The sequence below is a fragment of the Arvicanthis niloticus genome, chromosome 4 (genome assembly GCF_011762505.2).
Source record: "Arvicanthis niloticus isolate mArvNil1 chromosome 4, mArvNil1.pat.X, whole genome shotgun sequence".
Classification (NCBI taxonomy): domain Eukaryota; kingdom Metazoa; phylum Chordata; class Mammalia; order Rodentia; family Muridae; genus Arvicanthis; species Arvicanthis niloticus.
The window spans coordinates 74,312,157-74,383,006 of NC_047661.1; the positions used below are offsets into that span (position 1 = coordinate 74,312,157).

The 70,850-nt window shown below is 43.3% G+C and overlaps 2 protein-coding genes and 2 long non-coding RNA genes across 8 annotated transcripts; 1 reads left to right on the forward strand and 3 right to left on the reverse strand.

The window, feature by feature from the left end:
- Positions 1-9,428: 9,428 nt before the first annotated feature.
- LOC117706846 (uncharacterized) lies at positions 9,429-11,674 on the reverse strand. Its single transcript, XR_004606609.2, has 3 exons — positions 11,449-11,674; positions 10,813-10,898; positions 9,429-9,584 (listed from the first exon to the last, which is right to left on the reverse strand). It is a non-coding gene; the product is annotated as an uncharacterized LOC117706846 (long non-coding RNA).
- On the forward strand, positions 11,375-51,920 carry Pogz (pogo transposable element derived with ZNF domain). 5 transcript variants are annotated; one of them, XM_034499936.2, is made up of 19 exons: positions 11,375-11,488; positions 26,080-26,204; positions 28,132-28,284; positions 32,347-32,522; positions 33,614-33,722; positions 35,189-35,212; positions 35,660-35,842; positions 41,007-41,113; positions 41,952-42,289; positions 43,277-43,431; positions 45,598-45,698; positions 46,147-46,293; positions 47,732-47,866; positions 47,974-48,143; positions 48,276-48,416; positions 48,978-49,034; positions 49,200-49,312; positions 49,553-49,577; positions 49,693-51,920. In XM_034499936.2, the coding sequence occupies exons 2-19, from the start codon at positions 26,081-26,083 to the stop codon at positions 51,362-51,364; spliced, it is 3,930 nt and encodes a 1,309-aa protein (XP_034355827.1). In that variant the 5' UTR covers positions 11,375-11,488; position 26,080; the 3' UTR covers positions 51,365-51,920. The 5 variants fall into 5 exon arrangements, with proteins under 5 accessions (XP_034355827.1, XP_034355829.1, XP_034355830.1 ...); XM_034499932.2 differs by lacking the exon at positions 35,189-35,212 and adding an exon at positions 35,263-35,553 and having other exon boundaries at positions 11,376-11,488; positions 35,633-35,842; XM_034499938.2 differs by lacking the exon at positions 35,189-35,212.
- A 3,558-nt stretch (positions 51,921-55,478) lies between these two features.
- Psmb4 (proteasome 20S subunit beta 4) lies at positions 55,479-58,100 on the reverse strand. Its single transcript, XM_034501387.2, has 7 exons — positions 57,922-58,100; positions 57,592-57,798; positions 57,226-57,372; positions 56,810-56,891; positions 56,058-56,174; positions 55,828-55,916; positions 55,479-55,592 (listed from the first exon to the last, which is right to left on the reverse strand). Exons 1-7 carry the CDS (start codon positions 58,059-58,061, stop codon positions 55,580-55,582), a joined length of 795 nt encoding a protein of 264 aa, XP_034357278.1. The 5' UTR covers positions 58,062-58,100; the 3' UTR covers positions 55,479-55,579.
- A 4,858-nt stretch (positions 58,101-62,958) lies between these two features.
- LOC143442053 (uncharacterized) lies at positions 62,959-70,733 on the reverse strand. The gene is made up of 4 exons (XR_013109945.1): positions 70,184-70,733; positions 67,323-67,420; positions 66,426-66,622; positions 62,959-64,590 (listed from the first exon to the last, which is right to left on the reverse strand). It is a non-coding gene; the product is annotated as an uncharacterized LOC143442053 (long non-coding RNA).
- Positions 70,734-70,850: the final 117 nt, after the last annotated feature.

Here is a 70,850-nt window from a genome sequence, read left to right on the forward strand (position 1 = left end):
CTGAAGTTCTTTTCTGTGGGGCAGGCAGTCCTGGCTTCTCCTGAGTAGAGAGTCTCAGAAATGAATGTCTCGGTTTTCTGGCCATAGCATCAGGATGTGTCTCTGAACCCTACTTCACTGTTGCTGTCAGGTTCTCAAATCTTACCCTCCTGTGTGGGGAATATGGATGTTTGAGGTGCTTGAATTTGACTCTGTCACTACTCAGCTAGGGGAACTCAGGGTTGTGCCAAGCTGGCCTGTGGCGTGGGACTGAAGTCTCTACCTTTACAACTACAGCCACCCCACCCCTCCCCCACCCCAACCCCGACTGACTTATATACACTCACTGAGCTAACCATTTAGGTCAGAAGGCCCCTGCACAGGTGTGGGTTGGTAGACAGCTATCTATCCCATTTGTCAATAGTGGGTCAGTGGCCTTGCAATAATGTTAAATGATAATGACAACAATACAATATCCTTATTTATTTTGATAGCTAAATTTTAGTCAATACTTTTCTGTACTCATATTGTACATGCTTTAAGTCAACGTATTTGCCTAATAGCTGCCTCCTGTGGAAATTGGCCTGGATACATTGAGGTCATAAACAGTGGGTCAGACAGGGGTCGACTTCAGAAGTCTCTGGGTATACAGACAGATGTGGGTAGGAACCTTCATCTGGACTTTCATCTCTATCACTCACTGAATACTAAGCTCGAGTTTTGCTTCCAAATACCTCCTCCCTAACATACGGTTTGGCATCTGTGATAGTGTCCAGAGACCATAACGTTTTACCTTGTTGGCTGGTATTTGAAGCATAGCAGGTGGACTCCACGGGTCTCCGTGAACAGTCTGGGTATAATGTTCAGAGTGCTGTTGTACAGATGTGTGCCTTAGCAGGGTGTAGGGGTGCTCACTTACAACACCTACACTTTAGAAGGCCAAAATAGGAGGATCTCAAGGCCAAGGCCAGCCTGGGCTACATGATGAGACCCTATCTCAAATAAATAAATAAATAAATAAATAAATAAATAAATATGCCTTGGGAGAGAGAGAAGCAAACTGGTGAGCGGGCATAATTGACTGCTCCCACTTGCTCAGCAGAGCACTTTGCCACAGGCCAAGACTGCTACTCAGATGGGAGTCAACCTGAACAGTAGATCTTGGACCTTGAGATATGGGGGTCAAGGGGCTCTCACTAGGTAAAGGGGAAGATGGGAAGGGGAGAATTTGGGAACAATTAGAAATGTAATTTGAAAACTTTCTGTTTTGTCATTTCCTTTCTGAACAAATGACTGTCCTTAGTTGTCACATGACATCAACAGCCTGGAGAAATGACAAGATGTAACAGAGAAAGTACAGGACATTGGTGACACTCATGATAGGGGTTCACATCAACACAAGAACTTTGTAAGACTTTGAAAGGTTTGAAAGACTGCCTACATTTTTCCCCTATACCACCACTACCACCACCACCACCACCACGACCACTACCACCACCACCACCAGGACCACCACCTCCACCATCACCACCATCAACAACAAACTTTATAATTCACTCCAGTTGTGAGAAATTAAAGGACTTAATTCTTAATACCCAAGAACTTAACTCAGGTAAACATCCTGTAGAGCGGAGAAGGTATGGTTTCTTTGTATGATTGCCAGGCCATACAACCCATTACTCACTGCTGAAAGAGCATGAAGGAAGAGCAGGACGGAGGGGGACCTGTGTTTTCTAGCCTGGGGTGGGAGTGAGGGATAGGGGGTGGGATCATAAGCAGGAGAAAATAAGAGAAAAAGAGAAACAGAGGAGTGCTGTGTTTAAAATATTGTATCAGTGTGTGCCAGTGTGTGTGTGGTACGAGTGTGCACGCTATAGAGGCCAAGGGTGATATCTTGTGTTTTCCACAACTGCATGGGGAGATGGCATCCTCAGGACAAGCTGGCTAGGCAGACTCAGTGAGCTCTGGGTTCACGTGAGAGAACCTGCTTCAATGTACAAGATGGAAACTGATGGAGGAAGACAACAGACATCATACTCGGATGCTAACATGCACAACATGTACACAAAAACTCCCATACATACATCCACACACATAGGCACACAAAGGACTTTGGAATTCAAGATCTGAGCTATTTAGAAGAGCTACCCCTGAAATCTAGAAAGAATTAGATGGAAAACCTATCATCCATAAGTAGGATCAAATTTGTCATATCCTATTAAATACTTATTATGATTTAGACTATTTTAGGTACTAATAATAAAAGCTACTACTATGAAACCTACTGTAAGGTAGGTACTAGATTGGACACCTTATGGATTATACATCTAGTTAAGCTTTTAAAATATGTATGGTTTACTGAGTGCATAGTGTGTGTATATGCATGTGTGTGTGATGTGTGTATGTTTATGTATGTGCATATATGTGTATTTGTGTATGTATGTGTATGTATGTGCGCGCACATGTGCGCGCATGTGTCTCTTCTCTCTTTCCACCATGGTTGTGAGGTTTGATGGCAAGTACCCATATGTAGTACTAGGCATCGAATCCAGGTCCTCATACATTGGAGCTAAGAACTGAACTGAACTACATTCCCAGACCTAAAATTCAACCTTTATGTCAGTGCATTAGTTGGTATAAGGTATAAGGAGCCTATGCTGCATTAACAAGTTAATCTTGGAATCTCCCTGGCCTAGGACAATAAAACATTTGTTGTTCCAGGAAAGCCCAGTATATGCTGGGTAACTTGTTGGTTCAGCTGTACTCTATGGGTTGACTCAGGGATCTAGGCTGCTTCCACACTGCAGGCTATGGTGGTTTGAATGAGAATAGCCCCATAAGTCCATATGTTTAAATGTTTGGTCCCTAGTTAGTGGAACAGTTTGAGAAGGATTAGGAGGTGTGGCCTTGTTGGAGGAGGTGTGTCAATGGGGATGGGCTTTGAGGTTTCAAAAGCCCATACCAGGCCCATTCCTTCTTCCTGTGCCCAATGCCTAAGGATCAGCTTTCAGCTACTGCTGGAACACCATGCCTGTCTGCTTCCCACCATGATGAGCATATGGACTAACCCTATATAAAACTGTAAGCTCCCAATTAAATGCTTTCTTTTATAAGAGTTGCCTTGGTCATGGTCTCTCTTCACAGCAACAGAAAGGTCACTAAGACAGGGGTGTATCTTCTTACCAATGGGAGGCAAATTTGTTTGTTTAGTGAGACAGAATCTTGCAATAGCACAGATTAACCTAGAACTCTGTATATAGCTCAGGCTAGCCTTAAACCTATGGTCCTAGAACTCTGTGTATAACTCAGGCTAGCCTTAAACCTATGGTCCTACTGTCTTAGCTTCCTGAACATTGGTATTACAAGTATGCACCTCCAGGCTGATGGTTTTTAGATTAACTTTTAAATGCTCTGACCCAAATTCACTCTTCAAGTTTTACTTCAGCTACAAGAGGGGCATTCAAATTTGCTTTCTGTTACTGTGGTAAACATCAGGACCAAAAGCAAATTGGGAAGAAAAGGCTTGTTTTAGATGACAACCCCAGATAGCAGTCAAGTCATTTAGGGAAGTCAGGGCAGGAACTCAAGGCAGGAACCTGGAAGCAAGAACTGAAGCAGAGACCCGGGAGGAGTGCTGCTTACTGGCTTGCTCCTTTGTTCTTCTATGTTCTTCTTTCTTATACAACCGAGGACCATGGCCCAGTGATGGCACTGCCTACAGTAGGCTGAACCCTCCCCTATCAATCAGCAATCATGACAGTTTCCCACAGATGTGACCTCAGTTGAAGACTCCCTCTTCTCAGGTGACCCTTGGCTCTATCAGGTTGACAATAGAAACTAATAAGATCAGGTTCTTGAAAAATGTAGAGTGGTCTGCAGGAATACTTGGTGACTTAGAATCAAGGCATGGGTCACTGTAGTAGGGCCAGGCTTTCCAGAAGAGCCACCATATTTGCAGGGTGTGGAATCTGAGTAGTCTTCTTGAATGCCAAAGATAATCAATTCAACTTGGTAGCTGGGCTGCCTGGTCATCATTTGGGTCCTAGAGGGTCCTCAGCGTTCCAGATATTAAACCCTTTTTCTACATTGTGCACTCCTCAAACATCTTAATGAAGAAATATACCGTCTTTCCCAGAAGAATGTACATTTGCACAGATATAAGATTTTGTAGAACTTTCAGACTTGGCACTCTTTTGTGGGTCTGCTGATCCTAAGGGAAGAACCTCCCCCCAGGCTCTTTGGATAAGATACTTTTCTTGATAGTCATGGCACATGTAGCCAGTGATCTAAAGACAGTTCTGCTAACAAGTGGTTTCTCAGTATTAGTACTATCACTAAAGTAGGATAAGAAAAGGTTTTGTTTTTTAAATCACTTTTTTTTTTTTTTTTTTTTTTTTTTTTGGATAGAAATAGGGTCTCTGCATATTGGAGGAGGAGACCCGAGCCTGCCAGAGGCTGAGTGGAAAGAAGCTTGTATTCATGCCCCAGTCTCAGCAAACCCTGTTTATACAAACTTAGCAATGAGAAGTACTTCTTGGACAGAAGAAAGTGAAATAATTTTCCTTCTGTAAAATCATTTCAAGCCATATGTTCTAGTGCACTTGCAACCCTCAGGACACTGAGGCGGGAGGATCACCATGAATGATCTGGTTTGTTTTTCTTTCTTTCTTTCTTTTTTTTTTTTTTAATATTTAAAAATCTTAGCTGGAAGATGTTTTCAGATTGTATTACCTTTGTGTTTCAGGGAACATGAAAAGCATTCAGAATGGCTTCTTTTGTTGTCATTGGCAATGGCTCCTTTCCTTTTCTACTTTTACTGTACATTCTCAATGAGGAGAGGCTGGTGGACCATTATGCTACGATGCCTGTAATGCCTGTACTTCAGACGCTCAGGCAGAAGGATCACTCCAATTTCTAGACCAGCTTTGTCTTCACAGCTCCTTTAGAAAGCCAGGACTGCATAGTGTGATCCTAACTGAGAGAGAGAGAGAGAGAGAGAGAGAGAGAGAGAGAGAGAGAGAGAGAGAGAACAGATGGAGACAGACAAGGAACAGAAACATCCAAAAGAGTGTTGGCCTTTGTGTACACTACAAACCTCTGGACCTTGAGTCTGAAGGATTTCATGTCATCTACAACGATTAATCTTCAAATCCTTCAAAAGAATGAGTTGGTAAATTATTTACTTTTCTTGGTTGCTTTCTGGAAATAATTCATGACTATAATAAAATGTAAATATGGTAAATTTAAAAAGAATGTAACCTAGAGAAAAGAAGAATGTTATCATTAAATTTTGCTCAGCGGCCCATTATAAATATGAGCAAGGCAGATATCAAGTATCTATAAAATAATCCAATTTATATTTCCATAAAGCTTTATACCATTAAGTGAATTACTAGATAATCACACCTGGGCAACTCTATGGCAACAGCATAGTTTTGCTTGTGGTATCTCTTAAATAATATTAAGATGAAGCTACAGGAAATCATTATCGCCTATGAAATCAGGCAGTAATTCACACTGAAATCTTGATGACTGATGAAGTTGTTTTTGTGAATTCTTGCCAAATACATTTGGAGGCTAGAAACCCCTAATTGCTTCTTGCTAAAATCTAATGAGGAATTTCCTTTTCTTTCCAAACCCAGTCTGCAAGTTTCTCTGGCTTTTCCTCTCCTCCTGAGCCCCTTGAATGTAGGGTGGCAGCAAATATTTGCAAAGGGAAGGCGGCTGCAGCTTCTAAGCTCCTTACTCTGTGATACTGCTCAGACAACTTCTACTTCCCTGTTACTTCCTGATGATCTCCCGGTGGAGGTCAACATCCCTCCCATCCTCCTTTCAGCTTGTGTGTGCCTACTCTTGCAGTAAGCTGTCAAGCTTTTCCATTGGGAACTGCTCAGATGGTGAATTTTTTTTCCTACTACATTTTCCAAAACAAAGTCTCTTTACTTTGCAGCTTCTACTGTCCTGAGGGTATTAGGGAAGGTTGGGTACCGTTTGTTTGTTTGTTTGTTTGTTTAAATAGAGCTGTCATTGTCCCTCAAAGCTATCTTCTGCCTGGACTGACTGTACAATCTGATCCTCCCCACCCCCAACCACACTGCCCACAGCACTGGTCCACCTCTTGCTGAACCTCAGAGACAAGTGATTGAGTCTGTGTATCAGCAGAAGGACAGCACAGAGGCCACCTCTGCCTTTGAAGACTTGGGAGCATTTGACATTTTTCAAGCAACAAGTGACCTCAATTTTCAACCTGGAGCAGAAACCACAAGGCAAGAAAGCAAATAAATGTTTGCATAAGTGGGCAAGACGCTCCCTCTTCTGTTTAATGGTGAGAAGCTCCATGGGGTACTGCCATTAGCCTTTAACTTCCTTTCCTAGAAACCCACATGGAAAGGAGTCAATATTTTCTGTTGGTTTTCAGCCCCAGGTCAGGGGCAGAGGTGCATATTTTACATACCAAAGCAGAGCTGGCAGAAACAGAGCCCACTAGGGAGAGGAAGGCTTGTGAGTACAGGTGCCAAGAAGCAGGGCGTGCCTTTAAAACACCGGGGGGAGGGGGGGGCATCTGATGAAAACCAACCTCAGGAAAGGGACCGAGCTGCCAGAATTCTGGGTGGTAGAACATTATGAGAAGGCCATTGAGTATGACTACAAGGAGGAGCATGTGGAATCTCTGTTGATGAGAAAAATTTGCTTTTTGATCATCTGACAAAGACGGCGTTCCTGTCTAGCACAGCAGTGCTGCCCAGGACAAAGGGATCATCCAGGATGGGAAGTGGAATCCAGCTCTACTGTCATATGTGGCAGATTCCCCTCATGCTATGGAAGCAGATATGCTTCAAGAAGCCTGTGCATCATGTGGTCGGGTCATGATCAAAATCCAGTTACACAGTTGTTCCAAACTAGAAGGCTTGCCCCCTGGACAATGGTTGCACACCCCAGTAAGGAATGCTCTGAAGGACTCACTGAAAGATAAGAATCAGAGTTTGTTGGCCAAGAAGCACCCCTTTTCACTGGTCTGGCAGGTGATCTGTGATTGAGTATGGATCATTTGAACAAGGCAACTCAGGGGAAAAGAACATTCAGAAACGTCTAATAATGTGAGTGATCCAAAGGGTCCACCAGTCAAGATCGCCCACCTGGAAGCTAGGTCTGCTTTGGTATATAAAATATGCACCTCAGTCCCTTGTTCTGGATCTGTAATCCAACATTTCTAACATTAAAGTAGTCCCCTCCCCCAGGGGTATTACTACTAGGGCCTGATTTCTTCACTAAGTCAAACTGCATTGTTACCCAGACACCTTTTCAATATGCTTCAGTGGCATGTATGACTTGGCGTAGATTTCTAAGGACTTGTTCTCTTGCTTCCATTGCCCATCATTATCAAGATGGCTCAGAAGAGACCACAGCTATCAGCCTTCTTCATTCTAGAGACCCGTACGTTAAGTGATGATGCTCAAATGTCTCAGCACTGTCCAAATTAATGTGGACATTCCCTCTAACACAGGGATCACATGGACTGTAAAGTATTGCAGAGGTTTAACTAGTACACGGAGACATCTATATAGTTTAAAGCTGTTGGCCTTTTGCTGGGGTGGTCTCTCACCTCGCAACTAATTTAACCTGATGTCTCTCCATGTGATTCTCAGTAGTGCCTGCTTCAGTTCCTTTTTTTTTTTTTTTTTTTTTTTTTTTTTTCCAGAGCTAAAGACTGAACCCAGGGCCTTGCGCTTGCTAGGCAAGGGCTCTACCACTGAGCTAAATCTCTAACCCCCAGCTTCAGCTCCTTAAGTCTCTTTTGCCTCTCTCTCTCTCTCTCTCGCTCTCTCTCTCTCTCTCTCTCTCTCTCTCTCTGCCTTCCAGGAATTTCCACTGGTACTCTCTGCTCTAGCTCTAATCCTTCTTACTCCACTAGGAGACTGGGGAAGCTTGTGGCAGCTTGTCTCACTTTTAAGGGCTGCAAGGGAGGTGACATTTACATATTCTGCTAACCTGGCATTGTTGGCTCCAAATAATTATTAAGAACACAAAAATATTCTTTTCCAGAGCCAGAAAGTACAATATTTGTGGCTCATCCCAACAGTAACGTTTTGTTTTCTTTCATTTCCCCAACCTGGCCTCAAAACTCACTGTATGCTGAGAGTGATCTTAAACCTTTGGTCATCCTGCCTTCACCTCCGAAGTACTGGGATTCTAAGTATGTGCCACCATGTCTAGCACTTGTATAGTCCCCTTAGAAACATTGTTCTAGTTCCCTGAAGTGGTACTTTGCAGCTTGCTCTTGTTACAAAATTCCTTTGCCCACCAGCTATCCATCACTGAAGCGCTCGTTAATTTTGAGTACTATGGTGTTCTACTCCATGCCTGCTGACCTCTTCCTTCTGCCCACCCATTCCTTCAAAGCTGCCTCCAGGCTTAGGAAAGCTCCCATTTTTTTACTTTCAGCATGGTGTTCTTCCATTTTTTTTTTTTCTTTATAGAAGTCATAGCACCACCACTCACACAATTTTGTTTGCTATCATGAGTCAAAGGTGAAGAGGTTGCACCCTGGTCCACAGTCATCTCTCACCAGGATTAATGCAGTAATATCCTAACTTGTCTCCCTGTGGCTGCCTTTTCTCTTACTAGTTACCCACCCCCCTCTCGCACACAGTCAGAGAGAGCTTTAAAAGCAAAAGGTCATTTCTCTTAAGGGGTTGAAATCTTCCAGCGGTTTTGCTTTCATTAGGACTGAGTCCTGAACTCTGCTTCTTTCTTTTCAGACTTTTGCCCACATTACTTTAGCATGGCTTTCTCCAACAATGCCACATAACACAGACATTTCTCCATCATTCCCTGCACCCTACTTCCTGCCTTGAATCCTACCCATTGCCAAAGCACTCACCAAATCACATATTTATTTATGGAACACTTGATAGTGGTAGTCTGCGTTTCTAGGAAGCAGATAAACCTCCTGGTTCCAGAAGCTATCAGTCTCTACCTGGTCATCTTGAGGTGCCCAATCCCAGAAGGTAGTCATTATGCTAGGAAGGAGCAAAGATCACACGGAGAGACTGCTTGTAAACATTCTGGCCCAGCTGTGGTCCAGCTCAATAGGATCAACTTGCAAACATGGGAAAGCTTTTGAGGTAACTTTAGGACCAGCCAATAAGCACCAATGAGAAAAAGTGGGCTCAGCCAATCACCTTTCTGGATCACAAGAGATGAGAAAGTCATCATTTTAGACCACTAAATTTAGGGACTATTTGAAATTTACTATTAACAGATGGACAGGTTTTATTATGTGTATACTTGCTGCTTCTTCCCTGATAGAACATAAGTTTCACATGTACAAGGGTTTTGTTTTTCAGTATTTTTTATGTTTTAATTTTACAAATTAATCATTTTGTGGTTTTATTTTTAATTATATGTATATGGGAGGGAGGGATGGGCATGTGTTTGAGTATAGATGCCTGTCAGGCCAGCAGAGGGCACTGTATCCGCTGGAGTTGGAGGAACAGGCAGCTGTGAGCAGAAGGATGGGGTGCTGGGAACTGAACTGTGATCCAGAGGAGCAACAGCAGCTCTCATCTACTGAGGTATCTCCACAGTCACACCAAGAACAGTGCCTGGACCATGAGAAACACACAATAAATACTGACAAATATGGCACATCAAAAGTTTTCAGTAAAGCCGGGCGGTGGTGGCGCATGCCTTTAATCCCAGCACTTGGGAGGCAGAGGCAGGCGGATTTCTGAGTTCGAGGCCAGCCTGCTCTACCGAGTGAGTTCCAGGACAGCCAAGGCTATACAGAGAAACCCTGTCTCGAAAAACCAAAAAAAAAAAAAAAAAAAAAAAAAAGTTTTCAGTAGGATGGGATTATGGTTGTTGTGGTCAACAAAACATAGTACAATTGATGAGCTAGCTATCTTTCACTGGATGAAAGTGACTAGCTGCTAGTTTGGAGAATATATACAGAGTTTGAATAAGGATGGCTCGGGATCCACCCATTCCTGCACCAAGCAACTTTGCTTAGAATTTGGTTTGGAGCAAGTATCAATGTATGGCTTAAAGATCATTCTCAAAAACCCAAGGAGAAAACTGCATTTTATCATCTGAGGACACGATGAAGGACAAAACTTAGCTAGCAGGAGTTAGTTTTTGTTTGTATGGAAAGTGGTAGATGATCTTAAATAGACTAATCAATTTACTAATCCAACAGGGCCATGGAATCTATGGTTTCTGAGATTGGAGATCTCTGTTGAGTCTACTGACAATAGTTTCAAAGCAGTTCCCATGGGAAGAACGACCTTAATAATCAATTATATGAGGTTTCTCCCCAGAATCCAGAAGAGCTTGATGATAAAATTGGTTTTAAAAGCAATTCTTGCCGGGCGGTGGTGGCACACGCCTTGAATCCCAGCACTTGGGAGGCAGAGGCAGGTGGATTTCTGAGTTCGAGGCCAGCCTGGTCTACAGAGTGAGTTCCAGGACAGCTAAAGCTATAAAGAGAAACCCTGTCTCCAAAAACAAAACAAAAAACAAAAAACAAACAAAAGCAATTCTTTAGCTAGGTGTGGTGGTGATCCCTTTAGTTTCCAGTACCTAGGAAGCAGAGGCTGGTAGATCTGTTCCAGGACAGCCAGGGCTCTGGAGAAAGACCCTGTTTCAAACAAACAAACAAACAAACAAACCAACCAACCAACCAACGAACCAACCAAAACCTCAAAACCAAAAAAGTATTTCATTCAGACAAGGCACTCTGTTACAGAAGGCTACTCGGACAAGTGTCTCTTAAGGTAGAGTGTTATCTTGCTCTTCGTTGCAATAACAGTTGTAGGTGCCATTGGGACTCACCATCTTGCTTGTGGCATGAAGTTCTCTTGAATTGGTTAATAAGCCTTGAGTGGAAAGTAGGGAGAGTCCAAATTTGTCTGAAAAGTCTAAGAAAGTAAGTTGTGAGATATTTTCTTTGGGAGTACCATTTTTCTCAGCAAAATTTGGATACTGTTTGTGAAGCTAATTATTCTTTTCTCCATGAAAGCTTTTTCTTTCTTTATTTATTTGCAGGCCCAGTCAAACTTGACTAGAAAAGAAGCCCGGACAAGGGTTAGGATGAGCGATGATGTAGCACACTAGCCAGCCAATTGAAAGAGCACGAGAAGGGGAGGGCGGAAGTGACGAGAGGTATCCCTCCGCGGGGCGAGAGGGTCGGTGGGGGGAGTCGGCGTTTCTCTCCCCCGCGCCAGCTCCCGTACACGGAGCCACATTCCTTGGCCCCCCCACCCCCTCCCTCGGGGCCCCCCGCCCCCCTCGGGAAAAAAAAATCCACCCCAATCACTCGAACCCGAGGGAGGCTTCCTTTCACCCTCGGGGAGAGGAGCTTTCAACGGTTCTCTCTTCTCCGTCTCCCCCCCCCAACCCCCGTCCCCTCCCCTGCTCCCACCCCCTACTCCCGGCACCGGGTGCAAGGTCCCTTTAAGGCGACGGCACCTTCCTCGGGTCAGACTACCGGCGGCGACGACCACGGGAGGTGAGTGAGCGAGCGAGCCCCGGCGCTCCCCACCCCCTTCTCCCGGGGGTTCCGTTATCTTTTCGCCGGGCCGAGGCGTTGAGAAGCGAGACAATGAGAGGGGGATGGGGCGCGCGCGCGGGTTGGGGGAGGGGCCGAGCGCGCCCCCGCGGGCCCCGAGTGGCGGCGCGGCCCCACGGCAGCGGCGGCGGCTGTGGGGCGCGGCGCGCGCACGTGAGTGTGCGCGCGCCCCGGCCACGGAGCCGCGCGCCCCGGCCGACGGTGGCCCAGGCCCCGAGATGCCCCGCCGCCCCCGCCCCCTTGGCGGTGCCGCGCGCGCCCGCGCCCCACGGCCGTGCACCGCGGACGTCCACAGGCACGCCGGGCGCGAGCGTCCGAGAGGAGTGGGCGGCGCGGGCGGCGGTCACCGGGGATGGGGGGGTGGGTTGTGGAGGCGCGGGCACGCGGGGCCACAGCTGCGGAGCGGCGGAGCCCGGGGTTCCCGCCGCCCCCACGCGCGGAGGCGTGAGCGCTGTTTTTGAGCTGGAGGAGGGAAGCGAGTGATTGCTTTGCCGGTCCCCTGTGTTATGTAATCCCGCTCCATCTGCGAGGACATCCCAAGCCTCTGCAGCTAGTTGAGGAAGTCACCTCCCTCGGACCCCAAATTTATGCAAGGATGGCGCTGTGATTTACAAAATGGAATGGGGCAGAATCTCTTTTCTGGTGATTATGTCCTGCCGCTGTAGGCGCCATGTTTAGCCCAAGGACTATTTTCTTTAGATTTTCAGCACCTTGTGAAAATCTTCTTTTCACCACCTGCTTTCCCTCGTTTCTTCCCATGGTCCTGTTTTTTTCCTCTCCTGGGTTGTGGAATTCTTGCAAACTGTCAACGAACACTGCACGTTTCTCACTATTTTAAGCCTTTAGTAAGAGAGCTGAGAGTCTTTTTGGCCTTTTCGTTCTCTAGGAAGAAATGGAGATTGAATTGTAGTATCTTACAACCATGCAGAGAATAGCTGTTTCTCCACACCTGTTCACCTCCCTTTGTATCACAGAACACCACAAAAAATGAGGTTTTAAAAAAGAAATTTCCCCAGATGAAGAAAAAAGGGAGGGAGAGGAGGGCAGCTGCTGCTGCTTGAGTGGTACCCCTTGTCTGGAAGTAGGAGATTGGGATGACTTCTTCATCGTAGTCATTCTTAACTTTGGAGTGCATTCAAGTATTTTGGAGGGTTATTAAAAGGTTTTTTTTGGAGGGCGAGGTGGAGTGGAGGGCTAGTATTTCTACACTAGGCAAGTAAGATGATCAGTACATTAAAGGTGATTGTTTCTGTGAGAAGGTGATCAAAATATAATCTTAAAACAATTAGATTGTGCCCTCGATTTCTGTCCCCTTTCCTATGTTGTCAGGGTATGTCAAACGGAAATAACAAAAATAGAATGGCCTTGGAGGGGAACAGGTAGGCTTAAGAGTTGCCACTCCCATCTTGAGTGGGTTCTGCTCTAGGAAAGCAGTTTGCCCATGGTGGTTAGCTGACCCTGGCGTGTTGAGACCTTAAGAATTAGGAGTAAAGCTTTTTGTTTCTCCCGTGACTTTTGCAGTGATGATGCAGCAGTGAAGTTGGGTAAAAAGCATGGCAGTGGCCCCTGATTTCTGTGTGCTTTTCTGAGAATGTCCTTGATGGAGCAGTGCAGCCTAGTATGAAACTATTAAGTCTCAGCTTTGGAGAACAGCTTTAGTTTTTAAGAATCTAATAAAAATGAAAGGCATGAGTAAAGCATTTATATTATCTATGGAGGTATTTTTAATTTTTTTGTGCGTTTTAATTGTTTCCTTATGACATTTTTGTATGTGTACATAATGCATTTTCATCGTATTCACCACACGCTGCCCTCTCGTCCCCTCCCCCAAGTTCCCTCCTTTCATATCTTGGCCATGGGTATGGGTGACCTAGTGAGTTTTATTAGTGTTGCTTACAGGAACAAGGGCAACTTACCATGAAGAAACTATTTCTTCTTACCCAAGCAACCATTAACTGACTATATATCTGTATATCCCTTTCATGCTGGCATAGTCCTGAACAGGGTTATGCAGGCAGTCTCAGTTGCTATGAGTTCAAGAGTGCAGTGTCCACAACACTCTTAGCTATTCTTCAGCTCTTAGCATTCTTTTTTTTTTTTTTTTTTTTTTTTTTTGGCTTTTTGAGACAGGGTTTCCTGACTGTCCTGGAACTCACTCTGTAGACCAGGCTGGCCTCGAACTCAGAAGTCCACCTGCCTCTGCCTCCCAAGTGCTGGGATTAAAGGCGTTGCGCCACCACTGCCTGGCCAGCTCTTAGCATTCTTTTGCTCCTCCCGGTGATGCACTCTGAACCTTGGAGTGGGCCATAGAGATGTTCCATGTAGAACTGAGCATTCTTCTACAGCCTTTTAGTCTTAGCACTATGGGCCGTGATGAGTCTCTGCATAATGAGATACATGATGACACACACTGCAGAAAGACACACTCCTCCAGCCAAAGCTGACAGCAGCACTGTGGGCATTAACATACATGTTTACCTGAGCATTCGATGGGCATTTAGCAGAATAACAGCTGGAGCTCTCCCACTAGCATCTGTGACCCTCCCAGCGACAAGCTTTTGGTGAAGCTAAAGTACCAGGTATAAATTTCCTCTTGTAGAGGGGGCCTCAAATTCAATCAGAAAATAGTTGATTACCCTGTAACTAACAAGACTGTTGTATGGAGATGACACCACCACTGTTTGGATGGGATTGTTGTCGTGAGGAGAGGCATTCTGGGATTGCGTTGCTGTGTGTGTAACCCACTTATGTCACAGAAATGCATTTTGCCTTCGAAGCTGACAAACTGGATCTGGTACTTCAGTGTTCCTTCCTGAAAGTGAACAGAGCGAGTTTTGTCAATACCAGGAAAACAGGTGATAAAATTAGAATTATAAAAAACTTAACAGTCTGAATTTTAACATCTTCCTAGGATTTGACAAACTTAAAAAGAATAATAGCCATAGTTAATAACTGTGAGTTTTTTAAAAATGTAGTTGAGTGTGATAGTGCATGCTGGTAATCCCAATGAAAGGGAGGCTGAGGCAGGGTTGACGAGTTCAGGGTTGTCCTGGTGAGAGCCACAAAAGAGAGTACGGTGGGAGATTACTTGGTCTGTGAAATCTTAAAAAAAGAAAAATACTACATGATGAAATGCCATTTGGAAGGTGAGCATAACTCAGTACATCAGTGTGTTTTCTATATATCATAGTGTGAAAAGATGCAAGGATTTCCAAGGGCCGGAGAAGAGGCCTCAGCAGTTGAATATTTGTCCTGAAATCCTGAGGACCATAGTTCAGATCCTATCTTAACTCACTTAACAAGCTAGACGACCCCTTCATACTCATAACCCAGCTTTGCTGGCAGTGGAGACAGAAGTATCTGAGGGGCTTGGTGGCTTTCAGCCTAGCTAAGAAGATGCTAGGTTCAGGTCTGGGGTTGTGCAGAAGAGGACCCTGGCACCTTGTTCTGCCCCCTGCACAGATGAAAAGCACGTGTATCTGCTGTTTTTAATGGAGAAATACCAAAATACAGAAGTAGTACCAAAATACAAGGTACATCAGTGAGCAAAAAAATTTGTAGTGCCAAACATTGAAGTGAATACCCTGCATGTGCTAGGTAAATGCTTTATTGGGGATAGAAAGGTGAATGCCAAAGACCTGTGGACTACACTGTTAAATAAAGCCTCTTCCGTACATAGAAATGTTACCAGTATAACTACTTTGTGAACTACAAAACTATAGTTTGCCAAGATGTTAATAATGGATTAATGGAAGACAGTGTATCACATAGTATGTCTTTGGGCTTTTATAGAATCTACCTAGGATTCATTTCTTAAACATCCCCCTGCATCTCCATTTCTTATTTTTTAGTGTCTGAGAAATGTATATATATAAGCCTCACAATAATCGCTTCTAGGAAAACTTTAAAAATCTCAACCAAAATTGTTACTCCCTCTACCCCATCCCCCGCCCTTGTTTTTCTTTTTTGAGGCAAGGGTCTCTCTATGTAGCCCTGGCTAGTCTGGAACTTGATTTATAGATGAGGCTGGTTATCCAGCTACCTGTACCTCTGGAGTACTGGGATCAAAGGCTTGTGCTACTACAACCAGCCCTTCTCCAATTTTTAAAGGAAAGTCCATGCATGTAAGAAAAAGTTAGAGAATGGACATAATACCTACCATGGACCTATGTGTGACCTAGACAACAGTGATTTTTAGTATTGTGCCAAGTATGAAAAGTCGACAGGTGCCGTTAAAAGGCTGAAATATCTGCTAAGCCATATTAAAGTTTCATTCCTGACATTTCTCCTTATTCCAATTATTATTTTTTTTATTTGCTAAGAGTAAGTACTTTATCCTGTAATACAATTATACCATTATATAATAAAATAAATCCCAAATGTCTTCCAGTGTGTAGTCTATATTAAAACAGTCCAGTTGTTCCCCAAATGTCTTTTTAAAAGCATATCTCTTATTTGTGCATGTGGGTATGCCACAGGCTTGGGTGTCACCGAGGCCTGAAGTTGGAGCTGGAGGTGATTGTGAGCTGGAGCTGTAGTTCACACCCAGAGGAGCAGCCGGGGTGCTTAACTGCTGAGCTGTCTCCCCAGCCCCGTTTGTTTTTTGAGGGTTGTGGAGAGTAGAGTCTCATGTAGCCTGGGCTTGCCTTAACTATGTGGCTTTGAACTGATTCCCCTGCCTCTACACTCCAGTTGCTAGGATTAGAGAGAGACCTTTGCTATCACTTGGTTCAAAAATGCTTTTATGGCCCTTTGATAAACTAAGACTCAGCAAAGGTTCATGTGTTTCATTTGCTTAATATTTTTAGTTTCTTCTAATGTGGTATTGTCTCTATTGTTGTATATTTGTGACATTGATCTTTTCAAAGGACCATCTTAGTGTTTTATAGAAGGTCCCATACTCTGCATTTCTGCTTATTTTCCTGCAGAGTGTCCACCTCTAGATTTATCTCATTTCCTCATAGTAGGGGAGAAATGGGGAGGGAAGGAGGGAAAGAAAAAAAGACAAAGCCAGGAAGTATATAAGCCTTTTCTTTCTTTTAAGCTTTTATTTCTTACGATTTTGAAGTATATATGTGTTTGTGTGTGTTGGGGGTGGGTATGTACATGTGAATGCAGGTGTCCTTGGAGGCCAAAGACATGGGGTTGCTTTGGAGCTGGAGTTAGAAGTTGTGAACTTCCTGATTTGGGGTGAGGAGGCTGGGAACTGGACTTGGGTCCTCCACAAGACCAGCGTTTACTCTTAATGCTGAACTCTCTGCCCAGCTATTTCTGTTAGGAATAGTTTTAAAATGTTTTATTACATTTTATTTGTGTATAGTATGTGTGGAGGTCAGAGGACAACTTGAGGAAGTCAGTGCTTATCTTCCACCATGTGGGTCTGAGGATGGAACTCAAGTCCCCAGAGTTGGTGGCAGACACCTTTACTTGTTAGCTATCTCACTGGCTCAGGAGTAGTTTTATTTGATGTCTTTGTGGTGATTTGTTAGTCTCTTGATGGTTTTAAAAAAAGTTTCCACAAAGTTCTTCTCTAACCTCCACATGTATACCACATACTTCTTGAGTACTCGCACATAAGTGAAAATTAAAATAACAACAAACCTGGGCTGGAGATGACCCAGTAGTTTAGAGCACTGGCTGCTCTTCCCAAGGACCTTTGTTTGATTTCTAGCACCCATATGGCTTGCAGCCATTTGGAACTCTAGTTCCAGAAGATCTGATGCCTTCTACTACTACCTCCATGGGTAACGAGGCAAAACACTCATACACATAAAATTTAAAAAGAAATTTTTTAAAAAGGGAAAAAATTAATGAAAAACACAATATTTTCAACATAATTATTTTTTGATGGCCTTAAAACTACTTGTATTAAAAGGGAGTGTATGTGGGGTAGCATTGGTTTCATTACATTGTCCTTGAATGTTCCTAAGTATGTATAAATTATGCCAATAGGGAAAATGGCTTGAGTAGCTGACTGGGGGAAGGACAGGGAATACATACACTTGGGATGCTGTGGAAATGAAAGGCAGGTGGGGAAGCAGGTCCCCAGAAGCTGAGGAGGAGGAGGCAGCTGCTATGGAGAGAGATCACAGCCAAAGATATGATCAGCCCAGAATGCAGACATGCTCTGGATTACAGTATGATCTAGCTGGAATAGAAACATACCCTTAGAACACACCTAAATCTCTTAACACTGAAGGTAAGGTTAGTGTGTAGAAGGAAGCAGCCATGTTTGAAAGTGACTTTGAATTGAGGGGCAGACAAAGTGACCAGTCAGAGAAAGATGTGACAGAATGAGTTAGAGATAGGATACGTCCACCTCTCAAGAACAGCACAGGAGAGAGGTGGTGTGTGTGTGTGTGTGTGTGTGTGTATAGGACAGTTTTATTGGGACAGTTTTACAGAGGTTACAGAGAGAACAAGCTAGACTCAAGTGAAAACAGAAGGAACCAGAGAATGAGGAGCCAGTAAATTAGAACATACTGCCAAAGTTAGTATGAGGCCAGGCAGAGCAATTTAGTCAGAAGCTGAGAAAAAATCTGGATTGAATCAGCCATCCAGACGATTAGATTGTACAGAAGAATGGATAGTTAGAACAGAGGAGTTGGTCTGGGCTCAGCCCAAGCCATGGATTCATGTAGTTTGGGTACAGCCAGCTCTCATTTCATCACGTTGCCTGAAGAACTAAAAGTGACATTTACACCTGAGGCCCACAGCCAGCCATTGTAGCCTATTTGTTATCTGCCGGCCAATGAGAGACCTTATCTGGAAGGAGGTAGATGACATTCCTAAGGATGACACCCATTCATACTCAAACAGAAACAGATACATGTAAACATAACACATGTATTAAACAAAGAATGAGAACAGTAATTACTGAGATGTACTCATCAGAAGGGGGCATTTCAAGTAAGATTTTTCAGGAGATTAAGTTTTTAGAGTACATATTGTGGACATAGAATTTTTCTTTGTGATGACAGCAGAATTGAGGACAGCTAACTAATAGTAGTGGAGTAATTTATTTTCAGAATGAGCAGAGAGGCTGCTAGCATCCAGGTTATGGTCTTGAATTTTGCCCCTCACCAATTGTTCCTTGGAGAAATGGCTGCTTCTAGATTCAGGGGCAGGGAATGTGTGAGATGAGCCTTGATACCTCATCAGACAGCAAGGATTTGTATTATACATTGCTGAGTTCCCTCTGAAGGACTCGGGAATCAATGGAAGGCATTCTCACTGACCGCAATAAGACACTGCGTATTGTAGGAAGAGCTGCACCGGTCAGAACATTAAATATATTTGACTTGTGGTATCATAATGATAGCTTGCTGAGCAAGAACAAGCGTATAGGTGAGTTTGAGAGAAAGCTAATAAAACAATCCAAACAAAGCTATTCCTTATGGCCCAAGCTGTCAGTTCCACTTACTAGAAAGGCTGATGCAGGATCATCCCATGTTCAAGGACTCCATGAGTAACAGACTGGCTACAGGGCAGCCTCATCAACTTAGACCCTGTTCCAACCATGATGTGCCCCTACCCATAGAACGTTGGTGTAGGAAAGTTTTAAATGTAAGCGGAATGATAGACATGTTTGTTTTGAGATAGTGTATCTCTGTGTAGTCTAGGGTGTCCTGGAAATCAGTCTGTCCATCTGACTCTGCCTCCCAAGTGCTGGGGTTAAAGGTGTACACCACTACTGCCCGGCAATATTTGTACATTTTCAGTGCTGCATGTTTGATACACACCAGCACTCCTGGTGTGTAGTCAGGTGGTGCTCTGAGAGGTCAAGGCTAGTGTAGTTGGACTAATACAGTGAGTTCTAGAACCGCAGCCAGGCCCTGTCTAAAAAAACAAACAAAAAGCCCCCCAAACAGTGGAGAAGTATGTACCATGGATCATTGAAAGCAATGCTTATTTTTTTTCATAAGTATCTGTATTAAATATAGCATTTTATCATATTGCTGAAGTTTTTTGATGTGGTTATATGTCTTGTTTGCATATATGCTTGTGTGTGAAGGACAACCTTAGCTGTCTTTCTGGAGTTGCTACCACCTTGCCTTTTAAAAAAATGAAAGATTTAAATGTGTATGTGTGTGGGCATGTGCACTGAGCACAGCTGCCCACAGAGGTCAGAGGCATGGATCTCCTAGAGTTACAGTTGGTTGCTAGCCGCCTGACATGGGTCCTGAGAACTGAACTTGAGTTCTCCGGGAGAGCACTGTGCACTCTCAAAGACTGACCATCGCATCAGCCCAACCCACCTTGGATTTTTGGGGGGTGGGGGGTAGGGTTAGGGCTCTCACCTGAGAAGCTTGGCATACCTGCCCCAGAAGCCCCAGGGATCCTGTTTCCTGCTCCCCATGCTGGTTCTAACCTAGTTCTCACCCCAGCCCTGAAGATTAACTAGGGTGCTGCAAGGAGGTTAGGCCTCAACAAGAATGTCATTTATGCTGACCCCTTCTGTAGCCTCTCTTTTTACCTAGATGATTTGCATGCTAAGTGAAAGGAATTAGTCACATTCTAAAATACCAGTTTAGGTCAGAAAGAAGTATAAAATATGCTCTCAGTTAGCACTTACTGGTTGAACAGCTGTACTGATCAGTTCTGTATTCATTCCTTCTATAGTAAAAAAGGAAACTTTCCTGATAAATTGAACTTTATTTATATTTTGAATAAGTGAGGGGGAAAGTTACTTTTAAACATCTTGCATTCCCATTTTTCAGTTTTTGAGTAAGCCTTTTTCCTGAAAGAAACAACGTAATTTAATCAGCTGGAAAAATAATGTTGTTGCAGGATATTTGATCACACTGTAAACCCCAAGATTGTGCTATTTACTGGAAACACCTGTTTCTAAGTTGTGGCGTGGCTCTGCCCTTAGCACATTTAATGCCTCTGGCTGGAACACAGGCAGACCCCTTTACTCCCAGACAATGAAGGTAAAATTTGTTTGTAGAAGGAACCAAGCACCATGTTTGAAAGTGATGTCTAATTGAGTAGCAGTCAAAGTGATGGATCAGGGAAAGATTTGACAGAATAGGATATGCCCAACTCTCATAAGAAGAGAGAGGAAAAGGAGGCTGGAGAGATGGCTCAGCTGTTAAGAGAGAGGAAAGGGAAGCTACTTGACAGGCAGAGGAGAGAGGGAGGAGGCAGTTTTACCAGGACAGTTATAGAGAGACAAGATGCAGAGAGAACAAGCTAGACACAGGTGAGGACAGAACAAGCCAGAGAATGAGAAGGAGCCAGAAGATTAGAACATATTGCCAAAGTTAGTATGAGACCAAGGAGGGCAGTTCAATCAAGAGGCCAAGATAGAAGCCAGATTCAGTCAGCTTGGGGAGGAGTTTGAGCTAGCCATCTAGAAAGAACAAGAAAGGGTGAGGTTATTCAGTAGTAAGTCTTGGAGACTGAAAACATTCTAGACCTAGATAAGATTGTACAGATGCTAGAAGCTACAAATGCTAGTAGGCCTAAGTTAGCAAGGCTGGGGTAGTAAGCCCTGGAGACAGTTACACGGGAGAATAAAAGTTACACTTACATTATGTCATTTAAATTTATCATTTCACAAAACTAAAAATCAATTTATCTTGGTTATTTAGAGTGTCTTAAAAGAGGGAGTTCTAGCTCTGCTTAGTGGCACAACCTGTAATCCTCAGGTTTGGAGGTTGAGGCAAGAGGACTGCAAATTGAGGCCAGCCCTGAGCAACAAGCAAGATCTTGTCTGATGAGAGGAAGGGATGTGGAAGGAGAGGAAGATTATAAATACTTGATATAAAACATCATTAGCCTTTTGGGATATGCTGGTAAAGTATTCACAGGCATAGAATGAAAATTGCAATTTGTTTTGAGATAGCTCTGCTTACTCAAAAGAAAGCTGTGTCTTGCTTGGTCTGTGTTTGGAGAGGTGGTTTTCAGTTAATCACTGAAATAGTGTCCTTTAAACATCCTCGGAGGCTTCTACCCAGGTTGTGCTTGTCATTTTTCTGAGTTCTTGACTGGAAGAAGGCTGTATAGTATAAAGTTACATAGCAAAGAACAATGGTGTAAAGTTGTTTATTTGAATCCCCGCCCTCCCTTTAAATTGGACCCATGTCAGAGCATGCCTGTGGAAGTTAGAGGACAGCTTGTGGGAGTTTGTTCTCTTCTTCACCATGTGGATGCTGAAGATGGAAGTTAGGTTGTTAGGCTTGGTTGCCAGTATCTTTACTCACTGAGTGGTCCTGAAGCCTGCTAGTTTTGTTTTTCAATTTCTGGAATTCAGTTTCTGGCTACATTGTCTAATATCTATATATGTTAAGCAGAATGAGAGAATTTAAGTAATACTTTAGGTATTTTGCTCTTTGCTTTCCCTTTGTGGTTTTGGTTTGAGAAGACGAGCATAATTAAAATTGATGATTAGAGGTCCCCTAGAGTCAAGTAAGTGCTTTAACAGTTAAAACAGGTTTCCAAACTGAGCTCCTGGTTGTCCCTGACTCATTGAGACTTCGTGAGATGTTTCAAAGGAGACAGTGCCATCTATTGGGCATTGCCTAAAGCATGCCTGTTGAGTTTGTATGTTGATACATAGGGTGTTTGGTTGGCTGTTCCGGTTTTTTTTTTTTTTTTTTGTTTTGTTTTTTTTTTTTGTTTTGTTTTCTGTTCCAGGACTAAGATTCTGAGGACACCTATAACCTTTGCAATGAGGGCTTTCTGTGAGCACTGAAGATAACTGTATCCGGATGTTTGCATACTTTATTAGGCTCTTTTTCTACCACCCTTCTCCACCTCAATTCCTTCCAACCCCCAACACTAGGTAGTTGAGAAAGAAGATTAGAGGGGAACCGGGGTTGGGGGGCCATGGGTATAGACCTCTTTAGACTACTTCCTGCTCATTAGGGGCACTGAGTTCCTTGAGGGCAAGTCCAGTCTTCATTGTCAGAATATCCAATTTCTTCTTCCCATCTCTTTGTCATGACCACTTGACAAACTGCAGTAGCCTCTCTGGGCTCTGGCATTTTTATACCCTCTCAAAGTCCCCAGAATTTCAAGTATGAACTGTCTTCAGTTGGCAGAATCACACCTCTACCAGAGCACGAGACAAAATCATAGTCAGCGGCTGTGAACAATCTGAAGCAGCTCCATATCCCACACCTGGGATTAAAACAAAAACATAGTCATGTAACATAACATAACTGGGTTTTCAAAGAAATCAAAATTCTCAACTACAGTTAACAGTTTCATTTCAAGATAAAGAAACTGACCCTTCTCAGTTCATATTGGAGGGCACAACAGCAGCTGCTCATGAAGTGCAGAGTTGAAAGCTTTGTTTCTGAGAGAGACGTATAATATAGGCAGTGTTTGTAAATTAAAAGTAGACTTCAAGGTCCTGGGAACAGTTTGCAGAATTCCTAGACAGGAAATACTAAAGTATGACAGATAGGGTTCTTACCTTAGATGCAAAGTTTAAAGAAAAATCAGTGGTCACAGTCCAAGTTTCCTTCCTGCTATTGTGATAAAAATACCTGGACATACAGCACTTTCCATAGGGGCTGGAGAGTGGTTCAGTGGTTAGAGCACTTGCTGCTCTTGGATTTGGTTCCCAGCACTCAGGTGGTGGTTCACTCATCCATAACTCCACTTCCAGGGAATTTGACTTTCTTCTGACGTCTTTGGGTACCAGACACACATATGGTGCTAATGCAGACAAAAAGTAAATCTTTTAAAAATGTATTTAGGTGGGAAAGGGTTTATTTCAGTCTATAATTCCAAGTTATAGTGTATCATTGCAAGAAAGTCAGGGCAAGAACTTAAAACAGCTAGTTACATCATTTCCACAGTCAAGAACAAAAAAGAAATAGATTCATACATGCTCACCTTCGTGCTGTGATCAAATTAATATTTTCATTCTTTATTTTTTTAACATATATTTATTTTTATGTGCATTGATGTTCTGCCTGCATGTATGTGTATGGGAGGGTACCAGATCCACTGGAACTGGAGCTGCAGTTGTAAGCTGCCATGTGGGTGCTGGGAATTGAATCTGGGTCCTGAAAGAGCCCTAGCTCTTAACTGCTGTCAATTCAGTTTTTCTCACCTTATACAGTTTAGCACTCTCTGTCTAGAAAATGGTGACGCCCACAGTGATCTGGGTCCTCCCATTTCAGTTAATTTAAGATAGTCCAGGGGCTGGAGAGATGGCTCAGTGATTAAGAACACTGGCTGTTCTTCCAGATGTCTGGGGTTCAATTACCAGAACCCACATGGAGCCTCATAACAATCTATCACGATAATTCTAGGGGCATCTGACACCTTCTTCTGGCCTCCAAGGGCTCAAAGCACATAAATGACACATAGACATACATGTAACCATTTAAGTTATCTAATATTTATACCAATAAAAAGGCTGGAGGTGTAAATTGAGTTAAAAAAAAGCCTGCCAGCTCAGTGAGGTAACTTCGTTTTCTCAACTATATACAAAAATATCTATTTATAAGCCTGATTCTACAACTAAACTACTAGCTCATTAGACATCTCTCTATCTGTGTCATTGTACCTAACTAGTCTATGTCTGCTTTTCTCTTGAGCTCTTCAAAACCCAAGAGGGCTCCTTAGCTTTCTTTCCTAGAATACTGTTTTACCAGTGGCTTGCGGCTACTTCTCTGTTATTCCTGCAAGCCTAAAGAGGAAATTCTTATCTCTTACCTGGAGCCCTTTCCCTAAAGGCTCTTCTAAGCCAAGAAAGGGGGTGGGGGGAGGGGAAAGGGAGGGTGGACCAGAGAGCTCTGTCAAAGGTCCAATTGCCTGTAAAAGAAGTCTCTAGCTCCTCCCCTACACCCTTGGGAGGCTGAACCCGGTCACCTGCATGGTGGGGCAAGCTACAATAGGGGCCAAACCACTTCCTGTCACGTCTTGGTGGGGTAGCTCAGGGAGATCCAGCTGACTTTACCTCAGGTTACAGATGGAAGACCACAAGGCCTCGCAGGAGCTTTTCATTCTTCAGAGTTCTTATCTATGGAGGTTTGTAGATGAGCACTCTAACTGCATCCATACAGGACACATGGGGTATCTATAGAAGTTTTTATATTTTGCTAACAATTAGGTTTTCTATGTACAATAATCAAATATCCTGTAACACATACAGGCAGGCAGAAACATTCATATATATAAAATGAAATAAAAAATAAAGTAAAAAAGTTTTTCAGGACATGTACATAGGTCAACCCAATGTAGACAGTCCCTCACTGAGATTCTTCTCATGATTCTAGATTGTATTAATGACAAACCTGTGAAGTCAAGATTTGGCATGGAGGGGAGTGCCTTTAATCCCAGCAATTTAGCAGGTAGAAGCAGTGGATCGCTTGAGTTTAAGGACAGGCTGGTGTACATATTGAGTTCTGGGACATCCAGGGCTTCATAGAGAGACCCTGTCTCAGAAAAACCAAAACAAAATAACCGAGTCAGACACGAACTTGGGAGGCAGAAGTAGTCATATTTCTGTGAGTCCAAGGCCAGCATGGTCTACCAGTGGATTTCTAGCGCTATATAGTGAAACTCTTACCTCAAAAACAAAGCAACACCAACAAAAGACCCTGAACATCAATTACTAAATAGTATCTTAACACAGTTTTGATTTGTGTGTATGCTGGAGACCATTGCACATGGTGGCAAGCACTGTATATAACTCATTATATAAGTATATAAGTATTATAAAATTAGCTTTTACAGTATTAGGCTTCATTGTGGAATTTTCCAACAGAATTTGTGTAAATATGTGTGTGAGAGAGTATATGTGAGTGGGTGTGTGAAGTTGTATGTGTGTGATAGTGAGAGTCTGTGTGTGAGAGAAAGTATTGGTGTATGAGAGATGTATGTGTGTGATCGTTTGTGTGAGAGAGTGTGGAGAAAGTGAGTGTGTGTGTATTTTGTGGAGAAAAGTGTGTGTGTGTGTGTGTGTGTGTGTGTGTGTGTGTGTAAGGTCAGAAGTCGATGTTAGGGATGTCTCTTGTTGCTTTCCATAGACAAGGTCCTCACTCACCCTGAGCCTCGTTTCAGCCAGTCTAGGCTGGCTGCTCAGTGAGGTCTCAGAATCAGCCCACTTCTTCCCTTCTTACACATACCTGTATACATGTATACTATAAGTAAATAAAGTCATACTTATTGAAACCATGTACTGGACACAACCGTTCCAGCCCTGTCCTTGCAATGCTATTGCATGTATTTCACCCTGACCCTCTTAGTATTATACCTTCAACTTTTATAACCCCAATTATTAAAGAAATTGCCATGGAAAGGATTACTATTCAAGGATAAAAATTGTCACTCTGATTTAGTGATATAGACGGGTAGCTTGATTGCAGCTGGATATGGTGGCCCATACTAGTCTAGCAATTGGCAAGCTGGGGCAGAATGATTGCTATGAGTTAGAAACCGTAGTGAGTGCCAGGCCAGCCTATTGAACAGAATGAGATCCTTTTTCTAACAAATATTTCATATTTAGTATAAAACTATTTCTCCAATTCTAGGTCAATATCTTACTTACTTTATTTTTCTTGTAGTATGGCGGACACCGACCTGTTTATGGAATGTGAGGAGGAAGAACTGGAGCCATGGCAGAAAATCAGTGATGTCATTGAGGACTCTGTAGTTGAAGATTACAATTCAGTGGATAAAACTACTCCCGGTAACTAAAGCTCCTTTGTTTGTAGGTTGTGTACATTAATTATATTAAATTATGAAGAATATGTGATATAAAGACTTTAAGAATCCAGAGAGAGGGGTGGGGTGTTGTTCAGTTATGTGGTGCTTGCTTAGGCTTTGTCTCCAGTGCCACATGAGCTAGGGATGGTGGGACATACCTGAAATCTGAGCAAATGATGTGGAGGCAGGAGAATCACAAACACAAGGTCATTTTCAGTTATACAACAGGGTATAAACTAGCCTGTGATGCATAAGACCTTGTCTCAAAAAAGAAACCAGAGAGAGCTATTGTGGCTCACACCTATAATTCTAATAACTCTGAGGAGGCTCAAGGCAGAGTGCTCAAGCTGGGGGCATAGAGTGAGTTCCAGGCCAAACTGGGGCTACAGCGTGAGACCCTGTACTCGTGTTCATTCTCTCTCTCTCTCTCTCTCTTACCCCCTCCCCCGTGTGTGTATGTGTGTGTGTTAGAGAGCTCTGTGTATGAGAGAGCTGTGTGTGTGAGGGCTGCCTTTTTATGGCGTTGGTATTAGCCTCTTTTCCATTCTGCAGCATGTGAATATCTGCCTCTTCATAAAGTTTGTAAAATACTATTTAATTCACTTAAAACATTGAGAGATTGGATTAACTGATGTTTGTCAAATACATGAACAAGATTGTAAAGCACTGTGTGTCAGAGCTGGTCTGTGTCCCTAGTCAGTATACTTTTTGTTTTCCTGAGTTTGGCTTCCTTTATAAGCTAAGAAAACACTGTTTTGTGTCTGTCTTACTGACTGGTTTATAATTAAGATTTGTTATCTTTTATCAGTGATACGGAGTAAAATTCTATTGCCCTGAATTCACAAAGTAGGGGTTTTGTCCTAAGTTATACCAGTTGCTGTTTGTTTTGTTTTTTGTCTTTCTTTGAGACCTGAAGATAGCTTTGACTTAGGTTGAAGGATACAGTGTAGGTTTTACAGGTGGCTTATTATGAAGGATTATAAGTTTTAGGAGTGGTGATGGTAAGTCTGAGAGTCCTAAAGATACACTTAGTGCCGTAGAAAGCAAAACATTCACGTTCAGAGGTTGGTGACCTAACTTTGTTGAGATTTAAAAAAAACAAGCCAACAAATATATGGGTGTTTCCCGTACATGAATGTCTGTACCACATGCATACATGGTGTATACAGTGGCCAAAAGATGGCACTGCATCCTCTGGAATGAAGTTACAGACAGTTGTAGCTGTCGTGTGTGCTGGGAATTAAACCTGGTCCTCTGGAAGCCAGTACTCTGTTGATCCATCAACAAAGATGGATCCAACCATAATCCATCTCTCAGTCCTGCAGTGACTTAAGTTTAATTAACCAGGAAATGTAAGACAAAGATTGTATGATGGTTAGTTTTACTCTTCAAGTTGACACAGTCTAGAGCCCCCAGAGACTAGGTTAGGTTGGCTTTGGACATGTCTGTGGAGGATTATCATTGATGTCAAAAGTCTGACCTATCGTGAGTAGCACCATTCCCTAGGAAGGAGACTCTGAACTGTTGAGGAGTGGAGTAGCTGATCCTAGCATGCATGCATTTGTTTATGTTCTTTGTTCTTGACTCAGTATAATGTGATGAGCGGCTTCAGGCTCTTACAACCTTGAGTTCCCCACAATGACGAACTGTGATCTGAAATTGTGACCCATATAAGCCCATTCTCCCTTGAGTTTGTCAGGGTAGTTACCAGAGCAACAGGAGAAGACACAAATTGTGTCGAAGTGGTAGTCTGAGGGACAATTAGGTGGAGAAATCACATCAACAGTTAGATTTTTGAATGAAGTAAGAAACTTTTTTCGCTGTCAAAACACAAAGGAATGAGTGGAAGCAGAATCCTTTAGTGTCACCTGTCCCTGTCTCCAAGTGACTATGCCTTCCCTTCCCCACAGTTTCTGTGAGCCAGCAGCCAGCTCCAGTGCCTATTGCCGCCCATGCTTCTGTTGCTGGGCCCCTCTCTACATCCACTGCTGTCAGTAGCAGTGGGGCACAGAACAGCGACAGTACAAAGAAGACTCTTGTCACACTAATTGCCAACAACAATGGTAAGTGGGATTATTGGGAACGCATTCTGGGATAAAAGCATGAAAGAATAGAAATGACCTCGAAGCTAGCTGTCCCTGGTAGTCCCATGGCTGTGCTAACTAGAGGTGTCTTTAGGAACTGCTTGCTTTGGAAGGAGCGCTGCAGGTAACACTGTTCCTTCAGTCAGTGCTGGATTGAGTCAGGCCAGATTCCTGCTGCTGATAATTGCTGCAAGATGAGCTTGACAGTGCTAACTGTTCTAGAGATCTAGGGCTGTTGGTTGGTTGTTTTTTGTTTGCATGTGCACACACGCACACACAGATGCACGCACGCGCACACACACACACACACACACACACACACACACACATTCTTTAAATCAGAGGAGTCCTATTCATTTGGTTAAGAGTTTTTCCAGGCAGCTTTGTGTTGTATATTTGCTTTGAGAGATTTATTGGTTGTTGGCTCATTGGTATTAAGGAGAAAAGTGTTTCTGCTAGAATGAAATGGTAAAAGAATGACATTTTCAGGCATTTTCTTGATCAGAGAAGCTAAAGTTAGTTTGGTGTTTTAAAACAGGGTCTCATGTAGCCCAGTCTGGCCAGTTACTCAGTCAGTCTGTCTGTCTGTCTGTCTGTCTTTCTTTCTTCCTTTTTTTTTTTTTTTAATATTATATGTATAGGTGCTTTGCCTGCATATCTGTGTGCCACTTACATGTCTGATGCCTTCTGAGGGTGTTAGGGCCCCTGGAACTGGAATTATAAATGGTTGTGAGCTGCCATATGGGTGCTAGGAATTGAATCTGAGTTCTTTGTAAGAACAAATATGTTCTTTAAACTACTGAGCCATCTGCCCAGCCCTAGCCTTGAACTCTTGATCTCTACCTGTGCCACCAATTCTCAACTTCTATTCCATGATCAGTAACTTTCTACACACTGAAGATGATTCCTGATAGTTTGCATTTTAGGTTTCATAGCAATATATATTTTCATAAACTCATTGTATTGCTACAAGAACTTTTATTTATTGGTTGCTTTTTTGAGATCGGGTCTTTCTATATAGCTCTAGATGGCCTGGAACTTGGTATGTAGACCAGGCTGTTCTCAAACCTGCAGAGATCCACCTGCCTTTGCCTCCTAAATGTGAAAAAGGCATCTCCCACCATGTGCTTAGTTTTGTTTGGTTGGTTTTTTGGGTGGATTTGTTTCTGTGTGTGTGCACATGTGCGTTATTAGGAACTGAATGAATGTAGTTGTCTTTGCCGTGCTGTGTGTCATCCCTCTCTGCACATACACACTGGAAATTGAATATAAGGCCTCACTCATACTGAGGTAAATGAACACTCTAGCACTGAGCTATATTCTCATCTCCAGCCCCCTTTTAAGTGTTTATTTTGAGGTAGAATCTAGCTAAACTGCCAAGGCTGGCCCTAAACTTGGGCCCTACTGCTTTGTCTGTCTAAAGAGGAGTTTTATTTCCTTTAGAAATAAATTTTATTGTTGTAAGAATAATATGTGGAGCTGGGGATGTAGTTGAGTTGAATGCATGCATAGAATACACAGAGCCCTGGGTTAGGTCCCCAGTACCACATAAACTGCTGTGGTAGCACACCCCTGTAATTCTAGAGCTCCACAAGTTGGCAGAAACATCAGAAGTTAAAGGTCATCCTTGGTGAATTTGAAGCCAGCCTGAGCTTCATGGGACTCTGTCACAGAAAGAGAAGAACAGGGGCTGGAGAAACGGCTTATTCATTAAAGTACTTGCCACAGAAGCACAAAGTTTGAGTTAGATTCCCAGGACCCATGTGAAGTCCTGGGTACCAATGGGATGGAAAGAGGTGGCTTTTTGTCCAGCCTAGCCTTGTCATCCAGCTCCAGGCCAGTGAAAGACCTTGTCTAAAACAAAAGCAAAAATGAGGTAGATAGCGCCTGAGGCTAGTCCCTGCCACCCACTAGCATGCATATATACATACACAAAATAAAAATATGTGTATTGTAGAAAATGCTGGAAACAGGGCAACGTGTGTCAGTACATGCCTGAGATCATAGTACTCAGGGTTGTGAGTTCAAAGCCAGTCTACTATATAGCAAGACCTATCTTAAAGAACTTCAGAGTAGGAGAGAAGAAAAATAGAGAAAATCTAGGCAACAAGGTCAAAAGGGGTGGGAAATGAGCTGTCCTGGAAATGACTGTAATTCTTCATTTATGCAAATAGTTTTTTTTCTGTACTTTTGTGTGGTGATGTCTTTTTACAAAAATAGAATCATATAGACCACATTTCCTCTACTTTTATTTATCTTGTAGTATATCGTGAATATTTTATCATTTTAATAGTTACCTATTACTTTAATTGTTTTGTTTGTTTTAGATAGGGTTGTACCATGTAACTCTGGCTAAGAACTCACTCTGTAGACTAGACTGTTCTGGAACTCACAGAGGTTTATCTGCCTCTGCCTCCCAGGTACTGGGAATAAAAATGTATGCTCCCATGCCTGGCTGTTTTGCTTTTTAAATTAATTAGTTTATTTATTTTATGTCTATTAGTGTTTTGTCTGTACACCCTGTGTGTGCCTGGAGCCACTGTAGGTCAGAAGAGGGCAAACAGGAGTTACAGATGGTTGCAATGAGAATTGAACCCATATCCTCTACAAGAGCAACAAATGCTCTTAACTAACCTTAACCTTAACTGTTGAGCCAACTCTCTCTCTCTCTAGCTCTCTATTTTGTTATTGAGGCAGGGTTTCATATAGCTCAAGCAAGTCTTGAACTTCCTGTTTAGCTGAGGCTGGCCTTGATTTCTGATTTTAGTGTCTCTATCTCTTTTAAGTGCTAGATTACAGGTGTATATACATGAACACATTTTTGTTTGTTTTGTTTTTGAGTCTTGGTCTCTCTTTTCAAAGTTGGCCTTGAAATGCCTACCCTCCTGATGTCGGGATCACAGGCATGCACTGCAAGCCTGGCTTGTGCAGTGCTGGGGTTTGAAACAAAGGCCTCATGCATGCTGGGCAAGCACTTTGCCATCTATGCTACATTTCCAGCCTTTTGGAATGCTTTTGATAACCATTATTTGATTAACATGTTAACAATAAATTATTTAAAAAATACATTGAAATTTCACTTCTACAGAACTACAGTGAGCACTGGATATAAACTTATCCAGTGCATATTACTTATACTTAGGAAGGTGGTCGAGAGTATTTTCTGGGTTTGGAGCCAGCCTGGGTTATAACAAGGCTGTCTCAGAAAACATCAAGGCCACACATCCCATTCCTTTTCTGACTGTTCCGTTAACTGCAGCTGAAACATTCAAACATAACAGCTTATAGGAGCTATTCTCACCTAAACCACCACAGTTGGTATCTCCTATAGACGAATGAATGTCTCGTGTATAAATGAGAACCTTTCTCAAACAATAACAAAGTAGTTTAGGGCCAGTGAGATGGTTTAGTGAGCAAGTAAAGGGTATCTGCCACTAAGCTAGAGACCCGAGAGCTGCCTCCAACACACACAATGAATGTCTGTCTGTCTGTCTGTCTCTCTTTCTCTCTATCTCTCTCTCTCTCTCCCTCTCCCCCTCTCTCTCTCTCTCTCTCTCTCTCTCTCTCTCACACACACACACACACACACACACATTTATAATAAGTAAATGTAAAAAAAAAAAGTTTAAAAGGGGATTAGCTAACAACAAATTACCTTCTTACAAAAAGATTTTACTTAAAATATGGAAAACCTTACCTTTTTTGGCTCTGCTGATTGGGGAGAAGAGCGTGGTAACTCCTTAACTCATTAGTGTGAAGATAGGAACTCATGCCTTTCAGCCTTAGGTAAGGCATGGGTGGGTTAGTGAACTGCCCTGACCCACTTGTATTGTTAGCTGTAGAGCTGGGTGAAGCTTAAGTTGTAGTGAGATTGGTGACATTAAGCCTGAGGTGAGTAGTAGCAGTTAAATAATTTGGATATCTGAGACTATTTCTTAACTGAAATAATATTTCTTATGAATACAAGTTTAGCGATGTTTCTAACATCCCTCTCTTGTTCTGTTTTTGTTGTTGTTGTTTTGCCTGCCTTTTACCCTTTAGCTGGTAATACTTTGGTCCAGCAAGGTGGACAGCCACTTATCCTGACCCAAAATCCAGCACCGGGTCTGGGAACAATGGTTACTCAACCAGTATTGAGACCTGTTCAGGTCATGCAGAATGCCAACCATGTGACTAGCTCCCCCGTGGCCTCACAACCTATCTTCATCACTACCCAGGTAAGTGGGACTTTGAATTCTAGGCCTGGTAGAGGGAGAGAGACTGTGAGCCTCCAGAGCCTCTGCCTTGGACAGAGTTTTCATCTGTGTTAGAGTTCTGTCTGTTGAACTGAGGTTCTCTGTACTGTTTCACGGAATTCTGCTTTGTGGAATGCCCAGCATAGCGTCATGGCTACATGATAATTTCTGTCCATACACCTGAGAGGTCTGTTGATGATTAAAGTCTGAACAGAAATCATCATTGGGAAAGTTAGAATTAGAAAGGCTTCACTCAGGGCTGGAGAGATAGATGGCTTACCCATCAAGAGTATTTGTTGCTCTAGCAGAGGTCCCAGGTTCAATTCCCAGCACCTACATATCAGCTCACAACTTACTTTCAGAAGGCCTGATGTCTTCTGACCTCCATAGAAACCAGACATCCCTGTGGCACACATTCATACGTGCAGGGAAAACACTCATACATATAAAATAAATCTTAAGAAAAAAAAATTGAAGCCAGGCAGTGGTGGCGCACGCCTTTAATCCCAGCACTTCGGAGGCAGAGGCAGGCGGATTTCTGAGTTCGAGGCCAGCCTGGTCTACAGAGTAAGTTCCAGGACAGCCAGGGCTACACAGAGAAACTCTGTCTAGAAAATCCAAAAAAAAAAAAAAAAGTTTGATAAACACTGTGGGTGTGGTAATACATACTTGTAATCCCAGCTCTTAGAAGAGTGAAGTAGAAAATTGTCATAAATTCAAGGCTTGCCTGAGCGCCATAGCAAGTGTAAGGCCAACCTGGGCTATATAAACCCTGTCTCAAAAAAACAAAACCCCAAAGATGTTTGCCAACAGAATTAGGAGTTTGGGAGCAGCCTAAACTACATAGCAAGACCCATCTCAAAGCAAAAACAAATAAACAAACATACACAGAAACATACCACAAAAACCTAGCATGCCAGAATTTCCTAAAGTTCTCCATTTAGGTCATTTGAAAATTTGAAAGCTGTAACCGTAGAGAGAGATGCTAGCTAGGACTGGAGCTGTCAGTCACATTGTCGTCAGAGCCTGGCTAGTTGATCTCTGTGTTAAAGGTCCTTTTTCTTTTAATACAGGGATTTCCTGTAAGGAATGTCCGGCCTGTACAAAATGCAATGAATCAGGTTGGGATTGTGCTGAATGTCCAGCAAGGCCAGACAGTTAGACCGATCACACTGGTCCCAGGTAAGGAAGGACTTATAACCTGACATCCACACACTTACTTTTATTGGCCAGGTGGTAATCTTATTTTTATATTTAACTTTTCACTACCTTCATGAGGTAAAATAAGTCTTTTTTTGTTTGTTTGTTTTTTGAAGACAGGGTTTCTCTGTATAGATAAAATAAGCCTTATTTAGTCGTTATCAGTGTCTGCTGCTGATGTCAGCCATTGTTTGTTTTCCTGAAAGAAGAGTGTTTGTTAATGCAAACTCACAAATCTAATACTCCATCTACATGTACTCACTTATGTGGTAGGATTATAAATTGAATTTTACTTTAATTTTAAAGCATAGGTTTTGGGTATGCCATCAGGTATGGTGGCACACTCCAGGAATCCAACATTCAGGAGGTTGAAGCAGGAATTGTGAATTAAAGGCCAAGTCTTGTCTCAAGAAATAAACTAAGGCAGAGAGAGGTTGGGGGACTTTAGATAGAAATTAAGTAAATGGTATATGCTTTGAGGATAATACTACCAATGACCACATAATGGAATATTAAAGAATCTTGGGGCTCGGGTATAGCCAGGAGTAGAGTGCACTCTTAACATTGCTTGAGACCTTGGGGTCAACTTCCACTGCCAAAAGAAGATTCTTGTAATTTCCCCTCAAGTCACATTTCTTACATACTAGGTTTTCTACAGTTTGGTTCAAAAAGAGAATAACTTTATTTAATTGTGTAAACAGTCCTCAGGACCAGTAGGTGTCTCGGGGCTAAAGGGACTTGCCTCCAAGCCTGACCACCTGTATTCACTCCCTAAAAGTCACATGATGGAAAGAAAGAACCAGTTCCCACGTGGTGTACTCTGACCTCCACTTGTACACTGTGGTATGCATGCCACTCCCCCACGCCCCACACACATATTATGTACATACTCAAATACAAAGTACAATCAGGGGCCTCTACAGTTGGCTTTCTACAGCATATTTTTTTGTTTTTTGTTTTTTGTTTCCTTTTTTTTTTTTTTTTTTAGGGCATAAATCCGATCAGATTTCTCTATAGCATTCTGGTGTTCCCTAAATATTTCTCACTGGAATTGTCTATAGTTGTTCTAGAAAAAGGATAACCTTTGGGATCTTTTAGTAGAATAGATTGCCTGTCCTATTTGAGTGTATAGAAGAAAATGAAAAATTCTTTTAGAATTCTGAAAAAAGACTTTAAGAACCAAGTCTGCCCTTTGGCCTGTATTCCCATTCTTTTCCCACTTCTAATATGGAGGCCAAGCTACTGTACAAAAGATAGTGTAGAAGGCGTCTGACAGGAGTTGCTGGGAATTTCTTCTAATTACTACTTTATGAAACTTTAGATAATACCTTTTGTGTAGTGGACAGCTACAACTTTCTTAGATTTTAGGATTGATACTACTCTTAGTAACCTCTGGTGGTCACTCAGTCAGTTTAGGGAATAACTTTTTCCTGTTCTTGTATTTCTAGGAAAGGCAAGAAAATATTTTATAGGTGAGCTCACTGATGAAGGTTTGGGACTTTTTTTGTCTCTCTTTTAAAAGCCCCAGGTACACAGTTTGTTAAGCCGACAGTTGGCGTCCCACAAGTGTTCTCTCAGATGACCCCCGTGAGGCCAGGCTCCACAATGCCTGTGAGGCCCACCACCAACACCTTTACCACCGTCATCCCAGCTACTCTCACCATCCGAAGCACTGTCCCACAGTCACAGTCCCAGCAGACCAAGTCCACCCCCAGTACCTCCACTACTCCCACTGCCACACAGCCAACCTCACTGGGGCAGCTAGCTGGTCAGCCTCCAGGCCAGTCCAACCAGACCTCGAATCCCAAACTAGGTGAGACATGGATGAGGAGACGGCAGAACAGCATGGGGTAGTGGGTGGGAAACAGATGATTTTCACTTGGTCAATGTAGCTCCCTCCTTCCCCTCTCCACCTGCAGTGAGCATTGCCAGCTTCGTCACTGTGAAGCGACCCGGGGTTACAGGTGAAAATAGCAACGAAGTGGCCAAATTGGTGAATACTCTTAACACTATCCCTTCCCTGGGCCAGAGTCCTGGGCCAGTGGTGATGTCCAACAACAGTTCTGCTCACAGAACCAGTGGACCCGAATCTTCAATGAAAGGTAATGTGAGAGTCTGAAACACCAGTCAGTCATGCAGAAAACATCGATAAAGCATTTATCGCATTGAAACTATTATGAAATGGAGAAATAAAATAGGATGCAGGTGCTTTGATTTGTTTTTACAGAAATGGTAATGTAGTAAAAGATTGAAAATGTAGCTCTTTGGGAATCAATTAGTGACACGGATAGGGCGGGTAGGTTGATGAACGATGTCTATGGAACAGTGGATTTTTTTTTAAGATGTATTTTATATATGTGGGTGTGTTGTCTTCATGTCCATCTGCACACCAGAAGAAGACATTGTAACTTATAAGACTACAGTCATAGACAGTTGTGAGCTACCACAAGGCTGCTGCGAATTGAACTGAGTACCTCTGGAAGAACAGCCAGTGTTCTTAACTATACTGGGGTAGCTATCTGGCCTCTGTGGGGGCAGTTTTAAAGTTGAGATGTGCTAGAGAGGTTTTCAGGAAGACAGAGAATATGAATATGAGGATTTTAATGGTCCAGAACAGGGAGTGGTAACTTAATGTGAATATTCTAGGCTTTGTGTGAAACATGTACTCTTTTCCAAGTACTTACACATGCTGGTGCCATTGTATACAGGCAGCTGCCAATAGTAGGCAGGTTGGTGAAAGCTGGACTCTGTTCCACCACGGTTGTTTATGGGCTCTGAATTTAGAATTTTATATATTTTTCATGTTCCTCAAATTTTTCTGTTGGTTTCATTTCAACTTTTTTTTTTTTTGGTTTTTCGAGACAGGGTTTCTCTGTGTAGCCCTGGCTGTCCTGGAACTCACTCTGTAGACCAGGCTGGCCTCGAACTCAGAAATCCGCCTGCCTCTGCCTCCGAGTGCTGGGATTAAAGGCGTGCGCCACCACCGCCCGGCTTCAACTATTTTTTTAAAAGTTGAATCTTTTTAAACACATTGAAAAAAGTAGATAGTCACAAAGAGTTGAAATTTCTATTTTCTGTACAATATAAAAATTAATTCAAAGCCAGATGTAGTAGTGATTGCCTTTAATCCCAGTGTTTGAGATACAGAGACAGAGGATCTCTGTGAGTTTAAAGCCAACCTGGTCTACATAGTGAGTTGTAGGCCTGCCAGGGCAACATAGAAAAGACTTGTCTCAACAACAACAAAATAAAATCCTCTAGGTAAATTAAAACCCAAGCAAACACAGAAGCTGTAAAACTCAGAAGAGAGCTTGACATGAAGTTGGCATGTGGTAGTGTATGTATGTAATCTCAGCACTCAGTAGCCTGAGGAAAAGAAAGGACTTGTGAGTGTGAGAGTAACTTGGGTTACACTGTGAGAATCTATCTCAAGAATCCAAGACAAACAAAACAAAACAGAAACCCAGCCAACTCAGGATGGGGAATGAGGAGAGAGGTAGCTTAGTCAATAAAGTGCTTGCTGTCTAAGCATGAATACCTGACCTAGATCCCCACTGCCAAGTAAAAGCCAGCATAGTGCCACATGCTTGTGACTTCAGCACCAAAGGGGCCATGGAGCTCACTGGCCTCTCAGTCTAAGACAGTGTGGTGACTATCAGGTTTAGTTAAAGATCTTGTCTCAGAAATAATTTGGAGCATGATAGAGGAAGGGGCCTGAAGTTATTAACCTCTGGCCTCCACAGGTAAGCATATCCACACATACATAATACACACACACATACACACAGACATACACACACATAGCACATACAAACAGCAAAAGAAAAAAAGTTGACACAGTTACACATGCCTGTAAATAGACATAGCTACTTGTGAGACCAAAAAAAGGATTGCTGTGTACCCAGTATGATCAAGGGTCTAGACAGTGCTGAGAATCTGTCTTAAAAATAAATAGCCAATATGATGGCTTATACTTGTAATCTAGCAGTCAAGAGGCCAGTGCATGAAGATTACTGTACACATGTGAGGTCCTGCCATAAAACCAAAATTCCTAGGGAAAAAAGCATAGCAAGAAAGCTTCACAATATTAGATTTGACAATTTCTTGGATGCCAGAAGCACAGGCAAGAATAAAAATTGCTAAATTTGAAATTTTAAGCTTACATGCATCAGAGAACACCAACCTATAAAATGAGGAGGAGTGGTGGATATAATGTGCTAAGAAATTATTACTCATATGTAAATAATTCCTGCACTGTGCAGCAATAGCAACCCACCACATTACTACCAACTGAAGATGAGGCAGAGCAGGTATGATGGCTCAGCAGGTAAAGGTGCCTACCACCAAACTGACCACCTGAGTTCTGTCCCTGGAACCTACATGATGGAGTGAGCCATTGGCCTCTAAACGCATGCTGTGGCATGTGTATAGATACAAAATGTTGGGTTTTTATTGTTGTGCTTGTTATAGTGGCCCGTGCTTTTAATTCCGTTGCTTGTGAGGCAGAGGCAGGCAAATCTCTGAATTTGAGGTTAGCCTGGCCTACATGCACGGTATGTTCCAGAACAGCCAGGGCTACATAACTCTTATCTCAAAAAGCAAAAAAACACAACAACAATGATTTTTTTTTTTAATTCGACAAAGGGGCTTTATGTAAAGATAGCAGTGATAGAATCCCTCCCCAGTGTGTGTGACCCTGGGTTCCGTCACCAGCAGGTAGCATCGGGGAGAGACATATCTCTGATAGTCATGACATATCTATCTGATAAGCATCAGATGGTCAGCAGCATCCACCGCCTTAGGGAAACACAACCACCATGGTGAGTTACCATCAGTCCACATTAGAATAGCTACTCAGAAAACAAGCAAACAACCCAACCAAACTAGCCGACTCAACTTAGAAAGACAAATATTGTATGTTTTCTTGTGGATCCTAATTTTTATTTTTTGTAAGTATGTATTTATGTATGAATAAATGTAGACAGAGGCCAGGAAACCACAAAGGTGCAAATAGTGGGAGAAGAGGGTGAGGGGAGATGAGGGAGGCGAAGAGAGGTTAATAGGCCGGAGTGATAGAGAGTAGAGGGGAGTGCTGGGATCGCAGGCAGGAACGGGAGAGGGAAAGGAAAGGAGCAGAGATGGGTAGAGAATGAGCCAAGACTGGGCGTGCCTGAAAATGCCGTAAGGAACTTTCTTTGTATGCTAACTGAAAAAGAAGATGGTGTGCAGCTAGGAAAATGACGTCTTCAGAGAGGATCTCAGATTGTGAGAAAGTAGTGCCTTGATCTAGCCAAATGATTATAGTCTTTCTTCCTGAAATATGTGGATTGAAGTTGAATAATTCAGAATATAATAAAAGGAAGTGTCAGGGCATAGTAAAAGGAAGCTGTAATTGTTTTTTGTTGTTGCTTTGCTTTTTTAGTATTTCTTATTTGTTGTGTGTGGGTGTTTTGCCTTCATATGTGTCTGTGCATCATGTGCACGCCTGGTGTCCAGACAGAAGAGCGTGTCAGATCTCCTGCACCTAGAGTTAAGGATGTTTGTGTAGCACCGTGTGTTCTAAATGACTGAGCCATCTCTCCAGCCTCTGTAGTTGTAAAAAGTAACAAAATGGGCCAATAGACAAGATGGCTCAGCACGCAAGGCTGCTACCGCCAAGCCTGACAGCCTGGGTTTGAACTCTAGGACCCACACTGAAGGGCAGAACTGACTCCCATACATTCTCTGACCACACACACAAGATAGATTTAAGTGACATTCAGGTGAGGATATAGAAAAAGTGGAATCCTGTGTACTGTTGACAGGGACATAACACTGTTCAGATACTGTGAGAAATAGTATGATGCTTCTCCAAAACATTTTTAAGTTTTCATATGCTTTAGAAGTTTTGCTTTTGAGCATAGATTGAAAAGAGTTGACAGCAGGGACTAGAACAGAAACCTGTAACCAATGCTCACAGCACTGTCCGTCACAGTAGACAAAAGGTGAGAACAGCCTAAGTCAGCATCCGGTCATGAATGCATAAACAAAATGTGTTCTGTCCACACAGTAGTTTGTTGCTTAGGCTTAAAAGGGAAGTCATTTTTTTCTTTCCAGAATATTTTTTGTTTATTTTTATGACTATATTTTAATTATGTTTCTTCTTTCCCTTTCCTCTCTCCAAACCTTCCCACATATTACTCCCCATTGTACTACAAACTCATGGCCTCTTGTTTCATCAGTTGTTATTATATACACATATGTGTTTATATATACATGCATATTCCTAAATATAACCTGTTGAGTCCATAGAATGTTGCTTGAATGTATAGGAAGTATTTTTGATACAGTACAACATGGACAACTTTGTTAGGCTCTGTGAAATGGTATCAAAGTCCAGACCAACCAGGGTTGCATAAGAAGAGCCTGATCAGAAAGGGATGATCCTGCCCCTGACGTGTAGGCAGGAGGATCAGGAATTCACAGCCAACCTCCACTGTAATTTGTCTTTAGTAAAAAAAAAAAAAAAAAAAAAAAGCTGGTATGGGCTACAAGAGGCACTATCTTAGATAAAACTGTTCCTAAAATAGTTTCTGTTTTATAAGTTGAGACAAGTTCTGGAAATTCTACATCATGAATGTACTTACTCCCCTGAGGCAGAGACTTCAAGCTTTTGAGTATTGCTTTCTGTATATCATAGTGTCACAGTTAGATGCATTAGTTTTGTTTTAAAATGTGGTTTCCCTTTATAAGCCAAGTGGTCTGTAACTAGGTACATAGACCAAGCTGGCCTGTAGCTTGATCCTCGTTCTCCCCTCCCAAGCACTGAATTTACAGGTATGCGTTACCGTGCTCAGTTCATTATAGTTTTAGAAAAGAAACATGTCTGCCAAGCACATGGTACATGCCTGTTATCCCAGCACTTGAGGGTGGAGACAGGTTAATCATGAGTTCAGTGTTAATTACACAAAGATGCTTTCTGAAAACAAACCAAAAAACCGTAAATGGGAGAGGAAGCAAAAAACTTTACCTAATTGGGATTAATGGTTTTAAAAAGGGGGTGTGGCATTTCTAGCTCATGAGACAAAATAGAAACTGGATGCTAGCTGAGATGGTCTCTGGCTTCAATTTGCCAGCCCTGGCCTAGAACTGGAGCAGTAAAGGGACTGTGTGTCTCACACACAGTGGTCTCTCACGCTTGTTTACTCTTGGCTCTCTTCTCAGGGACTGTGCAGTCTTGCCCCTGTGTGCCCTACTAATCTTATCAATTCTTCTCCCTTCTTCCAGTGACCTCTTCCATCCCAGTGTTTGACCTCCAGGATGGTGGACGGAAAATATGTCCACGGTGTAATGCTCAGTTCCGTGTTACTGAAGCTTTGAGAGGTCACATGTGTGTAAGTGATACCACCCATGATAAAGATCCGGCTTAGGTGGCCTCTTCTACCTCTTCTGATACTGGGATCATGAAAAGCAGATGCTTAAACTGGCTTGGAAACTTTTATAAAAGCTGTTCTTTTGTTCTGTTGTAGAACAGGGCTATGTAAACTGGGACTGTGAAAAAATACATATAAAGACTGCCCATAGGTGATTGAGCACTTACTGTCTTACACAATAAATCTGATCTCACAGGACAGCAAGTTTGTTAGATGAGTCCTCAAGCAATGTTTGTACCCTGAGCTCCGTTTTAATTAACTCCGTCATCGCGAGTATGGAAACCTGTTACCTTGTTCCTGCTTTATTTGTAGTCTTGCAATTTTCTGGTATCAGTCCAAATGGAGCAGTTGGAACTTCTTTTCTCTAGAAAGCTCAGAGTCAAATGATGCTGGTACAAGGCTCGAGACAGGCAGGAGGGGAGCAGTGGAAGGTGTACAAGGCTCGAGACAGGCAAGAGGGGAGCAGTGAGAGGTGCAGTGCTTGGGCCTGTGTGGACAGAGAACGGAGAAGTGTAAATGGGGGCTACTGAGGAAAACGAGATCAAAGCTGGAAGAAGACTACCTTAAACCCAGCTCAGCCGTCTTGGCGAATGCTTGTAGTCCCAGCTACCAGCAGGCTGAGGCAGGATTTTGTGAAACCATTGGGCTAGCCTGAACAGCTTAAATAAGATCCCACTGTCCAAAAATATGTCCTTTATCACCTACATTAACAAGCCATTCCAAGGGACTGTTGGTGACATGATAGATTTAGCTCCTCCTAGTTCTGCTAAATGCAGTGATGATGTTGTTTCTTTTACAGTACTGCTGCCCTGAAATGGTTGAGTACCAAAAGAAAGGCAAGTCCCTCGATGCAGAGCCCAGTGCTCCATCGGCAGCAAAGCCCTCCTCCCCGGAGAAGACAGCCCCTGTTACTTCCACACCTTCCTCTACACCAATTCCTGCTCTCTCACCACCTACCAAAGTACCAGAGCCAAATGAGAATGCTGGCGATACTGTCCAGACCAAGCTTATTATGCTAGTCGATGATTTTTACTACGGACGGGATGGGGGCAAAGCAGCCCAGCTCACAAGCTTTCCTAAGGTTGCCACATCTTTCCGATGCCCTCATTGTACTAAAAGGCTAAAGAACAACATTCGGTAAGTCTGAAACAGCCTTAGAGGGTACACAAGTGTTGTTATTATATAGTTAAGTTTTTCTTTTAGGAGATACTAACTATGATGCAGTCTTTCATTTTTTAATGGGTTTTCTCTGTATAGCACTGGCTGTACTGGAACTCATTCTGTAGACCAGGCTGGTCTTGAACTCAAGAGATCTGTCTTCTCCTCCTGAATGCTGGGACTAAAGGCATTTGCCACCACCACCCGACTTGAGACAGTCTGGTTAGAATTTATAGTGGGCAATACTGTTGAATTGTTTCATTATGGTAATAAGAGATACATTTAACTTTGAGTAAGGAGCACTAGTCTTCTTGAACAGAACATTCTTTTAGTTTTAAGAACTTGTTATCTGGGGGCTGGACAGATGGCTCAACAGTTAAGAGCACTGACTGTTCTTCCGGAGGACCCAGGTTCATTTCCCAGCACCTACATGGCAGCTCAGAACTGTCTATAACTCCCAGATCTGAGACTCTGACGTATATAGATATGGATGGATGGATGGATGGTTGGGTGGGTGGGTAAATGGATGGATGGGTGGATGGGTAGGTGGGTGGGTGGAGATGGAGATGTAAGTGTAGATATATATGTAAGCAAAACTCCAATGCATATAAAGTAAAAATAAATTATTTTAAAAAGAAAGTACCTATTTGGAGAGAGGACGCAGAAGTTAAAAGTGCATTCTGGTCCCGAGTTCAAGTCCCAGCATCCACATTAGGTGGCTCACAACTGTCTGTGACTCCAGCTATGGCCTCTTTCAGCACTTGTATGTATGAGCACACACCCTAAATGCAGACACACAGACATGCACAGAATTTCTAAAGGACTATCTTTCTGGGCTCAGAAAAAGACTCTCCCAAATGGAGGAAGTAGGAGGAGGAGAACAAATCATGTTTGCTCGTAGCTGTGTCATGTCTCTCATAGACTGCTGACTTCGGTTCTGTACTTTCTCTTTGTGCTGTGCTACAGATTCATGAACCACATGAAGCACCACGTAGAACTTGATCAGCAGAATGGCGAGGTGGATGGTCACACTATCTGCCAACACTGTTACCGCCAGTTCTCCACCCCGTTTCAGCTCCAGTGCCACTTGGAAAATGTTCATAGTCCCTATGAATCTACTAGTAAGTTTGAAAACTCAAACTCCAGCAGAGGGGTGGGATCTATGTTTTCTTCACTTACTGAATGGCACTAGCAGAGAGCTCATACACAGATGATAGAGGAGTACTTTCCTCTATTTTCTAACAAGCATGATTTTAAAGTACTTTGCTATTAAATTAGTGTTGTCCATGAAATAATAGGTGGTAAGCTAGAATGTTAGTTACAGATCTTATAAAACAGGAACAACAAGCCAACACTTAGAATAATGGAAGTCGTCTTCTTAAAACATATACTTCTTGTTGTTTGTTTGTTTGTTTGTTTGTTTGTTTGTTTTAGACACAGGGTTTCTCTGTGTAGCCCTAGCTATTCTGGATTCACTCTGTAGACCAGGCTGGCCTCAAACTCACAGAGATCTACCTGCCTCTGTCTCCTGAGTGCTGGGTCAAACATATGTTTCTATTGAGTTGACATATTTTGAGATGTGAGCCCAGTGTTCAGATTTCATTCTTGTTTGGTTGGTTGGTTTTGGTTTTTCAAGACAGTTTTTCCATATAGCCCTGGCTGTTTTGGAACTCACTCTGTAGATCAGGCTGGGCTCAAACTCAGAGATTTGTCTGCCTGTACATCCCAGTCCGTTCTCTACCCCCATCCCCCATGCTGCAGTTAAGGGCATGCCCTACCTCTGCCCTGCTTTCCCTACAGCTGGAGTTACAGATACTCGTAAGCTGCCCGTGTGGATGCTGAGAACTGAACTCCAGTTCTTTGCAAAAGCAGTAAACACTTTTAACCACTGAGCCATCTTTCCCTTCCTAAGGAATTCAGAATATTTCTAATGTCCTTAAAAGGATTGCCAGTTTTGTTGAAAATGCAAATTATCTTAAGTATAGGAGCTTACATAATTATAGTGTGTAGAATAAGACAATATCATATGTTAGATTTACAGGCTCATTCCTGTAATCCCAGCACTTTGAAGGCAGAAGTAGGAAGGCCACTTAGTTCAAGGCAAGCCTGAGCTACATAATAAGATCCTATCTCAAAATAAGATAATATTACAAACATGCCTTATATGATAGCCGTTATGGGACAGATAATTAGAATACAAGAAAAGATTTTATGGCTAGATTTCACAAAAAGTGGTGATAAACTTTTAGAGTTTTAAATATAGGAAAAAACTAGAAAGATTCACAGTGTGGGCCATTTTCTAATAAATACTTAAAAATTTTAAGTCTGTAACGTCCATATTTGCAGAAACTTGAAAGTCATGAAAACACAAATAAATATGACTCTATTACTAGCCATACTTTATAATTCAAAATATGAAGCAATTAAAAATTTTATGAAAAATTTAGAATCATATCCTTTTAATCAAGCGTGACAAATTGGCCAATTTCTGAGTATAATTGTCTTGAATCTATTCATACAGAAAGAGAAGTGACATTTATAACAGAGTAAGAACATCTGTTCATCTGGGTGTGGTGACACACGCCATTAATACCAGCACTTGGGAGACAGGGCCAGGGTGGTAATCCAAGTTCCAGGTTTATCTGTTGTGCATATGAGTTCCAGGCCGTACAGAGCTGTACAGTAAGACCCTGACACAAAAACGAAAAAGCAAACATGTCTTAGTATTTGTCAGCCTTTTCAGAACAAATTCTTCCTTGTACTTCATGGACAGTCAATAGATATTTATGAATTATTTATAAATGAAAAATCTTCGTTCCTAGGTATAGGCTTAAAGTCAGGCAGTATTTTGAAATCACTCACTCCGCAGCGAGGGGTCCATGCTGGAGATGTAGTGGAAGCTGATAAGTGGTAGTCAGTCATATGGGCTTCTACCAAATTCTTGTCTGTCATAACAGAGATGACAGTTCTAGGTCATTGTGTGGTGACAGCAGTGGGTATAACCTAGAGAAGTAAGAGACAGGAATTGGACAGAGGGAAAATGTGATCTCACGTTAGTAGCAAAAAAGGGAACATCTGGTTTAAAATGCGAATAGTTGACAGTCTAGACGAGAGCTTTGTTTCCAAGGCTGAGTTAGAGACGGGGCTGTTAGTTGTCATCGGCAGCACAGACAACTGTGCAGAGCAGAGCCAGTGTACAGATGTGCAGAGCCAGTGTACAGATGTGCTCTACGTCTTAAGGTGATCTTACATCCAAGTGCATGTCTTAATTATTTTTCTTCTTCCAGCCAAGTGTAAGATCTGTGAGTGGGCCTTTGAAAGTGAGCCCTTGTTTCTCCAGCATATGAAGGACACGCACAAGCCTGGAGAGATGCCTTATGTTTGTCAGGTAATGCCTTTTTCTCCAGAGCATTTTAGCCATTTTGTTTTCAAACTGATTATAAAGAACCCACTAGTGGATGTTCCTGCGCACCCACTGTGCACCTTACACGTAGGTGCTCTGAAGAGATAGGGAAGAGGATAACACAGTTTCCGTAGTTAGGGCTTTCTAGAAGATAACGCCCAGACAGGGGACTCCTCCTGTGCATTCTGAGTCTGTCTCCCTAGCTTCCCTCTCAGGGTAGAGGATACTTTTATTTCCTAGAGAATATGAGTTATTCTCAGATTCTGCTGCCCTTGACTGTTTCCATCACAGCTAAACTTACCATCTGCCTAGATCGCCATTGCAAAACCAGAACAATAATACCTGTGCATTTAAGACTACTCCTGGGTATCTTTGTTATTATTTCTTTTTATGGCTCCAGTTGTTCACTTATCTTCCTTCTTGCATAACTCAGGTGTGTCAGTATCGCTCCTCCCTCTACTCTGAGGTGGATGTTCATTTTCGCATGATCCACGAAGATACTCGGCATTTGCTCTGTCCGTATTGCCTCAAAGTCTTCAAAAATGGCAATGCCTTCCAACAACACTACATGAGACACCAGGTATCAGGCATAAGCCACCCTGTATTCTCACTGGAACACATTGGAGGTTTGGATCCTAGGTACAGGTTGAGATACATAGAGAAGACGGTATTATGTTAGCAAAGGTCATTCAGCTCCTGTCTCTGCTACACACTAGGTTAGATGTCAGAGGTGTAGTGTTGAAGGAGAATATACCAAAAAAAAAAAAAAAAAAAAAAAATTACGAGGGTTTTGATAATAGGAGAAGATACAGAAAAGCATCTACCCATTCTGGGAACCAAAGGGACGTCCAGAAAGAAGTGCTGTTTCAGGTCTGAAGGGTGAGTAATGGTGAGGGATAAAACAGGACAGAGAAGTAGTGTACCTGAGACAGAGCTAAGCCTCTGGTGTGTAGGGTAGTGAGAGGTATTCAGAGAAGATTGTAGGGTACAAGGTACATGGTGGAAGCTAGGTGCAAACAGATTATGGGTATTCTCCTAGGCTAGGAAGAGGATTCAAGTTCTGGGGTGATAGATTTTATACTGCCAGCACTAAGTAAACTAAGTCACAGTTAGAGCAGAGGGGAAAGATTAGCCGAAGGCTTTAATCGCATAGGAGATGAGAGTGGTTATTAGCTTCTGAAGTAAAGAAAAGGACTGGAGTCAAGAGACAGTGCTAAGACAGTACACATTTCCGATGTAGAGATGGCTTAGGTGAGATAGCAAGGGAGGAAGAGTGGCCCCTGAAACAAGCACTGCCTTTGTCAGGCTGTGGACTCAGAAGCAGCTATATAGAGAGGTAGGTGTATTAAGCCCCCCTCCTGGAAAAGAGGGGAAAGCAAGAATTCAAAGGGGAGTACCGTCTTTTGTAAGTGACCTTTCAAGGAGTATGGCTAGAAAGTCTTGGTGATAGGGTGCTTGCCTAATATAAGGAAGGCCTCAGCTTTTCACTTGTATCCCTAGCACCACTAGAAAAGAAAGAAACTAAAGAAAGCCTTGTTTTGTGGTTGTTCATATACATAGTCAGTGAAAAGATGCTGGAGAATCTGTTAGGACCTGTCTGTGGAAATGAACCAACAGCCAAGAATTAAAGGCAGACCTAGAATGTGAAGGGAACAGAATGAGAGAGTGGTTTTATTGTTTACTTGACAACATGTATATTTTTGTGTGACTTAAAAATCAAAAAGAATGTCCAGGAATAGGTAGTACTGTCTGCAGTGTAAAGATGACTTAGGCAAGCAAATGTGTGTCACTGCCCATGTACTCCAAGTCAAGGAGGAGTGACTGAGAACCTGTGTGTCCTGGCCTTCACTTTGTCAGGGTGTGAGATACCAGTTCTCAGTGACAGGCTTTCTCGTCCTGAATGATTTTTTTCCTATTATTAAATTCCCAGCAGAAGGAAGGAAAAATGATGTTGATTTTGATTCACTAGAAACCTTTCAGCGATTCCTGTCTGTTTTGTTTGCTTTTCTCCACATCAGAAGAGAAATGTTTATCACTGCAACAAATGCCGGCTGCAGTTTCTCTTTGCCAAGGACAAAATTGAACACAAGCTTCAGCACCACAAAACCTTCCGTAAGCCTAAGCAACTGGAAGGCTTGAAACCAGGCACCAAGGTAAGAGTTTGCCAGAAGTTGCTGTCACAGACTCAGGGAGGATAAGATGGGCAAAACACTGAGGTTTCCTCTGAATGCCACCTAATTGTTCTTCTCTTGATTCTCAGGTGACAATCCGGGCTTCCCGGGGGCAGCCACGAACTGTTCCTGTGTCTTCAAATGATACACCTTCTGGCGCCTTGCAGGAGGCAGCACCTCTGACCTCCACTGACCCGCTGCCTGTCTTTCTGTATCCCCCTGTCCAACGCAATATCCAGAAGAGAGCTGTTAGGAAAATGTCAGTGCCTCCTAGGTGCTAGGCGGGTGGGGACTGTCTGGGCAGGGTGTTTCCTGACAGTCAAAGAAATCAGATACCATCTTCTTCAGTGGTGATACCTGAGGGAGTAATGACATTTTTGTTTTTTGACAGGAGTGTTATGGGCCGGCAGACATGTCTGGAGTGCAGCTTTGAGATCCCAGATTTCCCTAATCATTTCCCTACCTATGTGCACTGTTCTCTCTGTCGCTACAGCACCTGCTGCTCTCGGGCTTATGCCAATCACATGATCAAGTAAGTCACGAACAAAACAGGATTTCTAGTTTGGAGTCCAAAATTCATTTAATTTCCTCCCATTTCTATTTTGTTTCTTTCTGCAACTTAAAAGTTGTCTGTCCATCTCCTCTCAGAAGGTAAAAGAGCAAACCTTACTCAGTTGGCTCTGTTAGTCTGCTCCAGATAATCCCCTGGGGCCTTACTACTTCACGTGCAGCCCGAGCATTGGATGGGAGCTTGTTAGAATGCTGACCCTTTTATATGTTTCATTCTCTTATGTATTACATCCCAACAGCAGTTTCTTCTCCTCCTAGTCCTTTTTCCCCCAACCTCCCCTCTGCTCCATATCCACACACGCTCCACTTCCCCTCAGAAAGGAGCAGGCCTCCCAGTGACGATATCCTTAGGCCCACCCTAGACCTGTATTACACTGTGAATTGTAATTGTTCCTCTGGTAATTCTGTGTTTGTATTGAAGTCTGAGAAGCCTGACGTCAGGTCAGGCTGATTGGGATTGAGAAGGCAACTCTTTGGTTGGACACTGTCACTGCTTGTAACTCTGCTTCTTTGTCTTTCTCAGCAATCATGTTCCACGGAAGAGTCCCAAATATTTGGCTTTGTTTAAAAATTCTGTAAGGTAATAAAGCACTTTTTGGTACTCGGTTGTATTAATATCAAGTCTTTTATTATAGAAGTGGTTATGTGTCTCATCCTATATTAAGCCTCAGAGTTTAACTTTGTTTAGTGTTTCTGCTGTTTGTATCTAATATACTCCTGGGCCTCTCCTCTCCTCTTCCTGCAGTGGAATCAAGCTGGCCTGCACTTCCTGTACCTTTGCTACCTCCGTGGGAGATGCCATGGCCAAGCATTTAGTGTTCAACCCCTCGCACAGATCTAGCAACATCTTACCACGGGGTAAGTGGGGGAAACTGGGATTGGGGGTAAGATGTCATACTGTATGAGCCAGGAGGAGCATCTTCCTCTGACCTAACCCATTCACTGTTTAGTGCAGACTATAAGCATTCTAACCTGGGAAGGCTAGCTACAGGAAGAGCCCATAAGTGGGTAGCATTTTGAAATCTCAAGATATGTCTATGGAATGCTTTGCAGTTTTCCCCAGTGAGCTGACCATTTTTTCCAATCTCATTTTCCCAGGGCTCAGTTGGATGTCTCACTCAAGGTAATGTTCATTTCATGTACACTTTGCACTATATCTGCTCCTTCTAATGCTATGATTTAAATCCTGAAGTGTAACTGACATTTCTGCTCTCTGCTTCCCTTCCCCATTCCTTTAGGCCTGGCCAGACTCCTGAACGAGTGTTTGACCGGAGCATGAAGAATACGTATCTTCCACCTCCTCTCCTCCCTAACAAAACTGCCACTGTGAAACCTGTAGGAGCCACCCCAGCAGAGCCTCAGGAGCTGGCAGGTCCTATGCTCCAGGCACTTCCATCACCAGCCTCAACTGCAACCCCACCAGCAACCCCCACTCACCCACTGCCCTCCGCCCTGCCACCCTTGGCCACAGAGGGGACTGAGTGTCTGAATGTCAATGAACAGGAAGAGGGTAGTCCTGTTACCCAGGAACCTGAGCCAGCATCGGGTGGTGGAGGTGGCAGTGGGGTTGGCAAGAAAGAGCAGCTGTCTGTGAAGAAACTTCGAGTAGTACTGTTTGCCTTGTGCTGCAACACTGAACAGGCGGCTGAACACTTTCGAAACCCCCAGCGGCGAATCCGTCGTTGGCTTCGACGCTTCCAGGCCTCTCAGGGAGAGAACTTAGAGGGCAAATATCTCAGCTTTGAGGCAGAAGAAAAACTGGCTGAATGGGTGCTGATCCAGAGAGAGCAACAGCTCCCTGTAAATGAAGAGACCTTGTTTCAGAAGGCCACCAAAATCGGACGCTCTTTGGAAGGGGGATTTAAGATCTCCTATGAGTGGGCTGTGCGCTTTATGCTCCGGCACCACCTCACTCCCCATGCCCGGCGAGCTGTAGCCCACACATTACCGAAGCATGTAGCAGAGAATGCCGGACTCTTCATTGAGTTTGTGCAGCGGCAGATTCACAATCAGGACTTACCTTTGTCTATGATTGTGGCTATCGATGAGATCTCTTTGTTCCTGGACACAGAGGTGCTGAGCAGTGATGACCGAAAGGAGAATGCTCTGCAGACAGTGGGCACAGGGGAGCCTTGGTGTGACGTTGTGCTGGCTATCCTAGCAGATGGCACTGTCCTCCCCACCCTCGTTTTCTTCCGAGGACAAGCGAATCGGCTTGCTAATGTGCCAGACTCTATATTACTCGAGGCCAAAGACAGTGGCTACAGTGATGATGAAATTATGGAGGTTTGGTCAACCCGTGTATGGAAGAAGCACACAGCTTGTCAGCACAGCAAAAGCATGCTGGTGATGGACTGCCACCGCACTCACTTGTCAGAAGAGGTATTGGCCCTGCTCAGTGCCTCTAGCACTTTGCCTGCGGTAGTCCCCGCAGGCTGTAGCTCCAAAATCCAGCCACTAGATGTATGCATCAAACGAACTGTTAAGAACTTTCTGCACAAAAAGTGGAAGGAGCAGGCTCGGGAAATGGCAGATACTGCTTGTGATTCTGATGTCTTGCTTCAGCTGGTGTTGGTCTGGCTGAGTGAGGTGCTGGGTGTCATTGGGGACTCCCCAGAGCTAGTTCAGCGGTCCTTCCTTGTGGCTAGTGTTCTGCCAGGTCCTGATGGCACCGTTAACTCACCTGCACGCAACGCTGACATGCAGGAGGAGCTCATTGCCTCTCTAGAGGAGCAGCTAAAGCTAAATGGAGAACAGTCTGAGGAGCACTCAGCCTCTGCCCCCCGGCCCAGGCCACCTCCTGAAGAGACAGTTGAGCCTGAAAGCCTTCACCAGCTTTTTGAGGGGGAAAGTGAGACGGAGTCTTTCTATGGCTTTGAGGAGGCTGACCTAGATCTGACGGAGATTTAGGTGCTAAGGCTATAGAAGCATGTGGACTCAGGTAGGAGAGCTGAGGGAGGCTAAAGGGGCTTAGACAAGATGGGTACCACTGGGGTACTTGGTTATAGTTTCAGTTTTATGCCACCACTCCCAACATTGACTCTTCCTCTGAATTTGTTGGGTTTTTAGGACCCCAGTAGTGATCAGTTCCGAGCCGAGGAGCTGGCCCATTGGTTACTCCTGCTAAAAACATGTTTTTGTGACCCTTTTTTTCTTCTTCTTTAATTTAAATCACTGTGTTTGCTATTTTTCTGACAAAATCTAGGAAAACAATCCTTTGTGGACAGATACTAAGTTGTTTTGTTTCCCCTATTACCTCAATTGTATCATAGTATTTCTGGGTTTTGTTTTACTGTGTGGCCAATGTCTTTGGGCATGATACTATCTAATCATTGTTAACATGAGAACTCTGCTGCAGATGGAAAGAAAGAATATGTAGCTCACAAACTGGCTTATTACATACGTGGACAAGTTTTTTTCATTGTGGTCTTAACACTTTTATATAAAAATGAAAATGAAAAATGAATCCCACTGAACTCTTTCCTTCCATTCCCCTCTATTCCCCTCTCTCTCCAGAGGTGTTGGTTGCTTCAGCAGCTCTAGATAGAAAATTGTGGCTTTAAAAAGTGCATGAACCACCTTGAAACATCCAGAATGGATAGATTTTTTCTGTCCTCACCACCCCTCCACCAAAATATAACAGAAACAATATTTCTTGCACTTGTAACCCTTGACCCTTTTCCTGATTTTCACACCGTCGTTCACTCTGGACAAAGGAGCACATGTGTCCCTAGCAAGCAAGAGGTAGTATTGAGTGAGGTGATGAGTGTTCAGGTGGAAGCCATTCCTAGTCTCTGTCTTCAACAAGCCCCCGGCATGGTCCCTGCTCAGTTGAACTTTGTCCTGTTAAGCTCGTCCCAGCAGCACACTTGCTCACCACAGGTACAACTGACATATGTTACATGTTGAACTAACAAGACAGACTGCTGGAATTCCTGCTTACATGTGGCTTTCCTGTTCCTCTCATATTCAGAGAAATGGATGTGAAAAGCATAGAGGTGTGCACAGAGAAAGACATGAATCTTTTTCACTGCCAACTTCAAGGAAAATTTTTCTACAGTTTGCATGAGGGATCTTTCTCTCTCTTTTTTTTTTTTTTTTTTTTTTTTTTTTTTTTTAAAGAAAATATGTACTCATGGTGATAAACCAAAATGCACTGTACCATAGAGGAGAACAAAACACCAAGTCTACCTTTCCTGCAGCCACACCGATGGGTCTTGTCCATCCCGAGGCGTTCAGTTGCCTCCTATGAGCCAAGGAGGCAGCCTGCACAAGCGTGTAAGTGGTTCATCTTTAAAGTGTACATAAATGGAGCATTTAATAAAACGAGAAGAAACGGATTTATAAACTTTTTTCTATGTGTCCCCATTGAATAGGCTTTCATAGACTGGGAGATGAAATTCAAGACATGCCGGCCTGGTGGTACAGGTGTGTGGCATTTGGACCACCACTCCTTGCCCTGCAGTTTTTGTTTTGTCTTTTTAACTCCCAGCACACTATGACATAGTGAACAGGACTGATCCCAGAAGTTTGGCCAGCTCTTAACCCATGGCGTTGGAGATCTGAACTGAGGATCTACCTGGGCTTCTGTTTCCCAGATTTTTGAGCAATGCCATTTTGATGACAGACTACACTTCAGAGCCAACCTTCTGCCTTTGAGAAAGCTGGAGAACTGTAAATGGTCACTTCAATCTACAGCCTAATCCTCTGGTCGTCTCTGCAGCAGCCACAGCCTTAGCAGAGCTGGGTTCCTGGCCTCTGCACTTTGACTTTGGATGGGTAATTTTTTTTTTTTTTTTTTTAAAGGTCATGGTAACCGTGAATCGGCTGGGTTTTGGCAAGCAAGTTGTCTTTGTGGACTCTGCCTGCATGGCTTAGTAGTAGAAGGAAGTTTTTTTTTTGGTTTTGTTTTTTATAATTCAGTTTAATCAATAAACATGTATTTATTGACAACTTTCTGTGTTAAGTATATCGAAGTTCCCAATTGAACATCCAAGATTTTCTTTGCATGAACTTGTCTGCAGCTGTCTGCCACGATGGATAGCATCATGCAGAAGACCCATGACTGTCATTTTTAAAAATCAAGGTTCAGTGGGGCAGTGGTTGTACACACCTTTAATCCCAGCACTAGCGAGGCAGAGATGGGAATATCTCTGAGTTTGAAATTAGCCTGGTTGTAATGAGTTCCAAGACAGCCAGAGTTAGAGAAATCCTGTCTTGGAAAATACCAAAATACAAAAATAAATAAATCAGGGTTTAAAACCACCCCAGGGATAGGACATGGCTAACTTTCAACTAAAACAGCTACACTTAAGAATTCATTATTTTTGTGTGTTGAATGTAGGCATCTAATATTAAATCACACAAAAAGGGCAGACCAACTCTTAAGTGTCCTGCCATCTTGAGGGATCTGGGGACTAATCTTGGGCCTTCAGGCATATGTGTGAATACAGGCACAAGTGTCGGGTGTCAGTCTTCACTCTCCACTGTATCTGAGGCAGACTTCTGTTCTTTTGATATGCCAAGCTACCTACCTCAAGCTTACAGTGCCTCTCCTGCCATCTGGGATTACAAACACTTGAGCTTCTTTTGTCCAGCTTTTCCATGGTTCTGGAGATTGAAACTCGGCAGGAGCAACTTGAGCCATCTCCCAGCCTCACTATTGTACTGATTTTACTGAGTTATGTGTATGTATGTGGGTGTGTCACAAGTGCAGGCACTCATGGGGCCTGTCAGCAGATGTCCTCTGGAGCTGCAGTGAGCCACACATCACATGGGTACTGGGACTCATCAAGCCCGCCCTCTGCAAGGGTAGTACCTACTCTTAAGTGCCAAGCCATCTCTGTAGCTCCCCACTCAGGGTTTTCTAATGAATACATACTTTCAAAAAAAAAAAAAAAAAAAAAACAGGTGCTGGGATTATAATAAGCACCCGTTAAATGTTTGTACTCAGTATCTTCTGAAAGTGAGGCTACATGTGTAGGCATAGGGGCTGAGTACCACCTTGTACAGTAACTGCTACATATATACCTCATACCTGTCTCTGAAATTGCACCTTAACCAGTCAGGTTTGCAGCCATCATTAACACTCCCAAACAAATACAAAAATAATTCCTTACTTTCTTTTAGAATTTAGTGCATGGGAGAAAATGAAGAGAATATTGTATAACCCCATTCATTGTGTTATCAAAAATGAAGTCAAACCTACAAAAACTGTCTCTACGACAATGTGGGGTCTTCTCTACTGATTGTCATGCAGAAGAATCCTGTACTTGGTAAGAGACCCTAAATGCCCATCACCACCTGTAATCCCACACTTGAGAAGCTGAGGCAGAAAGGACTGCCCTGAGTTTGAGGCCAGCCTCAGTGAAGGGGCTAGGGAAATGGCTGTCAAGTGCTTGCCCCATGCAGGCATGAGAACTTGGGTTCAACACTCATGGCATCATGTACTGCGGCATGCAGACTTAAAATCTCAGCGCTTAGGGCAGCGAGACAGGACTCCAGTGGCCTGATGGCCAGTCAGTCTGGCTGAACTGGTAAGCTCAGGTCCATAAGAAACATGTCAAAATTATAATGGCTGGGCAGTGGTGGCGCTCGCCTTTAATCCCAGCACTTGAGAGGCAGAGACAAGCGGATTTCTGAGTTCCAGGCCAGCCTGGTCTACAAAGTGAGTTCCAGGACAGCCAGGACTACACAGAGAAACCCTGTCTCAAAAAAACAACAAACAAACAAACAAACAAACAAAAATTATAATGGAGGTGATTGAGAAAGACTTGTACCATCAACCTCTGGGCACACACAGGATTTGCTAAATGGTTCTCTCAGGAAAGGAAACAGCAGAGACATGGTACAAAGCAGTACTTGGGAGCTTAGACAGGTGTCATCATGTTAGAATAAAAACACTGAATTGCCAGGTATGACAGAAGCTTTTACCTCTAGCATTTGGGAGGCAGATTTCTGAGGTCAAGGCAAGCCTGGGCTACATAGTGAGATCCTATTTCAAAACAAAAAACCCAACTCAGCGAACACTTCAAGGACTGATTTATTTTACAAAAGTCTGCCTTTGAGCCAGCTACGGTCACATTTAGAAGAGCAAAGCTTCAACTCTGGACATTCATCTGGATTTCATTCGAAGCCACTAAAAAAAAAGAGAAATATTTAGGGAAAAGCAATGGTGTATAAAGGCATCAGCTTCTGAAGGAGTTCCCCATCTCAAAACCAACCACCTGGAGAGTGTCCACCCTACCCCAACCTGGAGAGATTCTTCCTCCAAAACCACCCAGAGTTTCTGCTTAAGCCCTCCAGAAGGGCCAGCTCTCTGAAAGGCAAGAGCTTCCCCGCCCTACCACCATGTCCTACTGTAGCTTGATCACCTGATCATGTGGGCAATGTCCCAGTTAGTCTGTGCGGACAGTGGTCCTTCTATCTCGACACCCTTTTCAGTTACAGTGGCAATTTGAAACTGAAACAAAGCAAAGTGTGCAATGACCAAGCTCGCCTCAAATGCAGAATCCCACCCGCCTCTGCTTCCTGAGTGCTGGAATTAAAGGCATGTGTCACCATGCCTGGCTCCAGGATTTGTGCCTTTCAGCCCATTTCTCACCCGGTTATACGAACGGGCATCTCGGTAGTACAGCACTCGCATGCAGCGCTCTACAAGCTCCCGAGCCTCGGTCTGACTCAGCACTGGTTGCTTCTCTAGAACTTCTCGAAGCAGAGGCTACAGAGGTGGGTAAAACATTGGAGAAATTAGGCACAGGCTTAACAGAAGGCAACCTGCTCCAACCCACGGACACAGGCACCAAAGTGAATGACAGTTCTCTACCCACTGCTTCAAAAGAACTGGGTGTGAGCTTTCTTGTTCAACATTTACTTCTTTTGTATAGGTGTGTGCACATGCATGTAGAAGTAAGTGAGAATACAGCTCTTAGGTACTGGTTCTTTCCTCCACCATGGTGATCCCAGGCTGCCTTGAGCCTTGGCAAGTGCCTTAACCCAAAGAGCCTTTGTTTTGTTTTGTTTTGTTTTGGAAATGGAATCTTGTTATGAAGCCAAAGCTGGTCTGGAACGCATGCTCCTGGCCTCAGTCTCCTGTACATATTACAGATATGTACCACCATGCCCAGCTGACCCTCTTAAAAGGGGGAGGCCTAGGGCTTCCATACTGTGACAAGACTATTATTCTGGTCACTGCTTTTTGTTACTGGAAGGTAATGTAAACATATCCTCCTTATACAAAGAAAACCAGATGCCCAAGATTCCAGCCTGCCTCTTATCAGAATTCCAAGGGGAAAAGATTAACATTGGCTTCTCATCTCTATTCCTCTTTTCCCCGTTGCTAGGCCCTCTACTTACCTGAGCCAAGTACGCACCATAACCAGTGGCTAGTGAAGGGGCTTCGTAAGCTACACCAAGCATGTCCACATAACCAAGAAAGCTGGAGAGAGAAAGAGATCAAAGAATTAATTTAATTTTATATTTCTTAGCTGTGTCCATGAAGTCTGAATTAAAAGATGGGAATTCTATGGGATCAAAGAGCCCGAGGGTGGGAAAGCAGGATGGCTCAGTGGGTGAAGGCACTTGCCAGCATGCCTGATGACCCAAGTTTGATCCCTAGAATCCACAATGTAGAAGAGATTGGCTCTGTACACATGCACACACCCTCTGTAGCACAAAAGCACACATACCAAAAGAAGTGTGAAAAACATTGTTTAAAGACTGAAGAGACTACATAGGTGCTAGGTTAGGCGGTCAAGGAAGTTATCAAACACCTTTCTCCATCAGCGTAGCCTCCAATGACCATGGTGTTCCACAGGGGGTTCATCTTGGAGCGGCGGCTGTACATGGCCCTTGTCAACCATGAATGAATAGCTCTAGGGCTATAGCTGTGTCCATCCCCCAACAGTTCTTCATCAATCCTTAAATACAATTGGTTGAGAAAGCAATGATAACAGAGGTCAGGCTCCCCACCGACCCGTGTTCTACACGCAGTTCTACACTCCCATAGCCCCCAATGCCAAAAAGTATCCCAAACATTCACCAGTGTCTCAACAATTATCCAAAAATCTCAAGTCCCTCTATCCCGCCTACAGGAATAATAAATGGAAGGTTATCTGCTCCACTTTGAGGCGACTTACACCATCTGGCCGAGAACTTGCTTCAAATACTGGAAATCGGCGTAGTCTCCCGAAGCACCAAGCATAGTACTGTCGTTGACTCGCATAATTCGAGAGATATTGCGGAAACGAGCCAGGGAGCCGTAGGAGCCCAGCATGTCTGCAGCAATCACCACTCCGCCGTCGAACTTCACCCCGAGTACCGATGTCCCAGTCACCATGGGGTTCCTGAAGCGTGAAAAGAGTCCCTGAGAGCGGAGGCCGGCGCCCAGACTGCTGCGGCCCGTGCACCGCAAGTTCCCATGTCCCGGCCCGCCGCCCATTTCCCTCCGCGGTTAGAGCGCGACTCACTGGGTCCGAGTGATGGGACCCTCGCAGGACGCGGGCGCCGGGTCCATGAGGCCGCTGGGGGTGGACGGGACGCGGTAAAACTGCCCTGGAGCCGGACCCCCGGCCCAGTGGCCAGCCCGTGATTCCCAAAACGCTTCCATCTTAGTCACCTCAGCCAAAAGAAATGAAAGCGCTGGCGTCACCGGAAGGGGAAGTGGTCCCTTACCACGCCCCTCTTCTTCCTGCCTGCCGCTTCCGTGAGCCAGGACTCAGGCACTGTATTGATGAATCCCTTTGCGGAGTCCTGGTCTAGAGTAACCTCTAAGGCTGATAGAAATGCACAGCGTCGCATCCCCGTATCCCACTGCAGTAGGGATACCTAGATTCTGACAATTCAGGAGGAGCAGGCCGTGTGAGACTCGCCCCAGGACCTGTTGTCGTGTCCTGTTTGGATCAGAATCCAAAACTTGGCTTGAAGAATCACTGAACCCAAGCTCTCTTACAGCTTTACTTCTCAAAGCAGGCCAATGTAGCAGGCATTGTCAACCCATATGATAGATAAGAAGCCGATACACGAGATACAGTGGTTTACCCCGTTACAATCAATAGAAAGTAGAAAAGATACAAACCAAGCAGGAGAGATGGCTCACGTGAATAACACTCGGGTTCGAATCTAAGTACCACGTAGTGCCAGACAACCGTCTGTAACTCCCGTTCCATACCCTCTTCTAACCTCGAGAGCACCAGGCACTTACTTGGTGAACAAGGAGAGAGGGAAAGGCGGGGGAGGAGAGGAGAGAATTTCATTTCATGATCCAGCAGAGGGCTGGAACAGAAGGAATGGCTCCAGTACAAGGCCATTCTGGACTACATTCTGAGTCTAGGCCAATCTGAACAACTGAGAGACCCTGTGTTAAAAGGGGAGTCAGGGTGAGGGTAAAAGTGCTTCCTGGCCAAATACTAGGTCCAGAAGAGTTAAATCACCCGGGCCCACCTTGGAAGATGAAAACCAGCTCCTGAAGTTTGTCCTCTGACCTCCACATTCACCCTGAACTCATACACATGCAATATAATAGTGAATAAAATAAAGCAGTGAGTTGGTGCTTTTAAAAAGAAAGAATGCTACGCTCATGTCTCCTTGGAACCTGTGATTGATTGGTCAGCCTGTGGAACCTTGAACAAAACTGAACATTTCTAAGCAAAAGAAAAAAGAATCCACTAGAGGCAGCGGAGCAATGCCCCGCCCCCAAGATAATATACAAAACAATGAGTTTCACTGCAGCATTTTCATCCCTAGATGACATTTTACTCTGCCCTTACAGTGCCCATCCCAGTGCCCTTCCCTGTCTTCCTGCTTCCTCTTGTTGCTTTCCTTCCTCCCTCTGTCTAAATAGACCCTGCATGTTCCCATTGACACATGTTCTATTACCTCCTAATCTTTCACCCGCACCCCTTAAGAGCCTTTCTTTCCTTATGGGCTCCTTTCTACTTTCCTGACCTAATACACACATACAAATACACCTAGATTCCACATATGAGAAAATACATATACTGATGTTGAGCCACTGACCCAGGACATATTTAACATATCAAAGTGGACCTGGCCTCCAGATTCTCCCAGAATCCCTCAGCCCCTACCTGGCATATCCCACCCTCTACCCTGAACTTTCTAGCTCAGGGGCCAGAATTCTCCTTCCCTCCCCACACCCCCCCCTCGGCTCTTTCCTATATAATCCAGTCTGAATATTATTTTTGCCTAATATTCTCTTGTCTTTCTTTTGGAGACTCTAGTGTACACAATCTTTCTTTTAAAAGATTTATTTATTTATTTATTTATTTATTTATTTATTATGAGTACACTGTAGCTATCTTCAGACACACCAGAAGAGGGCATCAGATCCCATTACAGATGATTGTGAGCCACCATGTGGTTTCTGGGAAATGAACTCAGGACCTCTGGAAGAGCAGTCAGTGCTCTTAACCACTGAGCCATCTCTCCAGCCCAATCCTCTTTTCTCAGCCTCCCAAATGCTGAGATTACAGCTGTGAACTACCACTCACATGTCGTTACTCTAATTGGTTACAATTCTATTTAAACTTGAATATTTTCATCTGTATGGCCATAATCTCTCTACTTCAGTTATGTGTGAGTCATAGGTATTTTATGTTTTTTTTTAATTTATCTTCTACATATGAAAGAAAACATGAAACTTGTTCTGTCTGGATTTTTTCTTTCTTCTCCTCCTCTTCCTCCTCCTTTTCCTCCTCCTCTTCCTCCTTCTCTTCCTCCTTCTCTTCCTCCTCCTCCTCCTCCTCCTCCTCCTCCTCCTCCTCCTCCTCCTCCTCCTCCTCCTTCTTCTTCTTCTTTCTTCTTCTTTGCTTAACATGATGTCCTAAAGTGCCATCCATTTTCCTGGAAATAATACAATTTCATTCTTCTGCATGGCTGACCCTCTGTGTGGGATATGTGTGTGTGTGTGTGTGTGTGTGTGTGTGTGTGTGTGTGTGTGTGTTTCACTCATCAGATGGCAGGCCCCAAGGCTGATAGATTCCATACCTCAACTACAGTGAGTAGTGTTGCAAAAACTATGGGCATGCAAGTATTTCTTCTGTATTCTGGCCTCACTTACTTCAGACAAGTGCCCCAAAGTGGTATAATTGGATCAGGTCTGTTTTGTATTATGTTTTATTGACATGTGTTAATTATAGATAATGGGTTTAATTATGGCATTATCATACATGTACACACATAGTCTAATGATGTCCATCACTTATTAGCTTCTCATTTGCTGCCCATGTGAACCACTGTCCCTCCTCTTTGTCCTCCTCCCAGTTAGTCTCTGAAGTGGAAACTTAAGGGTTCTCTGGAAAGTCAGTTGTGTTGGATGGAGTTTTGCTGGGGCAAACACATGAAGGAATGTTTTCCTAAAGTGAACTCAGGTGAAAGACTAAGGCAGACTCATGAAGGAACGTTTCACTGAAGCAGACACAGGAGAGAGGATGTTCTGCTAAAGCAAACATGTGAAAGGACACGTGATGAAGGATTCCTTGCTAACAGCATGCATGTATTGGTCCAGCTTACATCGAGTAGTTGAGCTGCATCTGTCGGGACTCCATAGAGAGAAACGAGCAAAAAAAAAAAAAAAAAACTTCTGGTGCTGTGCTGCAGTTTCTTGTGGCTTCTATGGACTATGGCTGATTGGCAGAGTGGTATCAGCTGAAACAAACACACATGCTGAGGCAAGACCAGTGAAGGTCACGTGATGTTTGGAGGGCGTATAAAAAGGACAGTGACAGAGGCTGAGCTAGGCCTCTGGTCTTTCTTCTTCGCTGATCTTCACTTTGCTGAGAGAGGCTTTTCCTAGCTTTCCTGTTGGCCCTGGTTCCTCCTGCAGACTTGTGCTGAGTCTGAGGCCTGGCTGTCTCTGCTAGGTCATGTCACTGCTGATGCTATCCTGACTCTACCGAACTGGACTGCTGATACATCCATGAAGTGTTTGCAGATGCCACTGCTAAGCTGTGAACTGAACTGCTGCTATCCAGACAATAGACAAAGAGGTGCTCCAAAGAGCCATTTCTAAACAGGTCCACTTCCCCATATCCTTTCTTTTCCACTACCTCTGGTGGGTGCTGGGCTAAAAGGGAGGTTAAAATGTTTAAGAACCATCTTTAATTAAAAGTAGACTTTGAAAAATTAAATTTACAAGTCCCCTTCTACATTCATGTCTGTGTGTTCATGTGCGTAGCTAATGACTTTTATTAGGGCTGCTTACTGGAACATGGGTGACGGACTACTTACAGGCGCATGGACACATTATGTTTACAACACTGGGGGGGGTGTGATCTCTTTCTCCCCTAGTGTCAGAGTTACTTTTCTATTGCTGTGAAGAGACACAGGGCCAAGGCAACTTATAAGAAAAAATGTTCATTGGGGCTCCCAGTTGTAGACTGTTAAGAGTCCATAACCATCATGTCAGGGAACATGGCAGCCGGCAGGCAGACAGGGCACTGAGGCAGTAGCTGACACCTCACCTTTGACTCACAAGTTGAAGGAGAAAAAGAGAGCGCTAACCGGAAATGACATGGACTTTTGACATCTCAAAGCCTGTGCTGTTTTTAGGGTCTCAGGGGACTCTGACCAACACCTCATAAACAGGTAGCCTACCCATGGCTCTGAGATTTTCATTTAATAACCTGTGACTTCCGTGTAGCTTTATCAACCCATACATACCATCTCAGTTTAAATCCCTTTTTTCTCCTAAGAGTCAGGGTTTGTTTGTTTGTTTGTTGTTGCAGCCCGTACTGCCCGTTCCGGTCCGAGGGTCAGGGTCTAGCGAGAGAGAGAGTGGGGATAAAGGGGAAGAGACTCGAAGAATGGAGACAAGACAGAGATTCTGATCAAGTCTTGTTTATTGAAGGGAATTCTGAGCTATTTATAGGCTTTTGCCACGTGCCTTGTAGGCGCGTGGATACCACGTGCCTTGCAGGTGTTGATATGACGTAAGCCTTACAGGCGTCTATAGCGTGGACAGCACGTGCACCTCAATGCCTTGCAGGTGTGGATAGCACATGCGCCTTATAAGCATGTATGGTGTAGATAGCACGTGGACAGCACGTGAACTGCATTGCCTTGCAGGCGTGGCCACCAAGTGCACCTTGCAGCTGGGGGCAGTAAACAGCAACACAAAATATGTGGGATATCAGAATGTGCTTCAGCTGTTGTAGGCTATTGAAAACCAAATCTTTCGTCAGGGTATATGGTTCCAGATGGCTGCAAAGTTGATCTAGCCGCTTTCTGCTAAAGTTGGCTCCCAACAGTTTGTTTGTTTGTTTTATGTTCATGAGTGTTTTGCTTGTGTGTTTGCCTGGTGCTCCTGGAGGTCAGAAGAGGGCATTGGGTCTCCTGAACTGGAGTTACAGATGGCAGCGAGCTCGGCACTAAAACTGGGGTTTTCATGAACTCTTCACAAGCACTTCACCAGCAGCTGCATCCCAGCCCCTCACGCTCCTTTATTTTATTTTTAGTACTTCATCTTTCCTTAAGACTTTTCTGTACATCTTTAATTCTGATTGCCCCTCCTCCAACCCTTTCCCCATCTCCCTGCCCTCCTTAAACCTTTCTACCTCAATATTTCCACTTCCACTGTTGCCCACTATGCTTACTACTTTATACTCTTTTAAAAAGTTTTACTGATTTAATGTACATGTTCCTCTCTCTCTCTCTCTCTCTCTCTCTCTCTCTCTCTCTCTCTCTCTCTCTCCCCGTGTGTGTGTTTGTGTGTGTGTGTGTGTGTGTGTGTGTGTGTGTGTGTGTACATTGTGTGGAGGTCAAAGGACACCAATCTGTGGTAACCATTTTCTTTTTTCACCAAGTGAGTTCTGGGAACTGAACTCACATCCATGTGGTAACCCTCTGGGCTCTCTCACTGATCTCATATTCTTAATCACCACCTGTAAAATGTGAGTTTTCTTGCCCAGCCCCAAGTTCCCAAAATAACAACTCTGACACTCAGTTTTATTTACAAACACCTTGGCCATAAGCTTTGGCTGTTTCCTGACTAGCACATATACTGATTACCTCTGTATTCTAATCTAAGTTCTGCCATGTGGCTGGGTACCTCAGCTTAGCTCCTGTGATTCTGACCCCTCCATGTTCCAGGGTGTATTCCCCACCTGGCTCTATCCCAGAATCCTTTCTGCCTACCTGATATTCCACCTTCTATTCTATAGTATGCGATACATACACACACACACACACACACACACACACACACACATAGTATTCAGAAACCTCAGAGACCTACAGAATGTGGCATTTAAAGATGCTATATTATTTTAAAGCTTTTTTTCACAAGACATCTGCTCCTGGCAACACCCCTATTCAACTATTCACCCCTATTCACCCCTTTCCTATAGGCCATAGTTTTTTTTTTAATTAATAAGTGATGTAACCATATAGTACACAAGAGAGTCTCTCTACAATTCTCCCTTTTAGTCCAATGAAAGGCTCTTTCTCAGATATCAGCTAACTATATACAATATTAACAAATTCCTAAAAACTAACAGGTAAGATTTACACTATAATGTCCAGTTCATATGTTTTGGCAAACTTGGAGAAAATATTCTATTATCTATCCTATCTTGGTGAGTTCAGAGTTCTGTACCTAAATCAATTTCTATCATAATTTGTATTACCAATCTAAAACATCTTAGATCCTAAACAACTTAAACTTATATGTGAAACTATAACTATCTTGTCTTCAACCCCATCAGAGACCTGAGAAGGAATACATATTACCTCAGTATGCAGGAAGTGCAGGCAAGCAGCTTCCAAAATTATAGAAATGACAGAGAGAGCTGACTGTCTGGACAGTTACCCTAAATCCTCTGAGTCATAGGAATATCATCTCCAGTCTTCTGGCCCAGATTATCTGACAGACTTTCTGTGAAGCCGGAGCTATGAAGGACTTGGCTGTCTTGTCCATGGAAATGCTAGCAGTCCACTTCCCTGCTTCATGGTTGTCCAGTTTGAACAGCATACTGTCAGTAGTTGAAGCAAGGGCAGGTTCTTGCCCAGTAGCAGCTGGCCATATTTGAAGCAGGCTCTATAAAGAGATTCTTCAATGCTCATCATCTTCTTTGAAGTTGAATAGGGGTGTTGCCAGGAGCAGATATGTTTTGTGAAAAAAGCTTTAAAATAATAAACCATCTTTAAATGCCACAGTCTGTAGGTCTCTGAATACTATGTACATATATGTATGTATGTATGTATGTATGTATCTATCTATCTATCTATCTATCTATCACACATCTGAACAGGCAAACATTGCTTGTTTCTAGCTATTTAATATCTGTTCAACCTAGGAAGCATATTTTTGTGATAACTAGTCTAGTGTCTAACATGACCATGAGCTTGATTGACTATAATTTGCAATACTTACTTATCCTAAACAGTTTGTAATAGCAGCTTATAAAGTACTGGAACTAAACTTTGTATTATTTAAATAAACTGCATAGGTTCAATACCTTATACAAGAGTTGAGATAAAATATACAGTATGTTATAATAAAATAATTTTAATATTTGTATAAATATACAAAGATTTATATCAATGTAAACAAAATATAACTTCAATTCTGTATCAATATACAAAATCCATACCAATGTAAGATTACTGGCTTATAGAATACCTTTTGGTTTAAGAGTAAATTTAATAATCTATCCTTTTTTCCTATTATTTCTATATTATTCCTATACCCCCTTTCTCTTTTCAACACTTCTCCTACATAGGAAAGAAGGATAGAGAAAAGAAATAGAGAGAAATCCCTAAGTCTAACCTCCTATACCTATTCTCTCCCTGATCAAGACCATTTAACAACTTGAAAACAAACCCCCTAAACGACAACAAATATTCATAACCCATTGAATGACCAAAAATATCCACCCTGCCTCTTGGGAATAGGGGAGGTGTCATTCTCTTAAAATTGCTTCCTGCTGATTTGAGGCATTGCTTTCCTTTTTGGGGAGCCCAAGAGAAATTGGAAAAATGGTCAAGTCCTAAGAAAGTAAGTTGTAGGGTGGGGAACATGAGGAACTAGAAAGTCCCAGATGCCAGGGATGCAGGAGGCTCCCAGGACCCAATGGGGATGACATTAGGCAAAATACCCAACAGCAGAGAGATAGAACCTTTAGAGACCACCTCCAGCAGATAGACATGGCTCCCAGTGGAATGATGGGGCCAACCACCCATCTCAAAATTTTTAACCCAAAATTGTCCCTGTCTAAAGGAAATGCAGGGACAAAAATGGAGCAGAGGCTAAAAGAAAGGCCATCCAGAGACCACCCCATCGTGCAATCTATTCCATTTGCAGACACCAAACCCCCACACTATTGCTGATATCAAGATGTGTTTGCAGACAGGAGCCTGGTAAGGCTGTTCTCTAAGAGACTCTGCCAGCTCCTGACTAAGACAGATACAGACACAGCCAACCATTGGACTGAGCCCGGGGATCCCAGTGGAAGAGTTAGGGGAAGGGTTGAAGGAGATGAAGGGGAATACAACCCCATAGGAAGAACAACAGTATCAACTAACCAGACCCCTCAAGCTCACGGGGAATAAACCACCAACTGAAGAGTATACATGGGTGGTCCATGGCTCCCAATACTTATGTAGCAGGGGATTGCCTTATCTGGCATCACTGGAAGGGGAGGTGCTTGGTCCTGTGGAGGCTTAATGCCCCAGAGAAGGAGGATGCTAGGGGAGTGAGGCTGGAGTTGGTAGGGGAGGGGAGCACCCTCTTAGAGGCAAGAGGGAGGGGAATAGGGTGAGAAGTTTGTGGAGCTGAGACATGGAAGGAGGATGACATTTGAAATATAAACAAAATGATTAAAGAAGGGAAGAAAGAAAGAAAGAAAAGAAAGAGAGAGAGAAAGAAAGAGAGAGAAAGAGAGAAAGAGAGAAAGAAGGAACGTTAGCTGTAACATTTGTTGTCTACTCTCTGTATGCTGAGAAAATGTAGGCTTACATAAAGTCCTGATTGGAACAGTTTGAAAGACTGGATGAAGTGCACTAGCTGCTTTGAAGTTGTCCTGGAAGCAAGTTTTGATGGAAAGCAACTGAGGCAGTCTGAGGCTGGGTCACTTGGGCTATTTGTCTTGTCTTCTTTGGTGTCAGATCCTTTTGCTCTGCAACCATAGAAACTCCCACAAGTAACACTCATTTCTGTAATAACATATATATGGAATGTGCATAGATTAGTCAAGGATGATGCTTCCATCTTTGAGCAGGTGAAAGATATCTATCTGTCTTTCTTTATAAGTTAGTTTGGACAGTATAACCAAACTGCAATATAACTCTCCATCCATGCCATATAAAAGGATGGCATATAACAATACATCATGAGAACTCCATAGCCAAGGTTTATTGGCTACACATAGACATTAATTTCTCAGCCTGTCTCAGAACTGTTCCCGTATAAAGGGATCAGCATATCTATTACCTGCTTTGTTGGTTTTGCTGATCTCTTTTTTCTTTTCTAACCAAGATCTCCGGGGTATCCCCCAGCCCCCTGCCGAGTCTGATTTTTATCAGTTTGGAAGGAATCCAAACTGATAAAACTGTTCTCTTCCCCAGTGCAACACACTTCCTGCCTTCCATTCTGAGTTTATAATCTATCTCTGGGGGAGGAGTCTTTAGTCCCCCTTTCTGTTTATTAAGCATCTCTTTCTTACATCTGTGTCTGTATCTTGATCTCTGTGGAGTTTTTTTGTTTTATCTACTGAAGCTGCTCTGGTTTTGATATCTGGGTTTTTAATGTCTAGTTTTAGAGCAGTACTGCTTAACTGTGTTGTAGATGAGTTTTTCTTGCTGTTGATCTGAACTGGCTGACATGAATTTGGGGCATTTCCTGACAAGGGGTTACCTTTTTTGTCCCTTGCTGATCTGCATTCCTTAGTCCAGTGTTGCCTTTGCCACATGTTCAGCATATTCCAGAAGGCTGGAGCCTTCTTTTTGGGTTATCTCCAGGAAAAAAAAAAAAAAACATTGTTTAGAAATGTTGTCTAGGGGGAGAGGAATGGGATAGGGCATTCCAGAGGGGAGACCTGGAAAAGGGATAACATTTGAAATGTAAATAAAGAAAATATCCAATTTAAAAAAAAAAAAAACTTGAAAAAAAAAAAAAAAGAAATGTTGTCTAAACAAATCCTTTGTCAAACATTGTTTCTAGGAATCCCTTGTCTGTAATCTTTGATGACCTACATAATAAGCCATATGACTGCTCCTTCCATATCTTGTACAGTTCACAGGAAAATTTCTCCCTGAATCATTATTATAGAAGAATTTATCCTTAGGAACTGAGTGTTTACTTTAGGGAATGATTTGATCTTTCACAGCCACAGCGATAGGCTTTTTGTGTTGTGATTGTTTGTCCAGCCGTAACTTAATTGAGAGCATTAAGCTCTATATCTGCAGTAGTTTTAATCCATTCATCAGGAGGTGCTGCTCTGGCCCTTAAAGATCTATCTAATGGCCTTTTTGCACTCAGCGTTAGCAGCTTCAAAAGCTAAAGATTTAATTAAAATTTCTCTAGCAGTTGGATCTGATATCGCTCTATTTAAAGCTGTAGTTAATTGAAGTGGAAACTTAAGGGTTCTCTGGAAAGTCGGTTGGATGGTGTTTTGCTGGGGTAAACATGTGAAGGAACGTTTAGCTGAAGAAGACATGGTGGAAAGGATGTTCTGCTAAACCAAGCACATGAAAGGACACGTGGTGAAGGATTCTTAGGCTAACAACACACATGTATTTGTCCACCTTACATTGTATAGTTGAGCTGCATTTGTCGGGACTCCATAAAGAGAAACCTGCCCAAAAAACTTCTGGTGCTGTGCTGCAGTTTACTGCCAATTTCATGGACTGGAGCTGATTGGCACAGTGGTGTCAGCTGAGACAGCTGCACGTGCTGAGGCAAGACCAGTGGAGCACACCTGATGTTTGGAGGGTGTCTTAGGGTTTTACTGTTGTGAAAAGACACCATGACCAAGGCAACTCTTATAAAGACAACATTTAATTGGGGCTGGTTTACTAGTTCAGAGGTTCAGTCCGGCATCACCAAGGTGGGAGCATCCAGGCAGTGTAGTGCAGGAGAGGCTGAGCATTCTACATCTTCATCTGAAGTCTGCTAGGACGAGGATCTTAAAGCCCACACCCACAGTGACACACCTGTTTCCACAGGGCCACACCCTTGAATAGCCATTCCCTAGGCTGAGCATGTTCAAACCATCACAGAGGGCATAAATAGGACTCCATGGACAGTTGGTGGAGGCTGAGCTAGTCTTGCTTATAGAGTTAGCTAAACAATGCTTGTGGGTCTAGCGTCCCTGAGAGAACGTGTGGTGTTCCTCCTGGTCCCTCCTGCAGAGGTAGGGCCACTGCTGCTGATTCATGTTTGCTATCCCAACTCAACCAAATTGGACTGCTGGGGTATCCATGAAGTGTTTTCGAGTGGATCGAGCTGCCGCTGAACTATGAACTGAACTGCCAATTTCCAGATGACACAGACAGGAGTTGCTCCAAAGAGTCTTTCTAAACAGGTCCACTTCTCCCATATCCTTTCTTTTCTATTACCTCTGGGTGGGTGATGGGTTAAAGGAGAGGTTAAGAACCATCATTAAGAAAGGATTTGAGCCGGGCGGTGGTGGCGCACGCCTTTAATCCCAGCACTTGGGAGGCAGAGGCAGGAGGATTTATGAGTTCGAGGCCAGCCTGGTCTACAGAGTGAGTTCCAGGACAGCCAGGGCTACACAGAGAAACCCTGTCTCAAAAAAAAAAAAAAAATAGGATTTGAAAAAATTACAGTTAATCTTTGTAAAAAGTCAGTGAAAGATTTATTTTAACCCTGAGTTACCATTTTAAATGACTCAGCTTGTCTCTGTTGTTCAGCCTTGTCCCAAACGTTTAAGGCTATTTGTACAACATTCTTCTAGGACAGCATCATCAAAGGCAATCTGAACTCTCAATCCAGAATATGGCCCTTCACCTAGTAAATGATCATGGACAGTATCAATATCTCTAGTCATATTTGGTTGCTCCACGATTGAAGCTTCATCTCTCCACCATGCCAGCCACTGTAATTGAGGGTCAGGCTCTAGGATGGCTGTTACCAAATCTTTCCAATCTTTTGGAGTTATATGACTATGTGTAGACCAATTATTAAGTGTCTGGAATACAACAAGGGTAAGCCATAACTCGTTACTGCTTCCTTAAACCTCATTAAGTCCTGTGCCTCTATAGGTTGCCATTTGAATTCTTGATAACCCCGTGGTCTAGATCTCTCCAGCCTGCTTTTAACCACACTAGTTGCAGCTACTGTGCCCTCAGACTCTGGTCAGAGAGAGAGAGACCTCAACCTCCATTTGCTATCCTTTGCAGGCTATGCAGCAAGGCAATGGCTTCTGGTAAGGAAGCGTACTTCTGAAATGCATTCAGCTTGTGCGTGGGTGCGTGTGTGCGTGCGTGCACATGCGTGTGTGTGTGTGTGTGTGTGTGCCAGACCAGCGCACTGTCCACTGAGCAACTTCCCCAACTCTCAATAACCTCGTGTAGGGATTTCTCTTCAACGCCTTCTGTTGCTCATTGCTTTGGAAAGAAAGCTGCTTTTCCAAGCTTTTAGAAGCCAATAGCCCAAGACAGTTTTCTAGCGCCCTCTGCTGTTGGATTTCTGTAATATTCCTAAACATATAAGTTACCCACCAGTTCATCTCTGTTAGGTTCCTTCCTTCTTACCCAGTGCTCTTCACTTGCTTCTGCTGTCCTTGATCTGGGTTGTAGTCTTCTTCTTGCTCTGGGGCTCTGCCTTAGACAGGAACAATACTAGTCAACTTAAGAATTCCTGGGACCAGAGAGCCGGAGAGATGCTCAGTGTGTGAAAGTGTCCTCTAAGCAAACCTGTCAATCTGTAATGGATCCCTCTATCTATGTAAAAAGCCAGATGCAGCAGGATTCGTCTGTGATCCAATGCACATGCTTTGGGGTGAGAGGGGAAGATAGAAGAGTCAAAGATCGCTGACGACGACGATGACAACAACAACGACAACAGTTCTTGGAATTAACAGGCAGTGATGGCTCATACCTATAATCTTAGATCTTGAGTGGCTGAGGCAGCAGTATTGCTGTGAGTTTGAGTTAGGGCCAGAGTGGGTTACACAGTGAGTTCTAGGCTAGCCTGGAATGAGAGAGAGAGAGAGAGAGACAGAGAGAGAGAGAGAGAGAGACAGAGAGAGAGACAGAGAGAGAGACAGAGAGAGACAGAGACAGAGTCAGACAGACAGACCTTGTAGGGACTATTGTGGAACTTTTGGCAGAAACCAGAAAAGATGAGTCATTTCTACTGAGATTGGTTGATTCTCCAGGTACCTCACAACCTGACCCAGAGGCCAGCCCACACACTTTG

Coding starts and splice junctions, on each gene's coding strand:
- Pogz (XM_034499932.2), top strand. CDS start 26,081: ATGGCGGACACCGACCTGTTTATGGAATGTGAGGAGGAAGAACTGGAG. Junction 32,523..33,613: donor CTATCTTCATCACTACCCAG/GTAAGTGGGACT, acceptor CTTTTAATACAG/GGATTTCCTGTAAGGAATGT. Junction 46,294..47,731: donor AACACTACATGAGACACCAG/GTATCAGGCATA, acceptor TCTCCACATCAG/AAGAGAAATGTTTATCACTG.
- Psmb4 (XM_034501387.2), bottom strand. CDS start 58,061: ATGGAAGCGTTTTGGGAATCACGGGCTGGCCACTGGGCCGGGGGTCCG. Junction 56,175..56,809: donor ATGGTGCGTACTTGGCTCAG/GTAAGTAGAGGG, acceptor CCACCTCTGTAG/CCTCTGCTTCGAGAAGTTCT. Junction 55,917..56,057: donor ATGCCCGTTCGTATAACCGG/GTGAGAAATGGG, acceptor GCTTTGTTTCAG/TTTCAAATTGCCACTGTAAC.